This window comes from Jaculus jaculus, chromosome 11 (genome assembly GCF_020740685.1).
Source record: "Jaculus jaculus isolate mJacJac1 chromosome 11, mJacJac1.mat.Y.cur, whole genome shotgun sequence".
Classification (NCBI taxonomy): Eukaryota; Metazoa; Chordata; class Mammalia; order Rodentia; family Dipodidae; genus Jaculus; species Jaculus jaculus.
The window spans coordinates 2,289,842-2,361,930 of NC_059112.1; the positions used below are offsets into that span (position 1 = coordinate 2,289,842).

At 42.1% G+C, this 72,089-nt stretch overlaps 1 protein-coding gene across 1 annotated transcript; it reads right to left on the reverse strand.

Annotated features, from left to right (window-relative positions):
* Positions 1-4,005: 4,005 nt before the first annotated feature.
* Positions 4,006-58,981, reverse strand: Epgn (epithelial mitogen). Its single transcript, XM_004665345.2, has 8 exons — positions 58,884-58,981; positions 52,784-52,976; positions 37,116-37,256; positions 11,040-11,332; positions 10,480-10,572; positions 7,495-7,615; positions 6,233-6,385; positions 4,006-5,275 (listed from the first exon to the last, which is right to left on the reverse strand). The coding sequence occupies exons 4-8, from the start codon at positions 11,080-11,082 to the stop codon at positions 5,221-5,223; spliced, it is 465 nt and encodes a 154-aa protein (XP_004665402.1). The 5' UTR covers positions 11,083-11,332; positions 37,116-37,256; positions 52,784-52,976; positions 58,884-58,981; the 3' UTR covers positions 4,006-5,220.
* Positions 58,982-72,089: the final 13,108 nt, after the last annotated feature.

A 72,089-nucleotide genomic window follows, 5' to 3' on the forward strand; every position in this document is an offset into this window, starting at 1 on the left:
GAAATTGGAAAGATCCACTCCTAGATGTGCTACTGGACATAACCATGCCAAAGCCTTGGACAGAAATTTGGACTCACCCAGATTGGCCCTGCCAGACTCTGACAAATGAGATTTCAACACTTTCAGTTCATCTTGGCAGTTAATCCTATCTGATGTCATGCAGGCATGATGTAAGCCAGAAAGAGTGGTGTTTTGCAACAGAGTCTGGTAGCCCTTCCCATGAGTGTGGGTTGCAGAATATCAATATTTATATCATATACAGAAAGCATGCTGCATTTTGTAACATGAAGTTAGGCAGCTTACTCAGAGTCTTCTGCTACATGAACTGGCCTCATATCCAACATCAAAAGCCTAAACTGCTGATGTTCATCTTGTTATTTTCTTAAGATATTTTTTCAATTAAATATAATGAATGAAAATCTTTCTTGATGTCACCAACATGGATATGTCAAAAGTAAAGGATTACATCTGCATTGCAGCAGGAAACGCTAAAAGATGAGCTGTGCTATAATTTCATCATCTTCAAATGTTATGGAAATAATATTACATATAAATCTAATTTGGGGGAACCGAGCACAATGACAAGTCATTTTAACTCCTTTTTGCTTTTGGTAAATTTACTAGCTCAGGAATGGCTGATATTAAAGTGTTTGCCCCACCCCTATCATAGTCTGAAGTGCTAAATAATGATGCACTCATGAATATTGATGAACTCATGTGCTCTCAAAGAACAGAAGGTCAGTCATAGGGAGGGGGCAAAAGAGGGAACACGAGAGGCTGGCGAGCCTCTTGGCCAGTTCAGCTTTGTCAAAGATTCCAGGAACATCATTTCTTTCCTAGTTGATGCCCCAATTTAGAGAGCCATGATTGACAGTTGAAAGTGAAACTCTGATGAAGACATTACTCAGTGTGTCCTTTTCAGGGTCTTATGGCATAGAGGAATAAAAAACAGCAACTGAGACCATTCAAGTCATCTTCTAGCATTTTCCCATTTCAGTCTTGCTAGTGAACACAGATGTGGCCAGATGTGCTACAACCTTACTAATGAATACAGATGTGGTCTAATGTACCTCCAGACGTACCACTGCCTTGCTAGTGAATGCAGATGTGGTCAGATGTACCTCCAGATGTACCACTGCCTTGCTAGTGAATGCAGATGTGGCCAGATGTACCTCTAGATGTACCACTGCCTTGCTAGTGAATGCAGATGTGGCCAGATGTACCTCTAGATGTACCACTGCCTTGATAGTGAACGCAGATGTGGCCAGATGTACCTCTAGATGCACCACTGCCTTGCTAGTGAATGCAGATGTGGCCAGATGTACCTCTAGATGTACCACTGCCTTGCTAATGAACACAGATGTGGCCAGATGTACCTCCAGATGTACCACTGACTTGCTAGTGAATGCAGATGTGGTCAGATGTACCTCCAGATGTACCACTGCCTTGCTAGTGAATGCAGATGTGGTCAGATGTACCTCCAGATGTACCACTCCTTGCTAGTGAACGCAGATGTGGCCAGATGTACCTCTAGATGTACCACTGCCTTGCTAGGGAACGCAGATGTGGCCAGATGTACCTCAAGATGTACCACTGCCTTGCTAGTGAATGCAGATGTGGCCAGATGTACCTCCAGATGTACCACTGCCTTGCTAGTGAACGCAGATGTGGCCAGATGTACCTCCAGATGTACCACTGCCTTGCTAGTGAATGCAGATGTGGTCAGATGTACCTCTAGATGTACCACTGCCTTGCTAGTGAACGCAGATGTGGCCAGATGTACCTCTAGATGTACCACTGCCTTGCTAATGAACACAGATGTGGCCAGATGTACCTCCAGATGTACCACTGCCTTGCTAGTGAATGCAGATGTGGTCAGATGTACCTCCAGATGTACCACTGCCTTGCTAGTGAACATAGATGTGGTCAAATGTACCTCCAGATGTACCACTGCCTTGCTAGTGAACACAGATGTGGTCAGATGTACCTCCAGATGTACCACTGCCTTGCTAGTGAATGCAGATGTGGCCAGATGTACTTCTAGATGCACCACTGCCTTGCTAGTGAATGCAGATGTAGTCAGATGTACCTCCAGATGTACCACTGCCTTGCTAGTGAATGCAGATGTGGCCAGATGTACCTCTAGATGTACCACTGCCTTGCTAGTGAATGCAGATGTGGTCAGATGTACCTCTAGATGCACCACTGCCTTGCTAGTGAATGCAGATGTGGTCAGATGTACCTCCAGATGTACCACTGCCTTGCTAGTGAACACAGATGTGGCCAGATGTACCTCCAGATGTACCACTGACTTGCTAGTGAACGCAGATGTGGCCAGATGTACCTCCAGATGTACCACTCCTTGCTAGTGAATGCAGATGTGGTCAGATGTACCTCCAGATGTACCACTGCCTTGCTAGTGAATGCAGATGTGGTCAGATGTACCTGCAGATGTACCACTGCCTTGCTAGTGAACGCAGATGTGGCCAGATGTACCTCCAGATGTACCACTGCCTTGCTAGTGAACGCAGATGTGGCCAGATGTACCTCTAGATGTACCACTGCCTTGCTAATGAACACAGATGTGGCCAGATGTACCTCCAGATGTACCACTGCCTTGCTAGTGAACACAGATGTGGCCAGATGTACCTCTAGATGTACCACTCCTTGCTAGTGAACGCAGATGTGGCCAGATGTACCTCCAGATGTACCACTGCCTTGCTAGTGAACGCAGATGTGGCCAGATGTACCTCTAGATGTACCACTGCCTTGCTAGTGAACGCAGATGTGGCCAGATGTACCTCAAGATGTACCACTGCCTTGCTAGTGAATGCAGATGTGGCCAGATGTACCTCCAGATGTACCACTGCCTTGCTAGTGAACGCAGATGTGGCCAGATGTACCTCCAGATGTACCACTGCCTTGCTAGTGAATGCAGATGTGGTCAGATGTACCTCTAGATGTACCACTGCCTTGCTAGTGAACACAGATGTGGCCAGATGTACCTCCAGATGTACCACTGACTTGCTAGTGAACGCATATGTGGCCAGATGTACCTCTAGATGTACCACTGCCTTGCTAGTGAACACAGATGTGGCCAGATGTACCTCCAGATGTACCACTGACTTGCTAGTGAACACAGATGTGGCCAGATGTACCTCCAGATGCACCACTGCCTTGCTAGTGAACACAGATGTGGCCAGATGTACCTGTAGCACCACAGGAATGCCAGAGACTCCTTCCTGCAAATTCAGCCCAGGATTTTGTATGACACACCATATAAACATGTGACTTTCATAAGCCGTGATAAGTTTCCATGTAGTTTTACTGGTGGGTTTTATGTTATTAATAAATGCCACGCTAAGTGAAAAAAAAACTGCATGTGTGTTATATTTGTATTGGATAACATTTTGGTTTGGCAGTCTGGAAATCTTCATTCTTTTGGTGTTCTGATTTCAGTTCGTTGTGTTTGAAATTGGCAGGCATTTCCAGATCATGGATCTTGATGGATATTTATGGGAATCCTTCCTGGGAGTATATTACTTCCTTTCCTTCCACCAAGGAACAGACCTGTGCTGCTCTTCCTGGACTCTCCCCAGAAGCTTTCTGCCTCTCTTCAAGGTGCTCAGGAAGAGGGTGGCTTTCTAGGTGTGGGTGGACGGCTGGAGTCACAGGCGGGGCCGCCACTCCCACCCCAGTGTGATGTAACCATAAGGACATGCAGAAAGCTGACCAGGAAGGCAGCTGCATCACATTCCTTCTGAAGGAAATGCAGAGCCTGGGAAGCACCTTCTCCTCAAAGGAAAACATAATGTCAAGCTTTTCCCAGGAGTGAATGAAAAATTATGTTCATCTACGTGAAAGGCTTATGACTAGTCTGATAGCATATGAATACTCATGTATGACTCTTAATCAACATCATGGTTAAAACTATTTTGCTTATGAGCAGTAAAAATGAGTCTATAGTTTCATATTGAGTGTAAGAAGAAAAGCTGGTAACTGCTATTAGTTTTTACATTTCATTTATAGTTCTTTTAAAAATAAATTATTATTTTACAAACTGAACATTGAAATATACATAGAATTATAAGTGGTATGTTTGGAGGTTGGAGACAGGGTTGGTGATAGAAGAATTGAGGATAATCTCATTTTCAGTGCAGACATAGTTTTCTCTTCTTCTTCTTCTACCACTGCCTAATTTTAAAGCTAAAGGGGCCTTGTAGATAATGCAGCCAAAGCCCAAAGAAATTAAGAGATTGGTCCAAACAGTTTTAATTATGTGGCAGAAACATAATTGAACAGGAAAGCTCCTGATTCTCAGTAGCTATTCCTCCCATCACTCCACTTACTCCATGTGCAAATCTGTTAGCAAGTGTTCAGGAATGGAAGTTTCCGGGTGCTGTTGCTCCTATATCTAGTCTTCGGGTTCAATCTCAGGACCAACCGTAGACATTCAGTAGTCAAAAGAATCCTCAGATTTCAGTCCCACAAGGATGGACACCAGGTGCTCCTATGAATGATAGGACAAAGTGATGCACAAAAGCCTCAGGGGACAAAGGAAGCCAGCACACAGGCATAATCCGTCTGGAAGCAGAGAGGCTTTGCTTACTCTGCACTTGATGTCCCGAGGGCTTCCACGCTGCAGACACTCTAGGTGATTCTGCATGCCACTGACAAGGGTGGCGTCGTGTTGTCACAAGCTCAGATGACTTGTGCTTGCCTTGGACGTTCCATTGTCTTTCAGTGGCTTAGACTTCAGACAAGTTTGGCTCGCGACACCCAATTCTCTCAAACAGCATGAGGACAGAATGTTTGGAGCTGGGTGTGTGGTGTGGACCCGTAGACAAAGAGCCCAAGAAGAACTAAGCTCAGCATGGCTGGGGTTTGTTCCAAGGTCGAGAGCTGAGATGAAAATTCACGTCTGAGGTAGGCATAGGCATGAAACACTTCTGCAGCGATGACAATAACTACCCAGCCACAAACGCAGAGGAGGGCCACACACTGGGTTGCTGCCATTGCTCATCTGTTCATTCAGTGTCTGTGGTCTCCGAAGATGGACATGTCTAAAGACCAGCGTGGAGCTTTACCTTCTTATTTTATTGTGAATCCGACTGCAATTATTTTCAAGTGTCATAGCTTGGTACTTTTTGTTTCATCTAAAGATCTCAATTTGGGGTCCTGTTGGTTTGAACAGATGACGCACAAGTGCCTTAGAAGGCCTCACAGAGGTCTCCCTTGAGAATAGATGTTGTAAGGAGATTTCGGGTTCAGATACCTGAAACACAGTATGGATTTCCATATGACTGTCATGGTTGTTTATCACTGAGGGTTACACAAGAAAGCTGGGGTAGCAGTGCCCTACTGAGATGTCACCAACCTGCTGGAGGGGTCGTTCCTCAGTGGCAGTGAGTAGTGACCCATGCACAGGCACCAATTCTCTCCTAGGAAGTCACAAAATCCCGTTTCCTGTCCTATAAGCACCTTGTGACCCACAGTTGATTGATGTGTGTGCTAAAACTAAGAGCTGCTCCTCCTTGGGTCAAGTCTGTGGTGCCATTCACATTCTGGGTCTCCCTGGAGAGCCAGGCTAAGTGCACTCAGGCTGGTCATGCCTCAGCTCAGCAGCTTCTGCTGCGCCCCTGCTGGCTCACCTTGTGATGGGTCTCACTTCAGACGCCCCCCACCCCCACGAGCACCTGTACCACTGTGCCCTTCTCAGGCCCAGTTCTACAGAGCCTGACCTCCCATAGCCACTGCGAATGTCCACAGTCCTCTCCTGCTCTTCTCCTTCCTCCTTTTCCCCTGCTCTTCCCCCTCTTCCTCAGTCCTTCCCCTCCTTCTCTTCCTCCTCTTGTCCATCTTCCTCTTCTCCTTGCTCTTCTTTCTCCTCTTCTCCCTCTTCCCTTCCTCCTCCTTCTCTTCCCCTTCTAAAACTATAACTGTGAATAAGACATACTTGGTTCCCCTGCCTTGGGGCTGTTGGTCTTTATCATTTGACCTAGGCAGACACAGGTAGAAAAAAAACTAAACTTGAACTACACTATTGCAGTTGAAGGAAAAGTTTCACAATTCAGGAGGGTAGATGACAAAAGGCATTTGAAAATGTTATATAAGAACTTCTCCAATGTAAACTCCGTTTTTCACTTAAAAATATACACATTAATGCCTGGCACAGGAAATATTTTCTAAGTGAACACATTCAAAGTGACTTAGCATTTTGTCTTTTCCATACCTCTTTCTGACATAGCAGTAAAAGACAGCAAGAAAAGCACTTGTTAGCAATCCAACGCCAATGCCAATGGCAACATATTTTTCATAAGAGTCTGCAGCATATGAAGTTAAGGTCAAGTGCTCACACCTTTCTCCAGTGTAACCAGTAAAACATCTTTGAAGAGAGAAAGGAACATACAACTTTAAAACTTGTGATGCTAGCAGCACAGAAAAAAAAAAAGACACTGTTCAAAGAACTAAAGAAGAAAGGAAGTAACTTGGAGAGACAGTCTGTTAAAGTTAAGACGTAGCAATGCACTTTACAACAATCACTTCATTAAGGCTTCGTATTTCCCTCTCATTGGTAGATGGGAAGACTGTTTGCAAAAAAAAAAAAAAAAGAGCAAATAAATGATTATTAAAATAGTGTTAAAGCTTGAGAGATAGCTTAGCAGTTAAGGTGCGTGACTGTGAAGTCCAAGAACCCAAGTTCAATTCCCCAGTGCCCACGTAAGCCAAATGCACAAGGTGGCATATGCACCTGGAGTTTGTTTGCAGTGCCTAGAGGTCCTGGTGTGCCCATTCTCTCTCTGCCCCTTTCTAATAAATAAATATTTTTTTTCAAGTGTCTACTGCATAATAACAGGGTAAAAATGAAGACATCAAAATAGAAGAGAGACCAGTTGGAATGAAGAGATTCAGTAAAGAAGGATTAGGAAGGAAGAAAAGTAAGGGTGGTGGGAAAGGATGATGACCATGGCATATGGGTTATATAGTATGTAGGTTGTTGATAAGGTTAAAAAAAAATAGTGTCTAGGGCTAGAGAGATGGCATGGCAATTAAGGTACCTGCCTATGAAGCCTAAAGACCCAGGTTCTATTGCCCAGGACCCATGTAAGCCAGATGCACAAGGTGGCAGATGTATCAAGTTCATTTGCAGTGGCTCTGGTGTGCCCATTCTCTCTCTCTCCAGTAAATAAATAAAATGTTATTAAAAATAGTGTCTAAACTATTCCAGTACTAGAGATACCTTAATAGTTCTGGGTGGAACATAAAAAGCTACATTTCTAACAAGCTCTAGTTCCACACATGCTGCTGGTCTGCCTACCATATTCTTAAGAGATGTGGACTAGGAAGCTTGGAGAAAGTCTCTGTAGATGGTTGGGTACAAAGGAGACTGGCAAGTCACATTCTGACAGAGCACCACTCTTAGTGGCTAAGACAGGAATATGGAAATGTATGTCACCTTCTGTTTTTAGGACTTGGAGCCTTTTTTGCAATTACCTGCAGATGGCTTTCTCTAGCTCGTGGTGAAATGCACACACGCCATTAATGCAGTAACTATTATGGTCTTCCAGGCAAGGGTGGGAGAACCTCAGGGCCACGGGTCCTTCCATGTAGTCAGCTGGGAAAAGGAGAGGATGTTAACCACTGAACAGTGGCTTTTATGACACATGTTCAACATGTATCTAAAGAGAATTTTTCCCTCAAGAATATTTTAGGGGTGTTTTGGTCCTTCGAAATGTTGATCTCATGACATACTGATTATAATCACATGGGTCTGATCTGTGTCATCTTGACACACCATCAACTAATTACAGGGTGGAAGTTAGATGAAGACTGTCCCATTCTTTAGAAGCTGCATAGTAGGGTGTAGAGACAAGTTGGTCAAAAGATGGCAGCATTGGCTCTGGTCTTAGCAGGTTATTTTGAAGTGTGTTTCCCAGATGTGCACTTGACTGCTGAGGACCAGAGGACCCACATGCTCTTCGTGTTTCCTCTTTACCCAGAAAAGGCCTAGGAAGAGCTAGGTTTAATCTTGTGATAAAATAAGTAAGATTTTTATTGCCTTTCCAGAGGAAAGACTGCTATGACACCGCAGGAATCCAGAAATGACTTAGGGCTCAGGTGAATGGGATTATTGGCAAGACCTCCATGTGGTAATGGAAGGCTTTACTCAGCAATGAGGTTGTTCAAGTACTGGAAAAAGCCATGGGGGTGGGATTAAAAACACAAGTTTTTGTTTCTAGTTCCAACAGCATGAATGCTATGGGAGCTGGATACAATTTTCAGTCAAGTGAAATCTTCTTATGGAAATCCCTCCTTTGGATACACTTTAATTATTACTATTTAAAAATTTTTCCCAAGCAGAATTAGTGGTATCTCATTTTGTCATTGCCATAAATAAACTAACCTCCTCATTAGAATTTGTCTGTTATGCTACACCACAGCTGAATTTGCATCCCAAGGAAATTAAGACAATCCTATTTATGTGTTTTTAGGAAACCAAGTTTAAAAAGCCCTTTTTATGATGAGAATGTTAAATCTTTATGTATTAAGGTGTGCACGAGATATTATATATTGTCTCATACTTTGATTGAGAGCACATAGTATAACCTTATAAGTCATATTCATTTTGTTGAATGTGAGATCATCAGCACAGTTCATAACTTTAATAATAATTAATTCTGAGGCAGGAAGATTTTCCCATTGTAAGCTGCTCTGAGTTCTTCCTAACTCAAATCTAAAAAGTTTACTTAACCAAATCTGAACCAGAATTTTCTTGAAAATAGGAGAATTAAAAGAAGCCATTCTCAAAGAAAGGGCATACCAGATACACTTACCTTTCCCTTGAAGAGTATTAGTTACAATTTTATTTAAAATTTTCTGAAATACTTATATTTTCAAGTTAAGATAGAAAGGAAAAAAATATAGAGAGGTATGTAGCTCAGTAGTAGAGCATTTGCCCAGCATGCACAGAACCCAGGTTCCATTCCCAACACTGCAAAAAAAAAAAAAAAACAAGGGTTAAAAAAAGGGAAAAATTAAGCAGGGCATGGTGGCACATGCCTTTAATCCCAGAACTGAGAGACAGAGGTAGGAGGATTGCTGAGAGTTCAAGGCCACCCTGAGACTACATAGTGAATTCCAGGTCAGTCTGGGCTAATGGGAAACCCTACCTCGAAAAACAAACAAACAAACAAACAAACAAAGGAAAAATTCTATATGGTCAAAGCAAAGGAAAAATATAGACTTGGTATCCTCATTCCTTTTACCTAAAATTTGGAGAATTATATTTGCAGTTCATCAATACAGAGGGCAAAAAGTGATGCAGGAATTATGGTCACATCAGTAACTAGGAGAAAAAGTATGTTTTTAAAAATTTTCTTCGTATTTTATTTTACAGATTTATGTTAAAAGATCAAATGGATAAAATATGTTAACTTTAAAATTATTAGTGAAATGAAGTACACATAAATATTAATATCTTTCATATTTAGTAATGAAACATTTGCCTTGGCTGGACGCTGACAACAAGACATGGTTTCTCCTCTGTCCCGGATCACATTACTAGTCCATATCAGGGACATTGTGAAAGGGCACTATAAGATGAGATGGGTGTGAGATTCACAGCCAGCCTGCCACAGCCATTGACGGCAAACAGCTTTCCCAAGTTCACCTTTAGTTCAAATGTGTTTGAAAATGCTGATGCCTCAGAAGCCACTGAAACAGGAACAGGAAGAAGGAAGGAGACAGGCAGGTGCCATCCACGAGGAAAGAGAGCTGTAAGTGCTTGGGACACACAGCATCCACTAAGATGACAACAGACCCCCAGCAGCAGACACAAAACAGACCTTCCCACAGCTGAGAGCACATCCTCCTATAGCCAGAATTTCTACGGCTGCTGCGTGGACGGCCATGGGTCACAGTGTAATGTGTCTCATCGAGAAGATCAAAGTTGGGCTGGGGAAATGGCTTAGTGGTTAAGGTGTTTGCCTGTGAAGCCTAAGGACCATGGTTTGATTCCCCAGGACCCACATAAGCCAGATGCACAAGAGGGAACATGCATCTGGAGTCTGTCTGCCCCAATGGGCTCATTCTCTCTCTCTCTCTCTCTCTCTCTCTTAAATAAACAAATAAATACAATATTAAAAAAATCTCAAAGTTGCATGCAACCATACCAGACAGACATGCGCTGCTGGGAGCAAGCAGAGTTCAAGCAGAGAGCACGGCATGTTGGCATGTTGGCACTCAGGATGGTAGCTGGAGCAGGCACCTTTCTCTCTGCTGTCCCACCACTTCTTTAACCAACACAACTCTTGGCTGACACATTTATCTGTCACTGTGGCTCTACAGCATCTTGCTAAAGGAGCTGATGATCCAACAAAGCACAGAGTTAGAACTTTCCACTGTGGCTCCTAACATAGCACAATTTCCCCCCTTGGGTTTTCAGAAGGTCACTTGGAATACAAAAAGGAAAGCAAATACCTTCAGTTTTGTTAACTGTCCAATTACTTTGCTGGGCTCTGCGTGGAGGCATCGTAGTCCCCACAGCTTCAGTCAGTGTGGTCACTGTCACAGCTATATAGTGGCAGGAATGGGGGGAGCATATTTCACAGGTGAGCATCCTTCATGTACACATAACACATCCAAAGTCCTTCTATCTATTGCTGGTTTCTGTTCTGGTTTTAATTTGTCACATTTGAGGTTCCGAATCCATCTGGGACATTTCCCACATGGTTTCTTAGTCATTCGGTGGGCTACTGTATAATCACAGAAGGCAGAAACACTTTTTCCTTTAAAAAAGTTAGTACATTCAATCACAAAACTGTAGCATAGTAGTTGTAATCAACTACTCTTCAGTTGAAACAACAAAAAGCAACCATTTCAGGTTCAGACTATATGTCATAAACTAAATGAATCCACATGTTCCTTGATCAGATCTTTGTCACAGGCAAGTGTAAAACCAAGTTTTAATTCAGAGAATTAAGTCCTTTTTATACTTCACAGTGATACAAAGCTAACAAAAAACAAATCCAATTACCTACCTTTGAATAAAAGATAGACTGACACTGGAACTCTCCAAGCCATATCTTGTACTTGCTAAACTTCCTTCTCTGGTCTTCCTGGACTGACTGATGGGTGGAGGGTTTATTGCGCTCTCTGAGTCTTTCTTCCATTTATATTTCATGAAGCGTCACCTGGCAGTTCTTACCAATCAAAAAAATATGTACTTCTGGCAGCAGCCTGAAGCCTCCGGGCGCTCACGCACTGGTGTAGGATCCCTGTGATATCTACAGATGCGATCAAGTTTCCTTTTGAAATGCTGGTTTCCTGTTACCTGTGGGCATAATCATGTATGTAAAAGTATTAAAACAACCAAAAAGAAAGTGAACTTAGAAAAGGTATCACTGCTGTGAACCAGAAGTCCACAAAGGAATTATAACCAAGATATTTGCAAAGAGTAAGACATGTTAGCAGGCAAAAGTCCTTGGCATGAGACACTCTCAGCACTGTAGACACAGTGCCATTGCAGAGCAGAGTTTTGTTAATAGGGTTGAGTAGAACAGTTCAATCCATGTTAAAACATGTTAGCATTACATTGTAATCTTTATTACTTGGTTGTTCTTATGACAAATTTTGCAAGTCTAATTACTTTTAATCATATTATTTACCTGTATGTTGTTCAGACATTTATTCAGTGTTTGTCTGAGAAAATGGAATGAGCTACCAAGTTCTAGGAACAACAATGCTTAAATCTATGCCTTGATGATTAGGCATTGGAGAATCAATGAAGTATCAAAATAACAACAGTAGTAGTGATAGCAGTAAAGTATCAAAATAATAATAGTAGTAGCAGTAACAATAGCCCCCACTGAGACAGGTTAATGTGACATGTAGTTTGGGTATATACATCTCATGAACAGAAAGTCATGGATTTGATACAACTCTTTAAGTTTTTTCAATGCCAACCTAATTATGATTAAATACCACCAAAAAGGATCAAACATGTAATTATTGCTATTCTATATTTTGACTGCAGGGGCTTTCCATAACTTTTCACATGCTCTAAATTACTGTAAAATATTTACAAATGTTTTGCTGAAGTGTTGTACATGATAGCTCACATATTCTGAACTCTGAAAACTAGGAAAAGTGTGAGACAGATTATCAGATAAATCATGTCCATCTGGGAAGTTAGATTTATCAGAAAGAATCCCTTTCTATATTCAAATCTAAATTTGGTTTTAGAAATCCCACAAGTGTGGGCTTGCTGCACTCATTATAACTTGGGCAATCACTGACTACAAGTGTCATCATTTTAAAGTTCAAAGATTATGAACTACCTAGCTTATTTTAATTGTGTCTACATTTTGTGTCTAGTTTTACAGCTTGACAAAACCGTTCAATAAGTCAGATTCTAAGGAAATTTTTTCCCAAGCAAATAGTAGTCAAATTCTGAACCAAAGTATCCTCTTAACATCATTGTTGAAAATTTAAGGAGAAATCATTTACCAAGGATTAAATAAATCATTATAGCTCTATTTCTGGAGGGAAATATTAGGATTTACATTAACTATTTATTATTTATTTATTTATGCAGTGCTGGAGATGAGCAAGACCAGGCTTCATACATATTAGGCAAGAATTCTAATGCTGAGCTAGACCCCTGACTCAAATACCTTTATTTCTAAAACTGTGATATGGAAATGCCAGTGATCATTACTGTAATATCAATTAATTAGAACTAGCATGCCATTTCTCAGATACATGTTAATACTTCCTTTAATCCCAACAAATCCAGTGCCTGCCACATAATATTCAGTGAATGTATCTAGAGTAGCTTGAGGAATAACCTACCTTGTAAAATTTTATTTATTTATTTATTTGAGAGAGAGAGAGAGAGAGAGAGAGAGAGAGAGAGAGAGAGAGAGAGAGAGAATGGATATACCAAGGGCTCTAGCCACTGCAAATGAACATGTGCACCCTCATGTATATCTGGCTAACGTGGGTCCTGGGAATCAAACCTGGGTCCTTTGGCTTTGTAGGCAAATGCCTTAACCACTAAGCCATCCCTCCAGACCAACCTACTTGTTTTTATTCTCAGCTTCAGATGAGGAATGGGGGTTAAAAAGAATTGAGTAGGAGTAAGGATGTGGCTCAGTGGATTAAGGTTTGTTTAGCATGTATGAGGACTTGGGTTCAATACTTAGTACCACAAGAAAATAAATAGGGGAAGAAGAATAATACAGAAGAGACAAAGCAGGGAGCTAGATGTGGATGGAATAGGGAAGAAGAAAGGAATGGGGAAGTGAGAGGATGGAAAGGGAGGAAAGAAGTCATATGTCAAAAAAATAAATTAAAAAGTCAGGACTTTTTCAATGTCATTTTCAAGTGCCTCATCAGAAGACCTTTCCATTTCCCTAGCTATGTCCATTGATATAAGTTGGTGCACTGAACTCAGAGGAAGCCCATTAATTATTGCTAAATGTCAATCTTTAAATAGATTTTCTTTATTGTAAGAAACTAAGTATTAAATGAACTGTGGATTTCATCCACATCTGAGCTGAGATCTAGGTGGCTGTGTCTTTGGTTGTTTCCTATCCTGTAAGATAGGCCCCATCATGTAGAAACCCATCTACCAGCTTGGCTTCAGTTTATAGCAGTGAACAGCTATAAGTCATCCCATCTGCTGCTTTTTCTTCTTGGGTCTGTAGCAATGTTCTCCACTCCTACTTGTCCCAGGAAAGTCTACTCCCCTCAATTCTCTCCAAAACATCCTTCCTCCATTCTTAAAGAATGAGGAGATACATATTGTAAGATGTTCTCATTGACATCTTTATTCACTGCCAACACACAGTAATGCAAGTTAGTATGAGGAAAGAGGGGATGACTGGCTATGAGCTTTACTATCACTTTTTTATTCCTTTTCAATGTACTCAGCCCTTTTCTCTACACACAAGCATCTCCAGAAGTTATTTCCCCCTTTCTTTCTCTTGTAATTGTTTTTTTTTTTCTTTTATTGGCTCTTTCACTAACTTAATGAGAACTTGTGTCTAGTTATTGGCAGGCAATATTAGTCTGTCATTTATCTTTCTCTAAACTTACTCTGTGATTCTTATGAATTTATTTGTCACCTATTGATTCAGAAACTATCAAATGCCTACTGCAACCACAACCCTAGGCTGGAAAGGATCATGTTTGTGCAACAAATGGATAGATGATGAGTGTGTTCTGGCATCACAAAGTGAAAGGGAGCTACAGCATATATGTGTGTGTGTGTGTGTGTATGTGTGTGTGTGTACAAACATACATACCTCCAGCACTGGGTGGGGAGTGATCATTGCCTTGAATATCAACACACTGGATGGTGATAGTTGGAGGTAAAGCTTAATAAAACTTTCATGGGAAAATTTCATTTGGAATGAGTCTTAAATAAGTAGGATTTCAATATGTGATAAAGGTTTCTAAGTGAAAGAGTGCATTCAAGAAGGCAGTGAAGTGTATGCTCTGGCCCACATTATCACAGATGACCTTACTTTAAATTCAAATTCTGACTGTATGATCCCTTTGTCCTTGGGCTCAGAATTTTTAATAAACAGCAGGCCATTTTCCTCCTTATTGAATAGAAATAGTTAATAAAGAGAAATGACAAAAATAGCACATGATAGGTGCTCAATTAAAGAAAGCTGTTACTACTGAGCAGATGTAAAAAGACACACATATAGGGATCTCCAGAAATTCCCAAACTTAATTGCTAATATATGCTGATGAATCCTAAAATTTCACCCTAACCATAAATGCCCATCCTCTTCCCATACAGATATCACCTCGGGAATATTACTAATGTGTTATGCCATTGCTTCATACTCAACATGTCTTATATTGACATATTATCTCTTCTCCAAAATCCACTCCCCTTTCCAACTTCCTGGTGCTAACTGGTGATAACATCTTCTGGCCTCTGAGTACAATTCACATCATGCTAAGTTATGATTTACCATGGTTTCTTCTGATCTGTTAACACATTACTCTAGCTCCATTTCCACCACTCTCTTAACTCTTGCTTTTCCTTTTCGGCTGACTGCAAACCTTGTTTCTGTTTATATATATGCTTAGCTCATTATTACCTCTATATTGTATTATTTTTCTATTTGCATGAGTGTTTCAGGGTCCTCTTTGCAGATGGTGTAGGAGAAAAGCAATGTCTTCAAACTCCAAACTTCACAAAGCTGTCACATTTGTATGATACAGACTCCAAATACCCACAAATAAAGTCATGATACCAGTGAGTTCACTTTACCTCTTATGTATTAAAAGTATCCTTTCCTTTACTAAATGTGATTCAGGCTCGTCTGAGTCCCATCATTAACAAAACCTTTGCCCTTTGTTTTGAACTCTGAACTCTTTTTTTTTTTTTTTTAGTGCTCAATTAGCTTGTGGGTACTCCATTCCCCAATTTGAGTCTCTGGGTTCAATTCCACATCCTTTGCCTTGACTTCCAAGTCCTGCTTTCAAGAATGCTAGTAGGTCAGTTCAACAAGAAGTTCTCTCTCCTTGACATCTAGTCAGGTTCCTCTTGGTAATTTCTCAATCACTGACTGCCCACCATCTCTGACTCTTGGCTATAAATCTTCATGTGTCTTTGCTTTGTCTGGGGCTTTCTCACTTCAAGCTCTCTGATCATGTTGACTCTACAGCAGGAGTGTTGAAAAGTTTTCTGATCACTTAAAAAAAAAAACTTCTTATGTGTGTCAGTCAGTCTCTATAAAGGCTGACCCTTGAATAGCATTTCAATGTAATCTTTCTGCACGATGAACAAGTTCCTCATACATATTTTTAGCATACATTTTTTTCTTGTCATTTTATTTATTTAGGATTTGGGCTCCATTAAAACTTAAAACTGGTTCTTTCTAAAATTACTTGCAAGCTTTTGAACATAGTCGTGCTAGGATTACTAGAGAAAGACAAGACTGGATTGTTGGTGTCATAGGGTCTTTTCTGTTTGAGAAACACACTACTTTTTCCCAGAAATGGGTCACAATTGTAGGAACAATACAATTTAAAGCTATTATTCACAAAAAGAATAAAGCTATTATCTTTCTTCTTAAAATTAATTTTATGATATAGTTGAAATATTCTAAGTTATAAACAGTATATTTTCACACAAATGATCACAAATAGACATGGATAAAGACATGCATTGAATAAGGGTTATTATTAGTACATAAACATGAAAACACAGTACCATATATATGGTTCCAATGATCTTAAAACAGCCTTCAATTAGCACTCACATGTACTTCCTAATTTGAAATTTCTTAGAAACATTGCATCTATGTCTAGAACCAATCACTGTCATAGAAAAGAGAAGAATTGTGGACACAGAGTAGGTTTTAGTTTTCTCCTGAGGTTCCCTTTTAAAACACTGAATGGATGATCCCTACCAGACTTTTGGGTTTGTGAATAAACTTATCGGTTTCTGTTCTTAATGTTAGTTTCATTCATATAATGTCAGATTTGGCTGGTATTTGTGCAAAGCCACAAATTTTTATTTTGTATATCTACTGATTTTTGGACTTTTCAATTATCAATTATGACACAGTCAAAATAATTTTTAAAATAAGAAATAAATGGCATGTAAACATAACATTCACAATTTTTACTATGTCAAGTAACCATTCATGTTGTATTACCACTATTACGTTTCCAAGCAGCATTTCATTTTTTGCCTTGCTTGAGTATTTTCCTTTTCTTAAATAAAACACTTTTCATATGGATGGCCTTGTAGGCTGACTTTGGGAAATATCTGCTATTAAGACTTCATTTTCAATAATCTTTCCTTTAACAAATAAAATCTTTCTCAGAAGATGTCTCAGAACATGAAATATATTTTTTTAAAATGAGCACAGTTATAGCAAAATATAAATTACATTTTATATAGGTATTCATGTGGCTGACAAAACAGTTGTTGAAGACAGAGTGAATTTCAAATTGTGTCAAAAATATATTTATTTATTATGAAAAACTTTTGCTTTTAACATCATGAACAAATAGCCATAAAATAAACAATTGCTACTTGAATTTTAAAAGTTTTTTTAAATTTTTAAATTTTTTTCTATTATTTATTTATTTGAGAGTTACAGACAGAGAAAGAGGGAGAGAGAGAGAGAATGGGTGTGCCAGGGCTTCCAGCCACTGCAAACGAACTCCAGATGCATGCGCCCCCTTGTGCATCTGGCTAACATGGGTCCTGGGGAATCGAGCCTCGAACCGGGGTCCTTAGGCTTCACAGGCAAGCGCTTAACCGCTAAGCCATCTCTCCAGCCCGCTACTTGAATTTTAATTGGAATTGTTTAGGTTATTCCTAAAACTCAAAATCCATCAGCAGGAAATACATAAAGTTGCTGCAATGATCCGTGCGATGATTCCATCCGTGAAAAAATAAATACAATGTAGAAATAAACAGTTTTATAGTGAAATATAAAGGCTGTCCCCTTGTCAAAGCAGCACTTGCTGGGTCTGCCTCATGCTCCCAGTGGTCTAGCAGATGATGTTTGTGGCTGCCAGAAATGTGTTGTTCAGGAGCATGGCCGCTGTCATGGGTCCCATGGCCCCTGGGACTGGAGTGATGAAGCTGGCTTTCTTCTTTACAGCTGACAGAGGAGACAGAAACAGTTTTTGTTTCCAAATGGAGCTGACAACTTCACCTGCTAAGCATGCCTTACATAGCGCCTTTCCCCACACCACATATATCTACCCACTTCATCTAGAGAATCTAGTCATCTAGAGAATGTAGAACAAGTGCCCACACAACATGGCGAGTGCGCACATGTGCGCGCGCGTGCGCGCACACACACACACACACACACGTCCACCTGCGTTATTTAAGGTGGACAGACGAGGACACACTAGAATCAAGACCACTGGTTCCATCTCCATGCTCCAAGTTCCAAGTGAGTTTTAGCTTTACATGAAGAACAAGAGTCCATGAGTGATCTAACAACTCCCTAAAACACGGCATTGCTCAGAAGGGAAGGAAGATACAAACAGTGGCTTGTCACTACCTTATATGATAAGGTATATTACTCACAGCCAAGTCCTATGAAAAGTTCTATGATGCCAGACTTTTGCCCCATCCAACACAACCACGTGTTTGTGATCAAGGGTGGCTCACGGGCCAGGAATTAACTCCATGTGCTCAAAAGCTCAGGAGGCACTTCTGTAGTAAGGAGACAAGTAGGAGGCTGTTCACACAGGTCAATCTTCCTGTGTTTTCATTCTGAGCACTCAGCTCACCCTCTCTGGACTGTATCTTAGACATCAAGTCACACAGCTGCTGAGCCATCTTAGTCACTTTATCCTGGTGTGATATAAGACATTGGTTTGCCTAGGTCCCATGACCTTCCTCTTACAAAGTCTGTTTAATAACATGCTTCCTATTGCATTCATGCTCAAAAAGTGAGGTTTGGGTGGAGGAAGAATGGGAATGAGGTGTGGAGTGGAGTAACCTTGCATGGAATGCGGAGCTCCACATTTGCATGTCTATACACTTTATGAGGGGAAAGCACACGCTTTCCTCTTTCTGCCTGCCACTCTCCATATAGGTCTTGTCCTACACTGGGCTGTGAGTCTTTGAATATTCATAAACCCTGAGCAACATCAAGGGAACTCTGTAAATACTCAGTAGGCAGAAGATGAAATATTGCTGTGACCATACATGGCTATTTAAACTTTTTTCAAACTTTGTAATGTTTTAAATAAAGCAATAGATATGGAAATAAGGGTTGTACATGGTCATGAGAGATAGACAGTGGTGAATTTGATTTAAAAACATATTAAGTCTTTGTTTTAATTAGATTGTCTTAACTATAACTGTGAAAAATTCAGCCTTGCTATTGGATAGAGTTAACATATTCTTTAGCTTAGTTACATAAAGATCAAGAATTGGAAAGAAGTGATTTTTCAAGATGAGAAGTCATTAGCAAGTTCCGGTAGGTATACAGGCCAATTTATTCCTGCCTCTCTTAAGGTGCTGAGCTGAGCATTGTGGTGTGACAGCTGTAGTCTATGTATTCAAAAGGTTGACACAGGAGGATCATGTGAGCCCAGAAGTTCAAGACTAAAATGAGACTGTGTTTCTTTTGTGTGTGCATGTGTGTGCATACCCATAGGGGAGGGGGTGTGCACACACACATGTGTGTGCATGCTGAGGCTGGAGGTTGTGCCAAGTGTCTTCCTCTGTTGTATCCCTCCTTATTCACGGAGGCAGAGAATCTCTCTTGAACCCACAGCTGCAGCTGCAGCTGCAGCTCATCTAGTGAACCAACCTGTCTGTCTCCACTTCCCAAGTGCTGGGAGTACAGGCAGCCACCAAGGCCATGGGATACTTACGTGGCTGCTAGGGATCTGAACTCCAGTCCTTATGCTTGTACAGCAAGTGTTTTATCCACTGAGCCATCCCCCCAACCCTGAGACTGAGTCTTAAAAAAATTGTTCAAAAGAAAGTAAAAATTCTCTGGTATAATGATACTGTTTAACCATTTATTTCAAGGCTATCCTAAGCTATGTTTGTGAAGTACCATGGGTAGTTTTCAGCTAAAATTAGTCATGAAAGAAAGAAGTAAATTCAGCATATGCTTGATGTCCTGAAATATAGACCCTAATCATGACTGAAAGAGAGTAAGTTAATAAGCATTATATCACCAGAGCTTCCCATTGGCTGATGACTTCCTCTGGCAGACAGCATTTACACCTGCATGAAAGATGCTCTTAAAGACTAATCCTGCTATGTGGGCAGGGAGGTGCTGCCCTTGTTTAAATGCAGAGAGACACAGACATAGTACAGAGCAATCATTTCTACAGAGACATGTACTGAGAACAGAAGTCATGAACTATGTGTGCATGTTTCAGGGCAATGACAGAAGTCCTGGATGCACGACAATTAGGTATTCCATCTATCAGCACAGCAATGATTCACTAATGAACACATAGGAAAAAATCAGGTAGATTTCATTTCATACAGTCCCTATGATTTTAGAGTTACTGAAATTAGTAATTAGGCAAATAAAAAAACATCAAATTGTCTCTGTGGAATGTGCTTTGGAGATGAGACAGATAGAAATGGCTTAATAATGTTTAAAGCTAATTCTTGAAAATAAATAGTGAGGAAAGAGTCTGATTATAAAATCTGTTTATATGGCTTCTCTACACACTTTAGACTCTGCAAAGTAATTTCTACCAATTTCCTTGAAAATACTTTACTGTGTAGACTCTTAAGAGTCTGCCTTGTGCACACTGTCTTCTTTGCCTCACACACCCTGCTCTTATCTTCCCATGTATTGAATATTTATTCTTCCTCCACACCTAATATGAATGTCATTTCCTTTGTGGAGTTTCGTAACTCCCCAGGCTGAGTTAACTGTTTACACACTGATCCATGAATTGCTGTACACTATGATTTTTCATGTTGCGGTCTTGAGTTTGTTGGAATCTCCTGAAAAAGGCAGTCACATGACAAGCACTCCCAGATTCTAGGACTGACCACTGAGTGCCAATGTCTGAGGGGAGGTCACCTCTCATTGTGGAGGAGTGCTGTTCACATGAACAAGATGGCTGAGACCCACTGCCTTAGAAAGCTCTTCACATGGCGGCCTCCGGTTCCCAGGTAGGCATCCAAAGAATCTCCATGGGTAAACGCTTCCCAAGTTGTGCTAACACTCAGTTGCTAATGTGTGATTGGAGAGAAGTCTCACCATCATGTTCACAGTCACAAGTCAGGGTGAGAAGGGTAACAAAGTCACATCACTAACTGGACATGCATTCAGGAAACAGAAGATGTGTGGCCATTTTTGATAGGACTAGAGCATGCTCTGGACCCCAAACCACTATAACAGCCACGCTATCTGCTGTCAGACTTACTCTGTATCACAGATATGATCACTTCAGCCTATAAGCATTTGATGGACTGGGACTATCTATAGAATAAAATACAAATTATTTGTCATGGAGCAAAGATCTGGTCCAGCATTTTGATCTTGCATCATTTCCTGACCCCATACTTGATTGATTATCACTGTTTCTACACAGCTATGAACTGTCCCACACAGATTCACAATAAATGCTTCTTGTGCAAGACAGACATAGTTACTATCCCCTTGGAGCTTACAGTCTCATTGCAGAAATGCGCATTAAAAAGACAATCACCTAAGTAATCATGAGGCGTGGCTGTGGTACATGCCACAGTGAAACATTTGTAGCCTTGTGAACATGAAGGACTGGTGTGAGCCTCAGTACACGCATGTCTGTGGCACATCTGCACCACTCTGCCAAGAGGCACAAAGAAGAAAAGACAAGACAGAGTTCTTGCTAGCAAAACCCTGCCTGTGATAGGTGGGGAGCATGTCTCCTGGGAAGCAGCTCAAGCTCTGGGACTCAACACAAGAAGGCTGGCTGGGGAAGAGCAAAGGGAAGAATGGCAGAGGACAGTGTGCAAGAGGCAGGCAGCATTCAGGTATTGTAGAGCTTCTTGGATAACATCAAATTTTGTGTTAACTTAAAATCAAAGATAAAAATATCTCTAAAGAGAACAATGAAGACAAGTTTGGCTTGATATCATTTCATTGTTGTACTTGAAAACAACTTTTTAAAAGACTGTCAGAATATGAACAGTAGGAATGGAGCAAAGGTTATTCACATTTAAAGTGAGGTGCTGACAGAGATGATGAAAGATAGTAGGTGCTCATGTACCTCAGAACTCTTCAGGGTAACATGTGGTCACAGGGTGTGGAGAGATGACTCAAGGAGGACTAAGAGCGACATAAGGAATATTTAAATGCTCTTTAACAACTTAGGTAAGAACAAAAGAAAAGTATGTGATCATTAACCTTTTGGCAGCAACAACTGTGCTTCATGAGAGGGTGGCTCCAGCTTGTGTTTTCTGTTATTATGCTCTCTGGAATCTTTATGCTCCCAAGTTCCCAGGCTTGGCATTAACAATCCAAGTCCACATTTAAACATGTCACCCAGAACACGTTCCAGTGCCTGAGCATACAGTGAACTTGAACTTGAATGTACTGTTATACTCTTCCACAGGCACCCAATTAACAGGACTCTCAAATGCACTTGAACAGAAGTAATTTCAGAAGTATGTCCTTGAAACTATATTCTGCCAAAATCAAATGATATAACTGTGCTTTCTGAATCTGTTTGGGTGGGGGAACAGAAAATAATGCCAAGTTTCTGTAGTGTTGCTTTATCTGAGACTGCCAGATTTAGAAGAGTGCTCTCATGCCCTCATTAGGCCCAGCAATGCTACAACTAACCTTCACAAACACCTTCTTGCCCAAGAACAGACCTTGTTCCTTCCCTGTGGAAGAACAAAAATTCCTTGCTTCTCTCAATAAAAATAAACCTCAAGTACACATATGTAATTGTCTAAATTAAATGCTTGGAGAATGTTCCCATGCTTCTAAATGACAGCCACTTAGGCATGGGCTCTCAAATACTTCCACTGTAATGAAGGAGAGATGGGCTTCAGGAGAATGAAGGACAGGGATAACAACCAGAAAAACCTGAACAATGAAAGCTGGAAGACGTCATGAGTCAGGAGGGAAGAAAGAAGTACTCCACTGTCTCATCAGTTGGTCTAGTGCATGATGGACTACAGAGTGAATGGCTCCTTGACAGGAAATAGCTCACCAACAAAATGTGCAAGGCAGCAACCACTGAGTCAGTGCACGAGGACAAACACACACCAGTGCACAAGGACAACCACCACCGGACCAGTACGCGAGGACAACCGCCGCCGGACCAGTGTACACGAGGACAACCGCCGCCGGACCGGTGTACACGAGGACAACCGCCGCCGGACCGGTGTACACGAGGACAACCGCCGCCGGACCGGTGTACACGAGGACAACCGCCGCCGGACCGGTGTACACGAGGACAACCGCCGCCGGACCGGTGTACAGGAGGACAACCGCCGCCGGACCGGTGTACAGGAGGACAACCGCCGCCGGACAGGTGTACATGAGGACAACCACCACCTGACAAGTGCACCGCAGGACAACCACCGCCAGACCAGTATACAGGAAGACAACCACCACCAGACCGGTGTACATGAGGACAACCACCACCAGACCAGTGTACATGAGGACAACCACCACCAGACCAGTATACAGGAAGACAACCACCACCTGACAAGTGTACCACAGGACAACCACCGCCGGACCAGTGTACATGAGGACAACCGCCGCCGGACCAGTGTACACGAGGACAACCGCCGCCGGACCAGTGTACACGAGGACAACCGCCGCCGGACCGGTGTACATGAGGACAACCACCGCCTGACCGGTGTACACGAGGACAACCACCGCCGGACCGGTGTACAGGAGGACAACCGCCACCTGACCGGTGTACACGAGGACAACCGCCGCCTGACCGGTGTACACGAGGACAACCGCCGCCGGACCGGTGTACACGAGGACAACCGCCGCCGGACCGGTGTACACGAGGACAACCGCCGCCGGACCGGTGTACACGAGGACAACCGCCGCCGGACCGGTGTACACGAGGACAACCGCCGCCTGACCGGTGTACACGAGGACAACCGCCGCCTGACCAGTGTACACGAGGACAACCGCCGCCTGACCGGTGTACACGAGGACAACCACCACTGGACAGGTGTACATGAGGACAACCACCACCAGACCAGTGTACAGGAGGACAACCACCACCTGACTGGTATACATGAGGACAACCACCACCTGACCGGTGTACACGAGGACAACCACCACTGGACAGGTGTACACGAGGACAACCACCACCAGACCAGTGTACACGAGGACAACCACCACTGGACAGGTGTACATGAGGACAACCACCACCAGACCGGTCTACACGAGGACAACCGCCGCCGGACCAGTGTGCAGGAGGACAACCACCACCAGACCGGTCTACACGAGGACAACCGCCGCCAGACCAGTGTGCAGGAGGACAACCACCACCAGACCGGTCTACACGAGGACAACCGCCGCCAGACCAGTGTACACGAGGACAACCACCACCTGACAAGTTCACCACAGGACAACCACCACCGGACCAGTGCCCATGAGGACCATCACCACCGGGCCATTGAACACAAGGGCAACCACCACCTGACCAGTGAATGAGGATAACCACCACCTGACCAGTGTGCATGAGCCACCCCCACACCAGTCCACGAGGACCACCACCACTGACCCTGTGCAGGGCAACAAGGATCAGGAAGCCTGTGCTAGTTTTCTAGGCTTGCTCTTCTGTTGTCTGTTTCCTGGGGTTCCATGGTTTCCTGCACACACTGTTTTAAGATGTTCACTGTCATGATGTCCCATAGGCAGTCACTGGACAGCAGGATTACTGACCTAATGGAGTAGGAGAGGCAAAGATTCTGATCTACATTTCTGTAAATTTGTCTGTTTTTCATTTTTTCCTTGGACTATGGTGATATTTTTATAGTTGTTTTTCAGCACCCTTTATTAAGATACAAATATCCAGCAAGAGGAAATATTATCTCTTTTGGCTTGAATGGATGAAAAGATAATGTGATTCCTTAAGACACTGTAAAAGGGAGAGATTTTTAGCAATTACCTAGGCTGTTGGTAGTCATAGCAGAAATGTAGAGCAATATCTGAACCCCTACCAACCAATGAAAATCTGTAATGGGACACTTACATATCCAGTGAAGGGTTCTCCTGGCTGAGAGGAGTTCACATAGACCAACTTTAAACTTGACCTGGGTCAATGGGTCACTGTTTAGCTCCACTGAATGTTTTCTAAGTGAGGTGAGTGTTGGTCTAACATAAAAGTAAAAGAAAGGAACCAATTAGGAGGAGGAAAAAGAGGAGAAGGGAAGGAAGGAAGATACATTAATCATCCTACAGGTCTAGAATGAAAAGTAAAGAGATGGAGCAAGTCTGTACGTCAGCTTCCTGATGCAGAGAAGAAAACACAAATTTTACAGAAATGTAGATTACGATCTTAGACTTTTCCTGGAGATTCATAACTTTTTGTGCTTCAAACTTAATTCTACTCTATAAAAGTAGATCATTCTATACCAAATACACTTTCCTAATGGGGATGTCTTCATGGATTGACTTGATTTCAGAGACCTAGACTTCATAATAACCATCTTGCCCAAGTGGTAGCATCAATGGAGGCACCTGGCCAGCTCTTTTTAGGCATCTCATAGCATTAGTGGTGCTCCCCAGTTCGTGTACTAGGATCAAAGACATAGTGACACTCTTTTGCAGAGATCTGCCTTTGAAGCCTCCATCAATACCTATGATGACTGGGACAGACTGCCTCTGGATCAAAGCAAAGGTCTTTACTCATAGTAAAACTGGACTTTAGACTATAACTATTGCACTTAAGAGATGGAATCTGAAATATGTGTGTGTGTGTGTGTGTGTGTGTGTGTGTGTGTGTGTGTGTATCATACCATATGCATATGTATATATGACACCAAATTTAGGGAATTACTCTATAATATTAGATGCTGTACAAGCAGCCAAGAGATGTGGAGGAAAGCTCAAACCTGGTATGGGATGAAAACAGTGATCAGTCCTACCATCAAGTTGCATGGGTAACATGGACAATGGTTGGTAGGGAGCCTATATAATTCATATTTTTATAATATAGTTCAGTACTTTTGGAGATGTAATATACCTCAAAAGCAGTCCTATATCCTTAGAAATTGGTAATATTATCTTACTTTCTTATATTGTAAAACACATCCTTGTAAGAAGGACTAAAAGCACTTTCTTATTTTTATTTTGATTTTTATTTATTTGAGAGTGACAGACAGAGAGAGAAAGAGACAGAGAGAGAGAGAGAGAGAGAGAGAGAGAGAGAGAGAGAGATAATGGGCACACCAGGGCCTCCAGACACTGCAAACGAACTCCAGACGCATGCGCCCCCTTGTGCATCTGGCTAACGTGGATTATGAGGAATCAAGCCTTGAACCATGGTCCTTAGGCTTCACAGGCAAGCGCTTAACCACTAAGCCATCTCTCCAACTCTCCAACACTTTCAAAGGAAGGAAACTTTGACATAATCTGAAAAACACAAATTGCAGGGAGTTCTCTATTGTCTGTGTGGATACGTATCCATTACTTGGTACATATATCATTAGTTGACAGGAGTTCTTATAGATAATTTAAATTTAGGGTGTGTGTGTGTGTGTGTGTGTGTGTGTGTGTGTATGCATGTGCAAGTGCACACACACATGCTGGAATTGAGTCCAGAACATTGCCCAGGTTGTCATACATTAATATTCTACTACTCTATTGAGTGGGATATTTTGTTCCTATTAAGACAAATTTAGGGAATTAAACTGTATAAAGTCAGATGTTCATACATCTGGTATGGGATAAAAATACCAAAGAAAGACAACAAGAAATTTATACTAGAGAGGAATACCATGTAGTTGAGAACAACCAAATGAAAATTACAAGGTGGTGTACAAGGATGATGACAAGGTATGTACAAGGATGAAAAATTTGTGTACAAGGAAAATGACAAGGTGATGTACAAGGATGATGACAAGGTGTGTACAAGGATGAAAAATTTGTGTACAAGGAAAATGACAAGGTGGTGTAAAGGAAGATGACAAGGTGTGTGCAAGGATGACAAAGTGGTGTACAAGGAAGATGACAAGGTGTGTACAAGGATGACAAATTGGTGGACAAGGAAGATGACAAGGTGGTGTACAAGGAGGACAAGGTGTGTACAAGGAAGATGACAAGGTGTGTACAAGGAAGATGACAAGGTGGACCAGGATGATGACAATGCAGAATACAAGGACAATGACAAGGTGGTGTACATGGATAACAAGAAGGTGGTGTATGACAATCACAAGGTGGTATATAAGGATTATGGAAAAGTTGCTACTGTAGTTTGAAAAAAACAAGAAAAGTGTGAATACTTTAAAGTTGGTTCCTAGAGAGTTGGGTGAAGAACAAAGTGAGCCGGAAGACACCTAAGTACAGAACACCACAGACTACATGGCATACAGACCTCTAGATCAATAGTGCACTGAGAATAATGTCAGCACACATGTTGCTTCTGCCAGCACCAGGCTCAGCAATTCACTTGCATTAATTAGCTCATGTACACAGATTACTTCACTTACTCCTCACAACAGCTTTCTAAGACAGGTATTATCACCTCAGTCTTTCGGATGATAAAATCGAGTCTCAGACAGGCAAAGTGATTCACCTCAGACCATTAATTGTTGTAAGAAACAGAGCTAGAGTTTCAACCCAAGGCAGTTTGACTGGAGCATGGTCTTTTACAAAAGAATAGACATGATATGAAACACGGAGTGAGCGAAAGGTAATTCTAAATTTGCACATGTCAATCTAAGAGAAATTAAATGAAAAGTTATGTCAAAGCACCTTAGGGGGTTTTGTTCCTGCTACTGTAGCTTTAAAAGAATGATCCTGGGTTTCCAGATAATCCCAGACTGTCTTCTATCTTATTGTTGACTACTGGGTTGTTATTTTGAGGAAGAATTTAAATCAGATGGAAACCCGGGGTTTACAGCTCCTTTGTGTGAGACATTTCCTGTCCAATGCAAATACTTTTGGGAAATGAAAAGTTAAGACTCCAGTCTTTGGGGCAAATTCACCACTTTTTACATCATACTTCCTTTCTTTGATAAACTATGTAGGGCTTACTGCTGAATATATAAAGTGTCTGATTTTCTCTTTGCCTTTTATTATTCCCTCTACTTGGAAAAAGCCTCTTCCTCCCTTGCCCCAACTAAACATCCTGACGAATTCTCTGTCCTGTAAGACTTGCCTTTAGAAGATTGTGGAGTTGGCACCTTCATGCCTGTGCATTCCAAGACCCTGATAAAAATCACACTTGATTCTTCCTTTTATTCACATTGAATAATTTAACTGATCATTCCAACTCTTCTTTTAATTATATCTACCATCTAACCACCTCTTATTACCTAAACACATTACTGCCCCTTCGCACACCCCATGATTTCTTATTTGGGTAATTGCACAGCCTCTTAACAGGTCCCCATATTTATGCCTTTACTTCCCATAGTCTAGGTACATCCAGCATCAGCAGAAATCCTCTAGACCCTAACTAGATGCTGGCTATTGGTCTCAAATCCTCTAGTGCCTAGCCATCACTGTTATGTGAAGACCCACCTCCCTTTGCCCATCTCTAAGACCCTGTGTGATGTGCCATCCCAGATGCTTCCTTTTTGAGTTCTTCCTACCTCCCCTCTTACTGACTGTGTCCAGTTACAATGTCTCCCACAGATCATCAAGATAACCACCAGTACTAGTGCAGCATGATGGAACCCACCTATAATCCCAGTAGCTGGGAGGCTGATGGAGGATCACAAGTTCAAGATGAGCCTCGACAACATAGGAAGTTCAAAGCCAGCCTGAGCAACAGGCTGTCTGACCCTGTGTGAAATAGCAAAACTCACCAAGCATGTTCCCCCAAGGCTTTTGCATTCCTCTCTGTATTTGCTCGGAATGCTCCTCCCTCAGATGTCCGCAAGGATCTCCTCCATTTTTTTCTGGTTGGTGGTAAGCTTTCCCTGACCAACCCACCGAAGCCTTCACTCTATCGTTCTCATGCTCCCTTTGAAACACTATCTTGGGCACAATGTAGAAACACTTGTTTGTTTACTATCTGCCTCTTTAATCAGAATGTAAACCACCTGTGGTGAGAACTTTTGTCTATTTAGGCCACAATTGTATCCACGGACTTATAATAATGCGGAAGACCACAGCAGGTCTTCCGTAAGTATTTGAAGATGGAATGGATATCAACTGTAGCCTGGGGAGGACAACACTAACTCATCAAGAGATCCAAAGAAAGTCCTCTGGAGATAGAGAGGAAAAATGTAAGCCACAAAGTATTTGGCATAACTTTCAAAATGGCATAAACCGGACAAAAGTATCTAAACTCTATCAATGATTTAAGAACACACTGAGTTTATTTGGAACTGAAGACATTTGAGCGATGCTATACTGTCTCAGTATACTGTAAGATGGGAGGCACCACTTCATGGAGACTAAGCCCTCTCCAGAAATGATGCTGAAGTATGGCATGGTTTGAATTCAATCAGAAAGCAGACACTGATGAGACTATCCATGGAGGTTTCCACAGCTAAATGAATTTAGGATAGACTAAGTCATGTGTAAGAAGTGGGGTGAAGTAAGTGGATTACAACTTTCCACGTACAAAGTGTGAGTTGTCTGCATTGCTTTCATGGCCACATGAAAAAAAAATCACCACATACTAGACGGTTGAAGTCAACACAAATACAATCTCTCAAGGCTCTGGGAGAAGGAGGGAGTGGGGAGGTAGCAGAAGGAGTAGGGGAACTTGCAGCAAAGGTGTCATAGGAAGACTACTCAAGAGGGTCTTTTCCTCCCTTTCCTGCCACAACCACAGGGGTGTCCACACACATGATGGTCCTGTGGGTTGCTGGGGCCTTAATGATCTTCACAGCCATCCACTGCTTGTACTGGAGACACAGGCTTCCTCAATAGGTGGAAGCTCTGGGGGGAAAGACCTGCGGTGAAACAGTCTCCTCAGGCAGCTTCGGATTCTCCCCCACGAGGTCTTCCAGCAGCTGTGCAGGCACTGGTTACAGGTGTCAGTGTCCACTTCAGAGATGCCCTCCGGGATGGCCATCCTCTCAGGGATCTCCATCCTGCACCCTTGGCCATGGGAATCCCCGGTAGATGCAGTTTGCTCTTCTTTCATTGGAGGACTTGCCTTCTCCAGAAGCTGTGGGCCAGGGCCAGGGCAGAGAGAGCCTAGAGCAGTAACAGGATGAAGACAGTTGGGACTTGGTGTGACAGGGGGCCTCTTCTTTGGGCAAGACAGCTGTATGTTAGGACAGCTGAGATGCCAGGAAGTCTCTTTCTCTGCCTGCTGGCCATCCTCAGGCTGTCCCTGCACTTCTAAGTGTGAAGACAAGGTCTGAAAGGCAGGTACATAGTGTTTCCTCTTCAGAGGCAAAGGGAAGGCAGTAGGATTCCTGGGGGTGGGGAAAGGTGTTGTCCCTGGACATACAGGCTTGTCTTCGGCCTTGTCCCCCATCCTACTCTGTGCCTGGTACTGCAGTAGGAGGTACGTAGCCATGAGTCTGTCAAACTTTCCTTGCTGGATGGACTCAACTGTGTTGCCTACGTCAAAGTGCATGAAGTCCATCACTGACAGGATGTCAGTGTCCAGCTGTCTGGGAAGCAGCTCATGATGATGTGAGCCCCCTTGGCCTTGCTGGAGCCAAGGGTGCTTCATAATGTCCTTTGCTGAGGGCCTCAATGTCGGGTCTACAGTTAGTAACTTTTTGATTAGTGCCCTTAAATCCTTAGATAGGTGTTTTGGTTCTTTGTAATTCCCGGTAATAACATTCTTTCTGAGGTCCTCAACTAAGTTAGATTCAAAAGGGTGGGTCCCGGTAACCATAAAGTAGAGAAGGACACCCAGAGACCACATATCATTTTGGGGGCCATCATATGATTGCCATCTCATAACTTGTGGAGACATATATATGTAAGTCCCACAGTATCTCCTCAACCGTTCTCCTGGCAAAACTCTGGCGGCTATGCCAAAGTCGATTATGGTGGCCTTGCCCCTGCCATCCAGCATGATGTTCTCCGGCTTGATGTCGAGGTGCGCTATCCCTTGGTCGTGGAGGTAGCACAGGGCATCCGAAACTTGCCTGAAAATTCTGCGGGCCTCGTCCTCCCGCAAGAAGCCTTTGCTGAGGACGTGCTGCAGCAGCTCTGTCTGGCACAACTCCAGAACCAAGTAGATATTCTGTTCCGTTTCAACTATCTGAAACAGTGATACAATGTTCGGGTGTGTGGTGACTGGCAAAATTTCCGCATCCCCTGCTATTCTGAGATTTCTTGCCTGTTGCTTCTGTAATACCTTGATGGCAACAGTGACACCTGTCAGACGGTGGCGAGCTCTTCGGACTTCTACATAGGAGTGCTGGCTAATGAGGCCAAGGTCCTCATACTGAGACCATAGGGTCTCATCAGTCCGAGACATCGTAACAAGGCTATGAATGCCAAATAAAATGTTAAAGTAAAATATAAATGAAATGTGTAACTAACAAAAAAAAGTAAAATAAAAAAATCAAAACTTATAAACCAATGTTGAAAAAAACAGAAATCCCTTACTGAAGACTACCCAAAGAAAACAAACCAGAAAGTAAACTCCAAAGAACCAAAAAAATAAAGTTCAAAGGCAAAAAGCCAAAAGCAAAAAACAAAAGTAAGAGAAGAAATGAAAGATGTAGCTAACTAGAGAAAATAAAATAATCAAAATCAAAACTAAAAACTAAACCAGAATAAAACAGAAATCCCTCTCCAAAGACTATCCAAAGGGTGGAGGGACATAAAGTAAATTCTAAAGAGCCAAAAAAATAAAGCTCAAAGGCAAAAACCCAAAAGAAAAAAAAAAAAAAAAAAAACCTCTCTCCTCTCCTTTCTTTTCTCTTTTCCTCTGATTCTTCTCCTCTCTTTCCCTTCCTTCCCCTCCTCTCCTCTCAATAATGCGCAAAAATCTCCCCACCAACTCTCCCTCAGTCCAGGTCCTCTCTCTCTCCTCTCTACTGGCCTACACAAATTCAGGGCATCCAAGCCCCCTTATATCTGCTACGTGGGGGAAGGGCTTCCTCACAATGGCCCCACCCATCTGAGCTAGAGAACATGTACTGGACCAATCACAGCTGGCCATGACCAACAGTCAAAGGAGGAACCAACCGTGACAGTGTGTGGCTCAGGTGGGCCACAGAGATTCACACTGAGGCTTTTGGAAATCAAAGCCTGGAGGATGCTTCATGTCCTTTGGGTTCCTCGTTGACAGTCTAATTCCTTCTGTTTCACAGACCTCTTGGTTTCTCCACTCTTCATGTTACCTCCCTCTCACTCTCAGTAATGGTCTCAAGCATGTGCCATCCCTTCACTGATACCGTAAGGCTTGTTCTGCTCATAAAATCCAACCCAGTGTCTGTTAACATCTAAGAAGTTGATGTGAAGATCTCTTTCACAATTTTGATTTTCAGGAATTTTTTTTTTTTTTTTTTTGGTTTTTCATAGTAGGATTTCACTTTAGTCCAGGTCAGCCTGGAATTCAGTATGTAGTCTCAGGCCAGCCTTAAACTCATGGTGATCCTCTGCCTCCTGAGTGCTGGGATTAAAGGCTGTGCCACCACATTTGTGTTTTCTGTATCAGCCATTTTAATCACAGTGACAATATTACAGTAAGTGTGGAACACAGTTTACTCAGAAACAGAGACAAAAGCTTTTGAGAAGGTTTCTTTGGGTTGAGAAAGCACCAGGAAAGTGTCATAAACAGAAAGCATTGTGACTGGTCCTCACTGAGAGCAGGCAGGAACCATGAGGCAAATGGTGGAAGAAAGCTTTGATAATACTGTCAACCTTAACAACTCTTTATCTTGAGCTTCAGGCCTCCAAAACTACTAGGGATAAATTTCTGTTGGCTAAGCCACCTCATCGGATGAAGTTTTGCTCTTGTAGCTTTTGAAAACAATAAGCAGCATGAAGATGGATGAGCACTGAGTCTCGGGGTGAGGCAGAGCTCCCTGCCTCCTCGACCACCATCTTGGCACTAGACTTCTCGAGGGCTGTTGTGCTAAGTAAGTGTATCTCAGTGTCCTTTTGCTACCCCAATTTATGCTGTGCTGAAGCACAATCCTTAGATGGACAAATGGAAACCCAATTATCTAAGAAGGAAGAAAAGAATAAAAGTCATGGCACGTTCTTTACTGCAACTGTGATTGGAGCCTTCATGTGGACAAGTAGTGATAAAGTTCAAGTGCAAAAGTCAGTCCTCACACCAGGCAAAATATGCACACACAAAATACCGGCAACCCTAGTGAGGGGTACATTGTATCGGGTGTGCTTGAGGGGCAGGCATACTTTCTAATAAAAGGTGACATCTTTACTTTTGAGGTTAAATTGGTTTCACTGACAATATTATATACCTTTAAGCTTCTATCATTTCTACCCAGCATCCTGTTACCTTGAATGTTGCAGAAAGAAAATCCACTCAGACAGTAAGCCTGCTTATTGTTAGACTTCAAGAAAAGGGCCATTCTCCTCTCCTAGCATTTGCTTTCTCATCACCAGTTCTTCCAGCATTGTTTCTTTCTGGGTCTGGTGTGCTCTAGTAGAAAGGTGTGGTTGGGATTGGAAGAGGGAGGAGGGAAGGCAGGCAATGAGGAGCAGACATTCCAGTTCTTTCCAGTCTACCTAGATCCCCTGGGAATGCATCATAAAACTGAGGCAAAGCCATGAAAGCTTCAGAGATCATAAAAGCCTCTGTGTGTTGGGTCTGAGGTGTCGATTAGTCTGGGGAGCTCCACATGGGCAAGGTTAGATTCATTAGCAGCATGCGAGTCACACTTCAGACGCTGTCAGCTGACGAGATCCACTTGGTGACTTGCTAGAAAAGCATTGTAATTTTAAGTGTCTGAGTGGAGACCTGCAACTGTACCTAGTTCATAACTCAGAAGAAATATTTTGCCCTTCTTGTCTTGTAATCCTGTCATGTAATTTTCTGTGTGTGTCATCGGGATATGGCATTCTTTGTCATAAATATATGAGGTTGATTTGAAAGCTACAGTAGAAAATAGTTGAAAGAAACTGAAGGGGAAAGTGGGTATGACCACAGTGAAGTTAATCTCCACAATACATCAAGACACTTCTATTACATTGTTCATTACATGATTATTTGGGAAGGAAAAGCAGTTCTTAAACACACACACACACACACACACACACACACAAACCTTTGTCACAGATGTTTTAAAACACTGCCTTAGCTTGGAGAGGGTGGTGAGCTCAACAGCTGACAGGGGCTGGAAGGAGCCATAACGCTTCTCAAGTTCTACAATTCAGGATCAATACACGGGAAAACATCTCTGCAATGTGATGCCAATTGTAAGGCCCTGCTCACTCCTGAAAGTTCTTGGCATTGCAGGAATGGCATAACTTGAATCTGTGTGGAAGAAAAGGACAAGCATGGGGTCTCCAGACCATGTGGAGCAAGGAGTCCCCGGCACTGGCCCATCTGCACTGCTGTGAAAATAGTGGGAACCACAATCAAACAAATTAAGCCATGATGTTGTAGAGGGAAATGTACTGGAGTGGTATGGGAGGTGTGCTTGTAGTACATGACCACTAATTTCGCGACATGTATTAAGGACATAGATAAATATCGTGACACCTGGTCTTCACAGCACTTTATGTTCTAAATGTTGGCACGGCACAAAGGAATCTGAATAATTAATGGAGGAAGTTATATCTGTTCAGTGACCTTTAAAGTTCTTGTCAAAATATGAAAAACTCTTTCTATGGTTTGGAAGTATGTAGAAAATTAAAAAAAATAATAGTAAAACTAACATTTAATTACTACCCCAATTTAAAAATTGGAAATACTGAGAATTTAATTGTTTTACTACCTTGTATAATAACCATTATTGAAAACAGCCTGGTGTCTACATTCTCCTGCAGTGTCACTCGCTGCCTAGAGAAAGCACATTTCCATTTCCCACACCTTGACACAGTTTCTTTCTCTCCTCAGCTTGCATTGGCTTCCAGTCTTCTTCCCTTTTCCTTTCAATGCTATATCACTGAGTCCATTTGGTGTCAAGTTTTATTTACTGTTGTAAAGCACTGCTATTTACTCTGGGATGCTGTCATCTTGTTCTACTGTGTTCACTGCTGTTGAATGACTATCATGAATGAACATCATGTAATCGACTTTCAGCAGATGGCCCAGTTTCCTGTGTGAATGAGTCAGCTCCCCTATGCCGGGAAAATGTGCTTCCACATTGGATGCTGCCCGCATCTGCTCATCCTAGCAGAAGCAGCACTGACACTGTCATCAAGACTCTGCCAGCAGTCACACTTTCCCTGAGGCAATGTGCAGCCAAATGCTCTCAGTGAGCTTTGCAGCAGAGCCCAAGTTAAAGTCCCTCCCTTCGGTGGGGGGATCGTCCCTCACCTGGGGTTAAGTCCCCATGCACAACCGGAAGAGCAACATGTCAAAACCTGCCACGAGTTACATAAAGCTCTTCACCAAGACCAGCTCATCCCTGTGCTTGAGTTCTGAGAGCGGCAGGGTAGCGGGGAAAATCCTAACACTACATAGGCGTCTGTAATGAGAGGATCTGAAATCCCTGATCCTCAGAGGACTGTTCTAGTAGTTTCTACGCTTTATGGTACCATGTGGTATCACTTTGCTGAATGTCTAAGATATACTAACACTAAAACCTCACCATCTGTGACAGCCACATCCTGAGACCCTCCGAGACGACTGAAAATGCAGGCACTGCCCAATCGTGCATGTGCTGCTGCTTCCTTTACACGGCTGCTCGTGGTAGTTTCATGTAGAAAGTAGTCACAGGAAGTGGTTGATCGTTGCTGTCGTCTTGATTGGATCAAGTAAGGGACTTGCCTCCAGGGCACATCTGTGAGGGAGTTTCTAGGAGGATCACCTGAACAGGACCACCCTCCCCAGAGCGGGGTGCCCAGCTGACTGGCAGCCTGCATGCAAACAAGTCCCGGAACCAGTGGTCCTAGTTGTTGGGTGTCCTTGCTACTTGCTGGCAAATGTGCCTGTGCTCTTGCTGCCTCCCTGCTCTGCAAGTGCAACACAGAATCCTTCACAGTGGAACAAAGACCAGCGGCTCTCCAGGAACCCTCCAGGGCCCCAGCACTGACAGGAGCTGCCAAGGCACCCAGTCTCATGGACTGAGCATCTACAATATTTTCAGCCTCTTCAACAAACAAGACAGCCATCGTTGGACTGCCCAGCCTGTATTGTGAAAACTCATCTAATAAATTCCATTTGTAGCATGGATTCATTTGATTAGTTCTGTTCCCCTAGAGAAGCCTAACACAGGAAGGCATTAACAGTCATAACATAGAAAATATTATAATACTATGCTATAATCATAGTGATATGAATGTATATCCTCTCTCAAAATACCTTACTCATGGAATCCACACTTTTGCATAAAATGGAATGATTTTCTATTTCTTTTGCCAGCATTATGGATAGGAGAGATTCCAGTAATCCTTATCCTTCACTATAACATGGGTGGCGAGAGAGGTTGTAGTGTGTTCAGGCAACAGAACTGTGCCTAAAACAGCCTTTTCAGAGGCTGGAGGATGGCTTAGCAGTTAAGGTGCTTGCCTGCAAAACCTAATTTGACTCTCCATGTCCCATGCAAGCCAAACATACAGGGACACAAGTGCATGTGCAAGGTTGTACATGTGCACAAGGGGGCACACATGTCTGGAGTTTCCAGCAGTGGCTGGAAGCCCTGGTGCACCAATTCTATCTCACACTCTTTCTCCCTCACTCTCTCATTTAAAAAGGGGGGGGGGCAGTCTATTGAGCTTGCCTCAAAAAATATACATAATAAAATAGCCTCTTCAGTTCTACACAATGATACTCTTATCTGTTCATCTTGTAAATCTGTTTCTCTTTGGTATTTCCTTCCTTTATTTCATTACGTACCTAGCACATGTGTCTAGAGTTTATTTGTAGTGGCTGGAGCCCCTAGTGTGCCCATTCTCTCTTGCTTGCTCACTCAATCTCTTAAACAAATAACTAAAATATGTATTTTTTAAATGTTCAAAAGGCTAAAAGTATAGCTCAGTGATAAAGTGCTTGCCTAGCATGTGTGAGGTCCTGGGCCTAATCCTTAGCACAAGAAAGACAAAGAGAGGAAGGAAGAAAGTGAGGAAGGAAGAAGGGAAGGAAGAATGAAGGAAGGTGGGAAGGAAAAGGTGGAAAGGAGGAAGGAAGGAAAGGGGAATACAGAAAAAGAGAGAAGAAAAGGACTAGAGGAGGGAGGAAGGGCGAGAAGCTAATGTCAGTTAGAAAGGTGACATGCAGAGGGAGGACAAAGAGGAGGAGAGCAGAGGGAAGGCAATGTTTGGCTAAAATCTGAAGAAATCGTGGTCAATAATGACTTAATACCGCCTTAATCAAAAAGAAAATGTCTTTTTCTCAAAGCATATAAGGCAGGACATTTCACCCTCACTTACCAGGATATGTGGGTTCTTCTGTCAAAGTCCACATCTGCAACTGATTTTCTTTCCTGTCCTGGGGTCTTGGACATAGTGGACATCCCATCACTGACAGCAGTACCTTCTTTAACTGTGTCGATGTGATCAACTTGAGAAAGCCTGAAAAAAAGTTATAAAAACTGAAATATTTGAACTTTGTGCTACATTTAAAAAGTGTACAGACTGCCAGGCATGGTGGCACATACCTTTAATCCCAGCACTTGGGAGGCAGAGGTAGGAGGACTGCTGTGAGTTCGAGGCCATCCTGAGACTACATAGTGAATTCCAGGTCAGCCTGAGATAGAGACAGACCCTACCTCGAAACCCACCCCCCCACACACAAAAAAGTGTAGACTTTGTAACGAAGAGACTGATTCACTTAGATTGGTTCTCATCAGGCAGAATAAGGAAGAAGACAGTGTGTGAGACTGTCAACCCCACACTGCCTATAGCTGGCCCTCTCTTGCCTTAGAGATGTTGTGCTTGACTGTGTCATGTGGAGACCTGTGCACATCACTCTTCTGTAGTACTAAGCACATTATGAATATGAAATTGATGCCCACTGGTATGGAATATAGAGAAATCAGCATGTAAATTGGAGGCAGAGAGAAGAAAAAAGAAAAAAAGGAAGGAAGGAAGGAAGGAAGGAAGGAAGGAAGGAAGCTACCAGAGCAATTCATGTTAACGAGGGTTACAGCAAGCAGTGAAACCCACTCCAAACAGAAATAGTATCTTGTTTTCTTCAATTCCTTATGACTTTACATAACTCTGAGAGATGTACGTTATAGTAATCACTCCTCTTGCTTCATTCTGGTTGAAAGGTAGACATTAAGCTACCAACATTGGATCATAACAATTAATTATAATGTTTCATGTTATGTGTGCCCACTGAGCTCTGCTGCATTCATTTGGCTGGAATCTGTCACGACAAGGTCTGAGGCCCTGCTGAGATGACTCATGTGGTTCGAAAATGGCTCACTCACATGGCTGCAGCTGGTGCTTACGGTGGGCTAGGAGCTCAGTGCAGGCTTGGTTCCAGCCCATGTGCGTGAACTCTCCCTTAGCTTGGGATGTTCACAGCCTGACTTCCAAGAACAACTGTCCTAAGATAGAGGAAGATGAAATTGTCAGTCTCTTAGCAATGGAATCCAAGAATAAGCAAGTCACTACTGTTATATTCTGCCAAGAAGTGACAGAGCACACTCAGTTTCAAGACTTAACTTGACATGGAATAAAGCTTCTGAAAACAATATTAGAAAAAAAAAATCTTCCTTTAAGTTGATCACCTCAGAACACTTGTCACTGCTATGAAAAGTTGATGAAACAATCAGTACTTTTTAATGGCTTAAATAGTAAAAAATGGGCATACTAAACTAAACCAAAACTTCATATATGTTAAATATCTGAGCATACAAAACCATGCTGTCAGGTATGCTAAACACTATGCTTCTCTGCTGCCATATAGACACAAATAACTGAAAATACAATATTTGTCAACAACTGCACTTTAAAGAAACTGAAATTTCTTAGACATGATGTGATTATTGTACCAAGTACAAAGTGCAATTCAATTCTTATCTCTTGATGAAAGTGAAATGGCACCAAAAGTTATGTAAATACTTGGTAAAGAAAATACATATGCTATCATGATGTGAAGTGAGATTTTTCTTCTGGGTTTACAGAAAAGTCAAAAGTGTATGATTTCAAGTGAACAATTCCTACGATATCTGTTTCTTGTTGCTGTCAGAGTTCCACGTAAGCCTACCCTTAACTCTTACATGATGTGAAAGTATACGCATACACATGAAACTCCACACAGCTTAATGTATATACTAGCATAATTTGACTATTCCATTGTCATATAATGTGACTTAATCCTTACATGATGTGAAAGTATAAGCACTGCACATGAAACTCCACACGGCTTAATGTATATACTAGCATAATTTGACTATTCCATTGTCATATAATGTGACTTAATCCTTACATGATGTGAAAGTATAAGCACTGCACATGAAACTCCACACAGCTTAATGTATATACTAGCATAATTTGACTATTCCATTGTCATATAATGTGACTTAATCCTTACATGATGTGAAAGTATAAGCACTACATATGAAACTCCACATGGCTTAATGTATATACTAGCATAATTTGACTATTCCATTGTCATATAATGTGACTTAATCCTTACATGATGTGAAAGTATAAGCACTGCACATGAAACTCCACATGGCTTAATGTATATACTAGCATAATTTGGCTATTCCATTGTCATATAATGTGACTTTGGTGTTTCTCGGAAAATTAAAAGCTTTCAGCGACTTTGTCTCCTGACTGAGAAACTCATGAACGAGCCTGGATGCACATCTCAGTGAACAGTATCTGGTGCTGCTCCTTCTCCAGACTCCGAAACCCTTCGTGTTGTGTCCATTAATCCAAATGTTACATTACGACCCTTTGATTCTACCCACTCTGAATCCAGCCCTACTCTGAAAGACTATCTACAAAACAAGTCCCAACAGCTCATACGTACCCCACCACGGCCCTCACACTCCAAGATGGCATTTAGGCAAACTGGATGGGGGAGGTAAGATCCATAGACTCAGTGATATCTGCAGTGTAAATAGTCCCATCGTGCCTGTCTTCTAGCAGGTTGGCTGGTGCCAGCTCCAGCACACCCTCCACCGAGGTTATCACAGTCATTACCTACAGATGAGCAATCAGACATTCACAACCATCTCAGCAGCAAAGTCTTTAAGTCTCAAGAATACGCAAAGATCTAATCAAGAACTGCTCTCGGTCATGATCTGAGACCTCAGCCAAGAAGCAGCACTGCACCGCTGTGGTCCTCACGACACTCTGCTTGTGATGAGGCTTACACTGAGTTTGCATTCTTATTTAAGTGAAGCTTCCTATATCACAAGTTCATCTTCTTCTGCTTTCAGAATGTTATCACGTCTAATTATCCTGGCATCTGGACATGACAAGGTCACTGCACTCAAGAGCTCACAGCTGTTGTGGTCGCCTGCACAACCTGCACAAGAAGGGGTCAGTCCCTCTCTAATAGTTAGTGACTGCCAAAGATTCCTGGGGAAGGGGAGTCATGCGCTTCTGTGCCATAGACACGAGTAAGAGATAAGAAGGAGTGCAGTGAGACTGAAGGGGAGAAGAGAGGGCAATGTGGGGTATACATGTGATATACATGTATGAAGATATAAAAATTAAAATATCACTCAAATTCACACCATCAAAATTGTGTTATAATTTTAGGATCAAGAGCCAAGTAAATTTTAAGATGAATGTAGTCATTATAAACCATATCCATTAAAAAGATATTATGAAATATCTATGCATGAAATTGCATGATTCTTGATGTGCTAAACAAAACAAAGCCCACAGCATGGTTCAGAGGACACAAGAGAAGAAGGTGTTCCTCAGACAGTAAATGTGCTGACAACGGGGAGGTTTTAGGCTCATTCTAGTATATTCTTGTGCATGTTTGAAAGTTTCCACAATGATAAAGTTTAAAAATCAACAACAAAAGTATTCACTCAAAAACTGGGTGTGGTAGCACACACCTTTAATCCCAGCACTCAGGAGGCAGAGATAGAAGGATTGCCATAAATTTGAGGCCAGCCTGAGACTACATAGTGAGTTCCAGTTCAGCCTGGGCTAGAGCAAGACCCTCCTCAAAAAACAAAGTATTCACTTAAAAGGCACCTTAGAAAATAATGGAAAAAAATTTTCAAATATCTGAGAGTCCTAATTTTTGATGTTTTTTAAGTATACAAAGATGTTTGGATTCCCAAATTATTCTCTTAAAAGAGTCCCCAGCCAAGATGAAACAAAAATGAAAAATGCAGTCAAAACAAAGAAGTGGGGCTAGAAAGATGGTTTGGATGTTAAGGCACTTACCTGCCTGAAAAGCCAAAGGACCCAGGTTCAATTCCCCAGGACCCAAGTAATGCTGGATGCACAAGGTGGTAAATGTGTCTAGAGCTCATTTGCAGTGGCTGGAAGACCTGGCTTGCCCCCCACCCCCCACTCACTCACAAATAAATAAATAAAACATTGTGAAAATCACAATCTCTCTATTAGCTTCTCCTCAATCCCAGCGCAGACCTAGGGCCTTCATCCCATGCTGGGCCTTCTCCTACTCTAGGACTCTCCGTCCGTTCTTGGTCCTCTTCCCTCCCAGGCAGACAGAAGTCCCCAAGGGAAATAACCCCACACAGTTACAACTCTCTTAAAATGCACGGAGCTCCTTCCTGTTGATTTTAAGGCCTACTCTTAATTTTGAGCTAAAGTCGCCTTTTAAGATTCTCCTAAAACCCAGTCATGGTAGAACTACAGAAGACCCAGGAATAACTTTAGACACATAATTTACTGCTCCCATATTAATTAGAATTTCATTCTACAGTGAAATATCTGAGATGGCTTATTTATAAAGATGTTTATTTAACTCATAGTTAGGGGGTTCAAAGTCCAAGGTCAAGCAGGTCACAATGGCCTGGCCTTGTAGAGAAGACCTAACAGCACATGGGATTATGTCATAGCAGGTGTGTGGAGGACGGTGGGGGTGGATCAATTCTCAAAACGGAAGCCAGAGACAGGGAGGGAGGACAGGCTATAATGAGTCTTGCTTCTTACCTGCCTTTATATCATATTCTCAAATTCCTGATATTATAGTACTAGACCAGCGGGTCACATGACACATACTTTGAGAAGGACCTTTCACCTCCATCTCACTAGGCTCCCCCTCAGAAACTCCACCATTGCTCAGTGCTATTACCCTGGAGACCCAGCTCTCAGCACTTAGGCCATTTCAAGAAACTGAGCCAAGGCCCTCTGCAGGCCTGTCTTCACCAGCTCATGTTCAGATGCAAAGCAACTTGATCAAAAGGCAGAAAGACACTATTAAGTAAGGCCAGAAAACTGTGCAAAATCCAAAATCCCCCTGTCAATAGAGCTTCGACTGACTCTGTCCCGTGAGCAGAGGACAAATCCGACCACTGGGGAAGGTGAAGGCAGGGCTCGACAGCGCTCACCAAAAAGTCCCGATGCAGAAGCAGCCTCCGCTCTCTGCTCTCTGTGGTGAGTGACTGTTTTAAGGCAGAAAGTTAACACACAAGGAAATAAAACAAACTGGACTCTTGCCAGACCTCTGTTCCTCTACCTTGCACTGAAAAGGTCTTAGCACAAGAGCAGATTAGGGCTCAGAGTTAGACTTGGCCTTGCAGAGAACAACTGCGTGTTCTCCATCACTCAGCATGAACACACACAGAAAACACACTGGGACTAATACCTAAAGCTGAGGTGACAATGGAAACACGTACAGAAATCACATGTCACTCTTTCAATCTACTCTGAAGTTCACGAGGAGAGATTTATTACACTGTTCTAAGGCAACCTTTTGATTGATACAGACACTAGTTTAGTAGTATAAAAGTCTGCTACCCTTACTTGCAATGTCCCCTGGAGTCAACAAATATGCAGATAGTGGGTGTCCCTAGGCCCACAAATGTTTTTCACAGAAGTGTGTGTGTGTGTACACGTGTGTAGCAACACTGACAGAATTATTGGGGCTTGAACACAACCAGGTTCAAATTAACCTCTTTAACCTTCTGTCTAAATTTATATAGACTTAAGCTCACTTCAACCATGCACGTGAGCATAAAACTGATCAGGAATCAACAAGTTCCTAAAACATTCATCCTCCCAGTTATCAATTCCAAGTGGAGGGGCCATGAGCTCCCTCGGGATCTTAGCGCCGCAGCCAGGACGCCCACCCCACTCCCCGTACAAGCCCACTCACGTTCTACTTCCTCGCCTGCTGAAGCTCATTCTTTCAGTCTAAGATCTGTGTTTTATTTTCTTTAGGTTCTCTTTAGAGTAAAACAATCAATTCCTAACCATAATATAGATTCAGCTAGGATGCTTTAGAAATTTAATAAGGCACCCGAAACTTTCTACAAGTCCTCAATCAGGTCCTCACAACTCTGAAATTTACCTGTCATTCTATTCTTACTGTGCTGATCAGAATTGAGGAAGAACACAAATTTCAGAAGGTATGAATCAGGCTCTCTAAACTGAAGTTTCTAACAGTTCAAAATATTTTTCTGTTATACTGATCCATCAGAAGGTAAATTCTCAGATATGTAACAATAAGCATTGCAAGTGTAATAAACTCCCTATTAGATTTTATAGAAGCACTTGCTATTGTGAACACCACTTTGACAATGGAATTTTCAGAACCCTCTTACCAGCTGTCTAAGTTTCCAACCAAACACTTGTATGTTTCCAATCACATAAATTCCAGATCATTTAGTAAATTATGAAATAGAATTATTACATACTTATGATATGATCATTAAAAAAATCTACCTTTCAAATATATACAAAAGCTCATGGCAAATTTATCAGGATGAACATGATTTTCTACCAAGGTAATGAATTCATTTGTGAATTTAGTTCTAGCAGAAGAAATGGTCTATTATTAACACAGAATTTAAAAAATAATTTGGATAATTATATATGATAATGAAAGCTTCACAGGAAACACAATTTCTGATACATCTAAGATCTTTGGTACCTCTTTGATAAGCAGACTAATCAATGGGTGGTTAGAGAGAATTACAAATTCAAGAGTTATTTTTAATTAGGTGAAACAAATTTGCTGCTTTATGATTACTTACATGAAAAATATAAATAATTCAACACCACTGTTTTAGCAAAATGTACTGAACAAAGTAACGTTTAAAACTGATATTTAAAGCATGCAAAGAAGGCACCACCCTCCACTGAAGGAGCTAGGTGTTCCTTAATATAAAGGTCTAACCATTACCTGGACTGAGTGTGGGGCTATAGCCTTACTCTCACCAATTATAGCGCCAACTAGGTATTTTCATATGCCTATTTGACAATTTCAGAATTGAGTTTATGTGAATTAAAAAAAAATAGCCCTTCCTTATAGATTCTCCTATCACAGCATCTTGAAGTCTTTGTGGACCAGCTGGTTAAGGCATCGTGATAAAAGGAAACACTGTATTTACACATCACTTTAATTAGAGTTCAAAGAGCTGTGCAAACATTACCTAATTAAACTTCACAACAATCCAGTGAAGCAAGAGGTTTACCCATTATCCTCATTCACAGAAGAGAGATTTTGAGGTGCTGAGAAGCTAAATGATTTCTTAGTTTCACAATGATGAGTCAGAGGGGAGGCTGGGAACAAGACCACAGCTCTCATTCAGATGTAAAAGTAACACCAGGGAAAAGCTTAGTCAGGTGGATCACTCCTCAGTTGGAAGTTGTCCCACTACATAAATAATAAGAGTAATTGCAATGGAATTTATTTGAATGCCTATGTTTCCTTCTAGATCAGAACTTTCTTCAGCATTATTTACATGGAAGACAGTCATATGGATATATTACCTTATCTGTATTAGCTACTTTTGTGTAGCTGTGAACAAAATGCCTGAGAGAAATACCTATGGAGTTGTTTCCACTCACGGAAGTCCATCGCAATAAGGAAGACATGGGGGAACATCTTCCATCAGGGTGGGCAGAAAGCAGAAAGTCAGGGAGAAGACAGACAGGGAGGAAGGAGCTGGTGATACTCCCAAGTTCCCTCTAGCTACATGCCTCCTCCTAAAGCTTCCAGAACCTTCCAAGCCAGCACCACCATCTGGGAATGTAGTTTTTAATATATGAGCTTTGAGGAACACTTAACATTCCAACCATAGCATCAGCTAAATAGAACTGACATTAATAGTAATATTACCTTCTCACAAAGGCTCTTCCTACAATTTTTATGAAATCTCAAAAAGTGTTGCCTGAGTAACCATGCAGCACAAATTGTTCTATTTTCTTCCGACCAAGAGAGTAATGTCCATGGAAAGATAATATCTGCAAGCTTCCAAATATTCTACCCGTTGGGATATGAGCTGAGGGGCTGCCGGGTGCTGATGTGGTCTGTATGTGCTCAGCTGGGAATATGGACTCTCTGTATTTAGAAATGCACACGGTCGCTCCTGAGGGGTTCCTCAACAAGCATAGGCCTTGCACCGTGGTCTACAAGAGCAGCACCTATGGATTGAGCTACATGCTCCCTTTTCCTGCTGTCAACTAGATCTTACTCCCTAGGCAAAGACGTTGATGCTTTGGGGGTAAAAGTAGAGCTTTGAAGTCTGAGGTTTATCTCAAGGATCCATGTTATACACAGAACACTAAAGTCAAATGCAAAAGGTTTTAAGCTTTTCGAGCTCTTTATTTTAGAGAAAACTGTTTTGTCCAAGGTCCTGCAAGTGGATGTAATGAAGGAGAAAGATGTGCTGGGTGAAAGAAGCGGTGAGGTTCGGGTTTGCAACAGGCCCATAGCTTCCACAGGCTCATCAGTGCCCAAAGATGCAGTTCCTGCAGGGGATAATCCACACAACGCACACAAGTAAAGGTGGACGTTTCGGTTACTTTCTCCTGCGGTGCGACGTGGTTTTCTGAGAAAAACAACTATTGCCATCCATCAGAATCAGCTGCAACTGCAAATGAGACCTTTGGGATGGGGCCTGTTGAGTCCCTCTTAGAAGGGGTGCTGGCATGTCATCAGCCCATCACGTGAGAGCTCAGGCACCCCGTGCCAGCTGTATGCAATGGTGTACAGGGTCTTGTGCCCTCAGGGGGACATATGCGTATGTAGAGGGTGGAAGCTCAAGGGACAGGAAGTTGCATCTCTAAGCCTCAAGACTTTCCCTCAACACATCAAGGTTCTTGATGGTGGCTTCAAAGCCTACAACAGTCTGTCCCCACATACCGAGCAGTGGAAGAAGGCACTTTGCTCACGTGGGAGGTCAGATGTAAGTAGCTCCTTTCCTCAGGGAACCGGGAGCAATGACCAAAGCAAAGAAAAGGTTCCTCACAAAAAAGTCTTCACGTGCAGATGTCCATGCAGGTAGTCCTGACGTTTATCATAAAATAAGGGAGGTGAGATGAAACTCTTTCAGATCAGTTTTCGGTTAAAGAAGTAAATTTAATAGTTTTATATCTTAGTGACCTAAAAAATTGAATGTTACTGTTGGTATGCATGGAGGAACTCCTACTCATTTTTATATAGCAAGCCAGTGATGTGTAGGATTTTCCTGAACCAGGACACGTGTCCTTGTGTTTATGTGTTTATGTGTCTGTGCGTCACACAGATGGGAGTCTTTCCGATTATCTTTAAAATAAGTACAATGTGAAGTAAGAGATGACAGAAACTTGACAGACATACGCAATGCCCCTGTGTTTATAACAGTATTGTACCCAACCCACTGTGTGGACCATCTTGATTCACAAGAAACATGATTTTCAACCATCAACAGTCAATCCCTCACATTCTGCACGCTCATCAGAGAAATGTGACATATCTGACTCTTCTCCAAGTGCAGTTGCAAAGTCCACACATGTGGAAGGTTCTCTTGAACTTCCAGATGTTGTAGCAGAGAAAGTTATTTTAAAATAAACAATTGTAGAATTATCAAGGCAGAAATGAATTATGAGCAAATGCATATATGTGAAAGATGAATGGGCAGAGCCACGACCTTTTCTTGGCTGTGCAGATGTATGTAAAAAAAGGACTTCGAGGGCTGGAGAGATGGGTTAACAGTTAAGTGCTTGCCTGTGAAGCCTAAGGGTGTTGGTTCGAAGCTCCATTCCCCAGAACACACGTTAGCCAGATGCATAACGGGGCACATGCGTCTAGAGTTCATTTGCAGTGGCTGGGAGCCCTAGCATGTCCATTCTCTCTCACTCACTTTCTCTCTCTGTCACTCTCAAATAAATAAATAAAAATAAACATTTTTTTAAATTTAGAAAAAAAGAAAAGACTTTGAGAAAGCTACCTGAAAAGGATGATAGATGCCCATGCGGTGGCTCCTTCCTGCTAGTGACTCCCTCTGAACCACTGAAGCCTCACCTAGCAGGAGGCCAGGGGCGCCTCACACTCCTCACAGCTACTGCGAACGTGGCCTCTGTACAGACTGTTAAGCAAGTGTTGGTGTGTGATGTGTCGATCCTTAAGATTTTGTTCTGTTTTTCTTGTTTTGTTTGTTTGTTTGTTTTACGAGGTAGGGTCTCACTCTGGCTCAGGCTGACCTGGAATTCACTATGTAGTCTCAGGTGGCCTCGAACTCACGGGGATCCTCTTACCTCTGCCTCTCGAGTGCTGGGATTAAAGGCGTGCGCCACCACACCCAGCAATCCTTAATTTTTTTTCTGTTTTTCTGGACTTCACTTAGGTGCATGAGTTCTCATGCAGAGCCTCAACTAAGGACGACTGACTAGAGGCTTCTGGAAGCCACTTGACCTTGTGCCAGTCGACACCTGTCGGAGAAGCATTCAGACATACCACACGCTGACAGACCACAGGAATGCTGACTTCACTCAAAAGGGCTTGTATTCCTACCCACACCAGAAAGCAAAGCCCTGGTTTTCCCTCTTTCAGTGAAGAGTCATCGTTTCTCAGTCGTTTCTGTCTCTCCCTACCTTCCCTGCTCCTGCAGGTGCAAGCTGAATCAGTGGTTGCTGACGCAATGCCACAGTCAGCCTTCACAAAGTGCGGCATCCCCAAACAAGGTACCCAGGAGAATCCAAGGCCTAGTGACTTCTGAAGAAATGCCTTCCCCCTAAGGAGACCATGCTCAGCTTCTAGGAAAACAGCTTAGAGCAAGAGTGCAGATGAGCTCCACAGAAAGGGGTTTGTACATTTAACAGTGAGTTGTCTGACTCTGGAGTAAGAAATGCCATGACAAGTGACGCACACTCCCAGCTGTAATCACAACCTGGTGGAAGTGGTTAATGGCTAGAATAACCAATTCAGATTCTCCCAGGAGTAAATGACCCCAGTCTGCAAATGGTAGCCTAACTGAACAAATGCTTTTCAAATGAGGAAATACAAATGGCAAATAAATACGCAACAATGTCCATTGATCCTCAGTGACCAGGGAAATGCATATCAAAACTGCACAGACAGTCCACCTTACTCCAATGAGAATGACTGGTAAGAAAACAACCAACAAATATAGAAATTTTTAAGAAGGAATACACTCAAGATAGGAATGTATATCAGTCCAGCCACTGTGGAAATCAGTATTGAGGATCATCAAAACCTGAAAACTAGGATTTCCATATGACCTAGTTGTACTATTTTGCATGTATGCCAAAAGAATACAAGTCAAGACTATTATACACACATTGACCATAGTCACGATATGGAGTCAGCTGAGCCATCAAGTGTCCATCAGTGGATAAGTGTGTCTTTTCCCATATATGTAGAATCTAGGAGAAAAGTTTTTATAAAGAAAATAAAAGCAAAAGGGAGATGGCTACCAGGGATAAGGAAGGGAAAGTGGGGGGAGGAGGAAGAAAGGGTAGTAGAGGGAATGAATACAACCAGTGTACATTAAATACATGTATGACAATGTCCTAATGAAGTTCTTTGTACAATTAATATGTGCTAATAAAGATCACAATATAATCTCCATACAAGGGTTTTTCTACTTTAAGCAGAGGGACTCATGTTATGCTATGTTAGCATAATATTAAGATTATTTATGCCATATGTAAGTATCACCAACATTCTTTAAACTATAAACTACAACTTGATACAGAATAGCACATACATAGCAATGTCTATTAAAAACTAATTAACTTAGGGCTGGAGAGATGGCTCAGCAGTTAAAGGCACTTGCTTGCAAAGCCTGATGTCCCAGGTTCAATTCCCCAATACCTATGTAAAGCCAGATACACAAAGTGGCACATGTGTCTGGAGTTCATTTACAATGGGTGGAGGCCCCGGTGTGTCCATATTTTCTCTTTCTCTCTCTCTCCCAGTTTCTCTTTGTCTCTCAGATAAACAAAATATTTCAAAACAATTAATCAATTTAGAAATAGGTAAGCCATTAAAAGTATGGTAGGGCTGGAGAGATGGCTTAGCGGTTAAGTGCTTGCCTGTGAAGCCTAAGGACCCCGGTTCAAGGCTCGGTTCCCCAGGTCCCACGTTAGCCAGATGCACAAGGGGGTGCACGCGTCTGGAGTTCGTTTGCAGAGGCTGGAAGCCCTGGTGTGACCATTCTCTCTCTCTCCCTCTATCTGTCTTTCTCTGTGTGTCTGTCGCTCTCAAATAAATAAATAAATAAATTTTTAAAAAAGTTTAAAAAAAAGTATGGTAGAAAAATGTCTTAAAATCTCCCTTCAGGGTAGCATTTACTATGAAATGAGTGACAGTATTCAGGGGTTATGTACAACAAGGGTGTGGGGGCCTCAAAGCAGATTTTTAATCATTTGGTACTCCAGAAAGCCTAAAATGGGTTAGGTATCACTATAGTAACTATGTTAGACACTCCAGAGCCTATCTTGTTTAAAACATAGTGAGAATCACTTACTACCAAAGGGAGAGTTTTCCATCCATACCAGTGTGTAGACCCTGTATGTTGTGAGCTGCTTGCAGAGTGCTGGACGGACACACAGGAGTGCTCACATGGTGAGAGCGCTCAGAATGGACAGGTGCAAAAGCTGAAAAGCCCATTCATACTGTGTTGAGTTTCCATTTTCAGATTCTAGTTTTAAAGAAATGAAAGTAAGGCAATATATGTTCTATACAAAATGAAGCAATTTGGGGTCAAAAAGAAGATAGCCAAGGGCTGTAGAGATGACTTAGTGGTTAAGGCACTTGCCCATGAAGCCTAAAGACACAGGTTTAATTCCCCAGTACCCATGTACGCCAGATGCACAAGGTAGTGCTTGTGTGTGAGTTCGCTTGCAGTAGCTGGAGGCCCTGGCTCCGTATACATACTTCGGAAACGCATACTGCAATATTCAGATCTGACCATCCTGAGTGAAGAGCATATGGGTGACAATATAGATTTGTACTTTTATGTATATTTTAAGTACTTCATAAGATAATTCTTCTAAAGATAAAGCAATAATACCAAGGATTAGTGATAATTATAAAAGGTCTTCCCCATTATCCCATGACATGCACATGTGAAGCCAGTACTATCATGTTTAAACAGTACATCACCTGACCACTTAAAGTGCATTTCTAAGGAAATCTACATCTCTACATAATGAAGAAGGTCTGTTGGATTAACTGTTCTGTGCTGTGGGGGTTCCTCTGAATTTTGTTTCATGGAAAATCACAATTATGGGGCATGAGAAATGGCTTAGTGATTAAGGCTCTTGCCTGCAAAGCCTAAAGACACAGGTTTGATTCCCCAGTACCCACATAAGCCATATGCACAAGGCGGTATATGCATCTGGAGCTCATTTGCAGGTGCTGGAGGCCCTGGTGTGCCCATGCTCTCTCTCTCTGTCCCCTATCCTATCCCTCTTTCTATCCCTCATAAGTAAAAAAAGAAAATCACAAGTGCACATATTTGAAGAGAGAACCACCTCCAGAGAAAGTATCTCCCTCTGCTTGCCGTGCACCGACAAGACTAAGTGAGAGACGCTGGAAGAGTCCTGTGCACTCCTTTGAAGGACTGCTTTTGCTTACTGGAGGCTAGCAAAGGACTAGGGAAAGTGTAAATGTCTGTATGCATTTCTTAGAATCCAATTGCCAAAGTATTAGCTGCTTATTTAAGAAGTTCTTTGGTGCTATATGATGAATTTTCATTTAAACTTTCTGAATAGGACTCCAGCACCTCAGGAAATAAATAACAAACAGGACTGCATCACACTGAAAACCTTCTGAACAGAAGGGGGCAACAGAGTAGACATCCCACAGAATGGGAGAAAAAAAAAATTGGCCAGATAGTCATCTGATAGAGGATTGGCATCTAGAACATATGTTGAATTAAAAAATTAAATACAAAAGAGCCAATCATCCAGTTACTGCAGGGCAAATGAATGCAACAGTTTTCAGAAGGAGTATAAACCAATAAATACAGCTTTAAAAAAAGTATTAATGAAAAAAATTACAAATGATCAATAAATACCATTTTCAGGAGAAGCATAAATGACCAGTAAATGCATGAAATAAGGTTAACATCTTCAGTCACGAGTAAAAGGTAGACCAAAACTCACATTAAGAATCTGTCTTAGGGCTGGAGAGACGGCTTAGCGGTTAAGCACTTGCCTGTGAAGCCTAAGGACCCCGGTTCGAGGCTTGGTTCCCCAGGTCCCACATTAGCCAGATGCACAAGGTGGCGCACACGTCTGGAGTTCGCTTGCAGTGGCTGGAGGCACTGACGCGCCATTCTCTCTTTCTCTATGTGCCTCTTTCTCTCTTTCTCTGTCGCTCTCAAATAAATAAAAATTAAAATTAAAAAAAAAAGAATCTATCTTAGTCAAGTCAGAAAGGTCCTTGTTCAACAACAATGGCTGGTGAGGATAAAAGACAGAAGAAACCTTCTACATGGTGATGTGAGTGTAAATCGGTGAGACATTATGGAAACCAGTGTGGCAGGTCTGCAAACAGACTCAGAACTCAGTGTGATCTGGCTAAGAATGCAAGTCAGACAAGGAGCAAAGTGTACCTAGCTATATTTCCACTAGCTATACACCTAGATGACCCCAAGTCGGACAAGGGCAGACATCCAAATACCTAGCATTCATGTGGCACTAGTCACAAGAGTCAAGTTACAGACCGAGACTACGATGCCCACTCACAACTAGTGGATCAAGCAAATGTGGTCTGCTTTCATTGTGGAGTTTTATCCAGCTCACAAGAAGAATGGTCTCCTTCTTCCCAGGAAGTGGAAAGAAAAGATAATGAGTATTATCAAAGAACATAATGTATGAAAATATCATGATGAAACCCACTATTCTACATAATATATGCTTATAAGATGAGAGAGAGAGACTGGCAGAGTATATCAAAATCTGAAAGAATACTTCACTTAAGGGCCTCACCAGTGTCCGGCTATGCAGGATTTATCCAGAGAGGAACAGAATGCATGGCTTTGAACACAGACTGATATTATCCTGAGAAACCATGCCCAAGTAAGAGTCAAACTTTCTTAAAACTGGTCTCACATATAAGTCACTTCTTAGAGTATTTGTGTTTATGATGATCTGTCAGTTTCAATAGGGTTAATATAAAGAAAAACCAAGAAGTCTATTCCTTTATCTATGTCAAGTTATAGGTTAAGAATCAATTGAAGGGCTGAGAGATAGCTTAGTTAAGGCAGGTTAAATTCCCCAGCACCCATATAATCCAGATGCACAAGGTGGAATAGAAGTCTGGAGTTTGTTTGTAGTGGCTAGAGGCCCTGGTGTGCCCATTCTTTCTCTCTCTATTTGCCTCTTTCTCTGTCTCTCTCTCAAATAAGAAAATAATAATAAAAATTTAAAATAATAAATTGATTCATCATTTCTAAATTTCTGTTTATTGATTAAACATTATTTATTTACTTGCAAGGGGAAAGAGAGAATGAGAATGGATGCACCAGGGCCTCTAGCCACTGAAAATGAACTCCAGATGGGTGCGCCACTTTGTGCATCTGGCTTTACATCATTACTGAGAAATTGAACCCAGGCTGTCAGGCTTTGAAAGCAAGTGCCTTAACTGCTCAGCCATTTCTCCAGCCCCTTAAATTTCTGTTTAAGTAGTCAATAGTCACAAGCAGTAACAGGAAGGATTGGCGACGAGGCATTTTGATACTCACAGTATGTGAGGGACTGAGCTTGTTCCAGCACATGGTTTTGTGGACTGGCCCAGCATGCCTGTGTGAAAGGTTATCACAGTTCTTCCACCATGTCCGGGGGGAGACTGAGGTTCAGGGATGGGATGGCTGGACCAAGGTCACCCAGTAAGTATTGGTTTCAGTCCTTAGCACATCACATGGACACTACTCCAAACTGTTAAAAACAATGGACACAGGTGTGATAAGAAAGTAAAGCTGTCTTAGTGGAGAAGCAGAGTGGAGCTGAAGGGAGACTGGAGCATGAGAAACAGGACACAAGGAAAACAAGCCAAGTAAAGCTGTGAAATGTGCTGGCATCTGCTCAGACATCACTGGGGCTACCAGTGAACAAGGCCCACCTCAGTTGGATGGGATGCTGGTTCTGGAGTAGACAGTGTCCTGGGCCCACCCCTGGGATTTTGCTACGTCCTGGGTGTCTTGGTATTTTGAAGCTTATCCTGCTTCAAGGAGAGTAAACCCACTAGAGGGAAAATTCTTTGAGACCTAGGACGAGGTTCAGCGAGAGTATATCTGAGACCTGATGGGATGGGAGAGACTGGTCCCTTTGTATTCTATGACAAGTATATGAATATTTGAAATTATCTCCCAAACTTCCCAGTTATCCTATTTTTTATCACAGTGTCTGTCGTTGAAAGCGTTGCAGTAGAGATGCTCAACCACAGCCATGAAGGCTCATCATCATGCGGGAGCATAGGGCATAGTGGACAAGATGCCAGCTGTGCCTGCCTTGACACTAGATCCACAGGCTGCCTCCTGCGTGAGGCAGTTCAGAGGTTTCCTCAGCGGGGTGGAGGGGCCTTTGGGCACAACTGTTGGAAGATTTGCCTGTTGTACTTGAATAAAGGAGATTCTAAGGACTTTTACCAACATTTCATCTCCTGGTTTCCATAAGGGTCTTCTGATGCCATCTTCCATGAATGCCCTGTGCTGGGTCGCTGTCCCTTCCTTAATGTGAGCCTCATGAAAAACAGATTTTGCCGTTCCTTCTACTACTTTCATTCAATTGTATACTTTAGAAAGTCTATCATAGTCTCTTTACTCTCTCTTCAGCGTCATAGTTCTTAGTGTCTGTACTCAAATCAGTCCATTTAATATCCAGTTAACATTATACTCATACTTTATGCGTAAATATCTCACTATTATGGCTTGACTAACTGTAACACGTAGACAAAGGAGGAATATTAAGCAGTTCCCAAAATTCATGCTACGCCATTGAAATCAACCAGTACTAGACTACTGACTCCATATTTTAACAATTATAATCTTACAAAAGACATCCACTAGATTTTCACCAATTGGAAGATGTCCTTCTTCCAGTTCTAATTCCAAAATCAACACAGCCACAGCGATGTTAAATATTACTCTAAGCCCTCTCCTACCGAGCCAAATTCTGCCGCACTCTAGTGGGGATGGCTGACAACCAACTGCAGCAGGCACTAGGTTCTCTAACCTCGGTACATAGAGTTCCCTAGAAACCAACCAGCCATCTCTGTGAGCTCCGAAGAGTGGCTTCCAGTAGAATTGAGGCCCTTACTTCTAAACACACAGTTTAACAGGATCTCACTTCCAGATCTAAACTCCTAATTTAGTCTAAATCTCAATTCTGGTATGATTTTAAATGGTAAGTAGAACATAATTAGATCTTTAAGACACAGTGGGGTGAGGTTAATATTAACATAGGCAATCTTATCCATGCCTCAAGATCCTCACCCAGTGATCTCTTCTTCTCCTCTTGAATTCTGCAGCCTGTCTCTGGATTTCATCAGCACATTGTTCACTGGCATTGCTTGAAGATGATCAATCTTGCTGACCCATCATGATCTCCTCCTCCTCTTACTCTTCCTGTCTTCTAGACAGGATGGCTTCCATATATGCTAACACTCTAGTTGTGACATTGATCCAGCCCTCTCTGCTCCAGCTACCTCAGCCATTAGATCACCTCTATCTCTTAAACCCACTGCTAATTGTATTTGTTCACTTCCCACACAGAACGTGTGGTGTGGTGTCTTTGGTAATATTTATTCCTACTATCTATTGACATGGAGTCTCTTTTCACATTAACTCATATTTTCTCAGTTATGTCACTGTAATTTACCAACTTCTACATGCTTCAGCTTTAAGGACTGCAGTGAATACTATGAAAGGGGATGTAGTAATCTTTATTTATGATAGTCTCAAGGTTCCTTCCTGAAATTTTAGAGTAAGCAAGTATTTATTTCTTTAAGATGATAGCCCATGGTACCTTCACTAATGGGGTCTTACCATCCACCTCCGACAGGCAATCAAGAATCATGGCAATAGCCTGTCTTGTTTGGAGGCCTCAGTGACCTCCATGACCAACACTCATCTCTATCTGTTCATCTTGTGAAGGCATTACAGGTGGAATACAAAGCAAGTGGCAGGACTTGCTCCTATTGTCTTCTTGCCAACATGGCGTGTGGTCACCGTAGCCCTCTGGTGGTAAGAAGATACTCCAAGAGGGCTGAACGCAGTATAGACAATTCGTCAGCACCAGTTCCTTTACACCTCCTGGCTACTACCTCATCCATCTTGTATAAGCTCAATGTTTTCATTTTTCTTTCCTGTCTTTTTTGACACCTTAAATACAATGCCTATCTGGGCCTTTAAACAGGAGAAACTCAGTGATGATGACAGGGTTGGGCATCACACTTGTGGCATAAGTTTGATTCAGTCACAACTGTCTATTAGTGGATCTTGCAAGAGGACTGTGACTGCTCAAATGCCATGTGTTGTGAGCACACATTCATGCTGGAAGATCGGCTCCACCGGAAGAAAACGTCCACTCACTAATGTAACTGAACAATGGGAACTAAGACAGCTGGGTGTACCCTTTACAGTTTTAAACATGAACTTAGAAGTGGATAACGATGAACATTCAGATTCTCTACTGATCAAAAATTTTGAGTCTTGTATGCGAATACAAGTGTGTGTAAGAAATCAACTACTATTTGCCCCTGAGGTAACCATTGGTCATTGTGGCAATATTTCATTTAATGTTGGCCTGTGGACTGAAAAAGTTCATCACCTCTAAGTATGTTTTACTTCTGTCCATCCAATCCAAAAATGTGCATTTGGTATCACCTGAACAAAACTCCTCAGCTTCAATTAGATGCATAGGCTTACTAGTGACTTTTGGGAAAAACAGTATTCCTGATTTTACTCTAACAAACAAATTACAGCTCCTCATGAAACCAGTTTCAGAAAAAATGCCTACATTAGAATAAGAAAATGAATGAAATTCAGAGTCTATTACTCTCCTCAGCAAACTTAATTTCATCTGGAACTTTCACTCTCTGCATAGTACATAAACATTTGCCTACAGTCCAGAAATTACCAGTAGCATCTGAACGATTAGCAAAGTGATACAGACTCTCATTCAAGCTTAGGATGAAGCAAGGCATGCGTCGGTTGTCAGTAATGGAGAAATAAATACTACACCACAAAAGTAAAGACAAAAAGCATGGAATCTTTTGGCATATTTAAATTTATTAAAGAAGTTAGAAAAATAATTAGATCCATAAAATGAAACTGAGTAACTCTTCATTTCTACTCCTGTCTATTGAATCCATTATTCTTGGCACAGCCTGTGGCTTTAGAAATGAGTTACTAATCTGCTCTCAGCCACCCTTTGTTTAAAGCCAATTCCTCACCTTGGCTTTAAGGTTCTACATGAAGTGGCCAAGGCTACCTTCCCAAGGGCATTTCTCACAGGCTTTCTCCATGGTTTATTAGTGTGTCACAAAACCTTGAACGCTTCAATACAATTACCCACAAGCAACATCTGCATTCTGGAAGACACCACACATGCTCCTCTGCAAGGACTTCTGTATTTACTCCATCTCTGCTTGGAATATGCTTCTAGATGGCTCTTTGTCTCCTTCACTTTGCACAGACGTGCACCAGCCAGTGCTCCTGCAGGCCACAGGATCCACTGCAGACCCTCAGATGAAGAGAAATTACAAAGGAACTTTGACAGAGATGTGCTCAAGGTTAAGTGGAGAGAAAGGAACATTAAGGCCCTAGAAGAAGGCAGATAACAGGATGCTTGCATATCTCCAGGCCTGGAGGGGCAGGTGCAAGAGATGGAGTCACTGCCATCCAGAGCTACAGCACTGGGAAAAGACTCCGACCAAAAGCCGCACACATCGCAGGAAGGAGAAGGCACAGAGAATGAAGCCCTTGTCTGACCTTCTCCCATGAGTCCCTATGGGTAACAGGCTTTGACAGAAACCACTGGCAGAGGACACAGCTCAGACTGTCCACTTGACAATCTCCCTAGGCCAAAACAGGGAAGAGATTAGACCTGCTAGGCAAATGGAGATTGGACAACACAGACCTTACTCACAAGGTCACTAGCAGAGAAAGATCTTCACTGACCAGTAACAATACAGTACCTTGTGCACACTGTTCCTTACCAAACCTCATTACAATACTTATCTTTACCTTATGTAATATGATTACAGTACTCATTATACCATTACAGTATTGATCTCTACCCTGTGTTATATCTTCATAGTATTTATCACTACCTTATATTGTATTATACCATAACAAAACTCATCTCTTCCCTATATTACATCATCATAGTACTTATCTCTACCTTTATCATATTATTTCATGGGTTTATTTGACACAAAGATAAAAACTGTACAGAAGCTGGACTTTTGCTATTTTTATTCAAGTAGATACCTGTACATTTTCAAACAGCTCCTGCTGCACAGCTGGAGGTCAATGATTACTGAATGAGTGGGTTTCACACTCCCTTTGCAATTCAAAGGATTCATGGCTGGTAAAGTCAGAGAAATACAATAAACTTAATACTTCTAATTGTTGAATTACAACACACTCATGCATATGAACTCTGTCTTTACTGTAGACTTTTTCAGGTTCTAAAATATCTTTCTGTTTCATTTACCTTATAAAATACTTTAAAGAAATTTAAACATTTGTAATAAATATGCACATACATACACATACATGTTATATCACATAAATCATCCTTCCCTATATTAGCATATAGAATAACAAGATCTCAGAACTTGAAGAAAGTAAAAGTCAGTCCTCATTACTGTACTCAATGCACTTCTTTCTGATGGCCTTAAAGGTGTGGAGTAAAGGACAATAAAGTGAAGAAGGAATGTAACAAAGAAAGAGCAAAAAGAACCTACGTGTAAATTACAGCTGTTTACATGTGCCAAACCATGCTATTTGATCTATCAAAATAATTTAACAATGTTGACAAGAACATGAAATGCTCATAGTATTCAAATAAGACAAAAGTGAACTTTAAAACTTGGCAAAGAATGCTGTCGTATCACTCACACTATTCCGTCTCCCTAATCACTGGCGTGGCCTCTCGAGAACTGGTGACATGACAGCTCTTTCTACCGTAAAAGCTTCAGTTTGGCTACTCCTTTTTCTCATACCTGAAAATATAACTTTTATCTCTTTAATTTCCTTCCAATCATGCCCTCTCTTTTCCAGACCAGGGACCCAGTTCATCATGTCAAGCCTCACAAGCCATCTTTGGTGGAAGCCTTCTCAGCCTGTGAGTCACCTGTGGGCATGTTTAGAGCATCCCCTTCCCTCATGTCCAGACCCCAGGACAAAGTCAAGCCTGGCTGTGCTCAGTAGCATAACAGCCATCTCTTCTTCTCTCTGGGATATTTAATTTTATGAAGACAACTTGAAAATACAAGTTTTGTTTCTTTTTCCCCAGAGTCATAACATCTTATTGGTCTGCCTTGACCCTTCCTAGACATGCTGCTCAGTTGTATCTGTCAAGGCCCCCAGAAAAGTTCACATTCATTTGTGTCCTTCACCTGTCATTGCAGAGGCTGCTTCTGTCTCCCATGGAAGTGACAAGTCTAACACAAACACCCCAGACCACTAGGGTGATTGCAGAGACAGAGTCTAGTCATGCAAGTTAGTTGCATGTATCTAGGGGTACATGGTACAGTGTTTTACCCACTGTGTCAGCAGTTAGGGCAGGGATTACTCTGCATGTCATCCCACCAAGTAACAGTGACAAGGGACTTACCTGCAGCCACTATGATATGATGTCTGCTAGCCAAGCACGGAGCTTCAGTTGCTCTCTGGGGGTGTATCTGTGAGCTACCATCACCGTGGCATCACCTGCAGTGAAGAAAAGCTTCCATTAGTGACCCCTGTGCACTCCCGGATTTTACAAAAGCTCTAATCTATAGGAGCTCTGGCTGTTGGTAAGAACAGAAGGATCGCTGTGACAGAACTACTTCACTTTGAGAGCTAAAGCTCAACAAGGAAGTTCAGGAGACCCATGCTTTGACATTTGTATTGAATGGTTCCTACTTTAGTATTGGGGACACTCATTTGCTTGTTAATGACACGTAGACTAATCTGGAAAGTAGCAACATAAATGTTCCAAAAATGGGATAACATCATGTGGGAGCACACACAGGAGATCACCTCAGATGTGGCAAAGTGTCAGTGAGGGGTCTCGAAAGGAGGCAAAACATACTTTTAGGTCTTAAAGCCTGAGTGTGAATATAGCAATTAGGAAAGGAATAAAAGAGTGTTTAAAGAGGAAAGAACACTATAGGTAAAGCAAGTCAGCTTTGAAATCACGTGTTCAGGGAAAGTGAGAGGAGCAGAAGAGAAGTTTTTATAAGAAAGTAAGTGGAGTTAGAGATGAGTAAGAAAGGGTGGCAGGCAGCCTTTGTCACCCCAAGGCGTAAAGTCTGCACCCAGGAAGAGGAGTGAGGAAAGGCTGGGGATGGGAAGCTACCCAGAGGACTCCAGGAAGAGTGTGGCTGCAAGAGTGAACTTCTCTTTCCTCCTCCTAGAAGATAAACAAACACTGCCCAGTTAACTAACAAGCAGTGCACAACCTTGGCTTTGGATAACAAGCAATTTTCAAAACATGTAACAATTACAAAAAGCAGCAGGTAGCAAAGCAGCAGGTAGCAGATAACACGCAGAGATGAGGGTGTGGCAGATCTCTGAAAATGATGGTAAAAATCACTTTCTAAAGGTGAAAGGCTCACACCCAAAATCTCATATATCCTTCTTAATTATCTTAATTATAGCCATGGAAGAAAATGGAGGCATAGGAGCCCCATGTGACACATTAGCTCATATGTGGTGACAGCAGGTTGACAGAAAGGGGCGTCTCAACAGGAGCATTGAGAAAGGGGAACTTCTAGAGATAAACGTCACAAAATCTTCATGGATGTAGTCTAATTGTCAACCACACCGGCTTTAAGATTAAAAATAAACATAGTGTGGAAAAATAAAGTGTTTTCCTGGATAAGAATACTGGAAAGTAATTTCTGTTAAAGTTTCGTATCAACCAAAATGATATAGTGATTAGATAATACAGCGTACTCTTAAACAAAATCCCCATATTCTTTAGGGCCGCCTCTCATCATGGAAGTGCAGATTAACATTCCCATTGGCACACATGGATCTTATCTCGTCAGACATTTGTGTATGCTCTCTGTTTCTGGGTCCACCCCTCTTCCAGCCCCTAGACCACTGGCTGTTCATCCTAGCTGGCCTGCAGGGTGCAGAGGTACAGCTGCCCGAGCCCAACGCCAGCTAAGTTAAATACGCATCTTCAGGAGCTGCAGGAGCATAGGTACATTTCAGAAAACAGTAAAATCTGCTATGGTCAGAATTGAAAATAGTTGCTCAAAATGTTGTAATGAGTCTAGTGTTTATCTTCCTTGTCCAGACACATTCCCTGGGTCATGTGTGCAGATCCTTAATTCTAAATAGCATCTGTACTCTAGATTTACACAACCCCTGTCCACTCAGCAGCAAAATGTGAGTGGTCAGTAAGCCAAACTTAGCTTTTTCATCACTCTTACATTTAGCTTTGTTTTCATCTTAGGTCTTCCTTCCCCTCCCTTTTCATCATTTTTCATTTTTATTGTGTTTTTATACATGGTCATAGACAACGAGAGAAAGAAAGAGAGAATGGGAATGGAACGGTAAGAATTTTCCTTTGTTTTAAATATTTAGTGTTTTCAATAGTGCAGTCAACGGCTCCAGCTGTCTGGTAAGAATAGTCTTTCCAAGACACTCACAGGCTACTTCAGAAACGCTGAAAATAAAACACTGTTCCTACTAAATCTAGAAGATGACACTAGAACAAACACTGTTCTTTCTACCTGAACAACTATCCAAAGTCAGACCTGCAATTCCGTATGACTCTTTTGAGCCCCTGAATATTCTAGCTTAAATTCCCCTTACTTTCATCTCATGTTCTCTTTGCACCACATCGCTGCCCAAACTATAGCTTTCGGGAGAGACAAACTCTCACTACTATCCATGAGCTACGTATTAGCTAAATGTCAACTCCTCCATAAACCCCTGCCCGCATGCCCGTAGTTGGCAAACAAGTGTCCCAGCCTTGTTTCTATAGTAGCAAGCGGGACAGCAGCACTTCAGGACTCGAGCAGTTTTCGCTCTTAGTATGTTCAGCTTTGGAGGATTCAAAAGAAGATTCTTCTGCACAGAACATCTTAGCTCCATGTTCTTCAAATCAAAACTAGAAGCGAGTGAGGAGTAGACACATCAATCAAGCTAAATGACAGTGTGGCCATTTTTTTATTTGTTGTTTTATTGCAATTATCTTTGGCTTTAACACAAAAATGAATCATTAAGGTTTGGAATCTCTTCTGGCATAGAAGTACACAGTGTGCCCTGAAAGCTGAGCTCTACAGACGTGAACTTGCAGTTAATCCACCCTCATTAACTCCATTAGCTGACAATGCACACTGAGTAATCACTGCCCTGCCTGACACTGAGTCTGAAATACTAACTTTCCCACAGACTCTAAACTTTGGGAAGCAGCTCTCAACACTTCATTGTATGTCACCCCCTTCTGTTACATATGCATGAAATTAAACACCATGCATGTGGCAAGCCTTCCAATATCATTTTAGTATAATTCGTCACCTTTCAGATACTATAATTATAACAGCAGTTAGGTACCGCTGTGATATAGGTAAATTTAACTATCTATCCTATAACCAGCATTCTAACCCACTTCACATGTGTTCACCTGTGTGTGCATGCACGTGTGCGTGTGCACTTGTGCATGGAAGTTAGACGACAACCTCAGAAGCTGCTCCCTGCATTCTACCTTGTTTAAGGCACAGTCTCTCATTCACTGCTGGTACGCCAGGCTGGCTAACCCACAAGCTCCCGTAACGTTCTTTTGTCTCTGCCTTCCTCCTTGCAGTAGATGAGCTGTTACAGATGCCCCCACAGCAGACAGCCTTTATCATGGGGGTCAGGGGCAAGTGCTTCCACTACTGAGCTATCTCCCCCAGCCCTTTTGCAATTATTAATACTCTCTCAAGTGAGGATATTTTATTCTGAAAAGTATAAAACATTTTTAAAGTAACATGTTTGACCCTATAATACTCTCCTCAGAGATCACTGCTAATATCCATTTGTATTTATCTTCCCTGTGCTTGCTTTGGTAATATAAACACATGTATATATTTATGAATAACCATATATGATAAAATACATAAGGTAATCTTTGTAGCACAATTTTATACAATCTAAAATTTCATTTAGGCATAAATTAATTTTCCTATGCATTTTGCAAATCATTCAAAATTGAAATTTAACAAGATATTGGTATTTAGTATATTCACAACTATAAAAATTATGTTAAGCATTAATTGAGATAATATATCACATTTCTAGTGAAATACTTTGTAAGCCTCCAATAAATTCTGAGTTCATTAAAATTATTAAAAAAAATAAAATAGAATCGACAAAAAGAAAACATAAAACCCAGGAAAAAAATATTAAATTTAAGGTAAAAAGAAGTACATCATTTATGAGCACATGTGTGCACATGCATACACATGTATGTTAAAAACACACCATTGACCTCAGGTCATGTTCCTGCATATGTATGAGCAGCATTATTAAAGGTTATTATTAACTCATGCTTAATAATGAAACCAGCAGTAAAAGCCCCACAGCTACGTGTTGACTTACTTTACTGCTAAGTGCCAGCACTGTAGGACCTTAAACATATTGTAATTAGTGCTTTTCACTTATATTTCATGTCACTTTGATAATAACCCAGAAAAAGAGATTGTAATGCTAGTTACATTGTACAGAAGGACTGTAAAGGTTTGCATGGATGTAATGCTCGCCTAAAGTCACAGGCCCCCATGTCTGGAAACCACGTTTTCTCTTATGGCCCTTGGCAAATCTTCCAAGTTTTTAAAGCTCATTCATTCCCCTGAGCTGCACAATGGGAATAATATTAGTATGTTCCATTTTGTAGGCTACATCGTAAGACAACTTAGGAAGAACTGCTGAGCCAATTCCGGAGCTGTGCAGTGTCAGTGTGACATTACTGATGAGATAGGAAGTAAAATGTTGAAAATAAAGAAAAACATGCTTATTTGCTCTTGAGCAACATTTTACAAGAAAAATAGTATGCTCAGGTAAAATTCCGGCTTACTTTTACTTGGCTTAACATAAACACATAAAGGCAAGCATGAACCAGTCTCTTCCTGTTACATCCCAAGTGACAGACAGGCAGTAAGTAAGGCATGAAATGCTGGAAGATGGGTATCACAGAAACTGTCACATGGCCCTTTTGGAAAGTAGCCTTCGTAAGAGTTACCTAGATTCACTGCCAAGCCCTGGTTTTCTAGAATCACATACATCTGTTGGTTTCTGACAATACTGAAATTCTTATGCACAGAAAGGTAAAATAATATTCAGCCGGGTGTGGTGGCGCACACCTTTAATCCCAGCACTTGAGAGGCAGAGGTAGGAGGATCGCTGTGAGTTCAAGGCCACCCTGAGACTACAGAGTTAATTCCAGGTCAGCCAGGACCAGAGTGAGACCCTACCTCAAAAAACCAAAAAAAAAAAAAAAATAAATAAATAATAATATTCAAAAGTCTCATTATTCATCATTTCAGATAATTTAACATTGGGCTAATTTTCTTCCATAGGACTTTATGTTTTAAAAATTACTTCAGTGCAGGTAGTGTACACCTTCAATCCCAGCACTTGAGAGGCAAAGGTAGGAGAATCACTATGAGTTCAAGGCCAGCCTGGGACCACATAGTGAATTCCAGGTCAACCTGGGCTACATTGAGACCCTACCTCAAAAAAAAAATGGTGGGCTGGAGAAGTGGTTTAGTGGTTAAGCACTTGCCTGTGAAGCCTAAAGACCCCAGTTTGAGGCTCAATTCCCCAGGCCAGATGCACAAGGGTGAGCACGCATCTGGAGTTCGTTTGCAGTGGCTGAAAGCCCTGGCGCCCATCCTCCCTCCCTCCCTCCCTCCCTTCCTCCCTCCCTCCCTCCCTCTCCCTCTCCATCTCTCTCTCTCTCTATCGCACGCATGCTATCTGCCTCTTTCTCTGTTGCTCTCAAATAAATAAATAAAAATAAACAATTTTTTAAAAAAATTTATTGGTCAAGAGCCTAAAACAAAGCCTCCCAAAAGTTGATATCAGGAAACTGTAATTCAATAGCAAATGATATGAAGAAATCTATATAGATGTTATTGTGTGTGTGTGTGTGTTGTGCATGAGCACGTTGGCATCGATCACTCCAATTTAATACTATCATGCAGTATACTACCTCTCTCTTTTTTTAAAAAAAATTTTTTTTTTTATTTGAGAGTGACAGACACAGAGAGAAAGACAGATAGAGGGAGAGAGAGAGAAGGGGCGCACCAGGGCTTCCAGCCTCTGCAAACGAACTCCAGACGCGTGCGCCCCCTTGTGCATCTGGCTAACATGGGACCTGGGGAACCAAGCCTTGAACCGGAGTCCTTAGGCTTCACAGGCAAGCACTTAACCACTAAGCCATCTCTCCAGCCCCTACCTCTCTCTTTTTGAAGTGAAAGAAGTCAATGAAGGGCTTCCCATAATAGAGATCAGGCAAAAACAATAAACAGAATAGGAATCAGTAAAGACTTAGTAAAAATTATTCACACAGAGACCAATTCTTCTATTAAGAACATGCATTGTGGTCTTTTGTTCACACTAGAATAAGATACATGATGTAGCAGGCAGGGATGTGTTGAGAAACCTTCTGTCCTTGGTCCACAGCCCTGGCTCAGCCCCTCCAGGAGCAATATCTCACTGCCCCTTGTTGAAACTCCTCATCCTAGCATCATCCCCACCCTGGGGCGCTGCTCAGCACCCTACTATGAGGTTCCCGAAAACAAGGTCCTAGAAGGCAGTGAGACAGCAGGGGCCTGGAGAATGTCGCGTGCTCGCAAGCACGACCTCATTCTGCTGGGCTGTCTCGGTGAACTGGTGTCACTATTCTCGCACTGAGTGACTAGTCGTCCAACCGAGGTGACGGCTAAGGGTGGCTGCAGCTGTAAGGCTCAGCTTCCGTGTCTCCAAAGTGAGCCAAGCAAGAGGTTTGTCAAGTGTGGATGCCATGCTACCTAAGAAACTTGACATTGATCAAGTGAAGAGCTGAGAAGCAGTGATTTTTATGTAAGTAGCTGTGGCTGTCACCTTTCTTAATGTCTACAATATTAATGATTTAAAGAAAGAACTTAAAGCCAAAAGGAAAAAAAAAGTCTTCCCACCATGAGGAGAGGAATGACAGAAACTTCCATCACAGAAACCCACAAGTTGCAGTCACGTTATCAGCAGTTTTCATCTAAAGGAAAAACTCCCAAGACCTTGTACGTGCTTCTGGGTCCAGCCTACCTCCCAGTAGCTCATCCCTGTGCAAAAGCATGGTAACTGGCACGCCTACATTCTTGGATCTTTGGGCCACAACCACATTTTTCCCAATTGTTTCAATTCCTTCAAAATACAGAGTTTGATGGGCTGGAGGGATGGCTTAGTGGTTAAAGCATTTGCCTGCAAAGCCAAAGGACCCAGGTTCAATTCCCCAGGACCCGTGTAAGCCAGAGACATAAGGTGGCGCATGCATGTGTAGTTTGTTTGCAGTGGATGGAGGCCCTGGCACACCCGTTCTCTCTCTCTCTCAGTCAAATAAATAAGTAAAATATTTAAAAATACAGTTTGATTTAAATGCAGAACCAACAATAAGAAGCAAATTAAACATATGAACAGTCAACTGAAACAATCCTTTAAAAACATTCTAATTAAATTTGGATTATATGTCTTGCCTCTAACATGCCTGATTCGATTACTTATAAATATTTCACTTTATGCCTCTTGGATTTGTCACTCCCTGTCTGTGTCCTCATTTAAAAACCACAAACATTTTCAAGTTGCCATTAAATAGCTTTTAAGTACTGAGACTCACATGAAGAGGCAGAAGTACGGAGCCTTAAATATGTTAATGCTAATGATGAAAGAAGTAGGTACATTGATATTGGGTTTAAACAGCAATCAAAGTTTCAGCAAAGCTGGGATAAAATGAGGTAGGAAGGTATTTTTCACAAAGTTGTGACCTTTCCTTCCCAGTAACAAAGCAGTAAGCTTGCTGTTTACAAGTATGGAGAAAAAAAAAGGTTGCAGATCTAATCCCTTTGTCATATTTACCATATGGATAAAGTGAAGGAATCAGAACTGAGGTTTCTCCAGGTACCAGCACTTCAGGGATATGACCCACAGGATCAGCTTTCTCTTGGAGGCTTTTCTCTCTCTTAGAAGAGCTGCCAGCAGCAGAGCCGACAGTGGTGGGGCGGCAGGGAAACCATCGGTGTGCGAGGTGAGGTAATGGAGGGACAAATATCTCCACAGCCTGCGGGCCTGCCTGCGAGAGTGTGGCAGAACCTAGCACAGTTAAGAGCAAATGTTTTTGATGAAAACTTATGAGATAGTTCTAAATGATTGGCACATTATTTTAGTCAGGGAAATCTACTGAACCTTGAGAAGGCTTTGATCAAAATGTGTGACACTGTAGCCTACAATGAAGGAAGACAGCATGGTGCAGAAAATCCATCCACACCAACTGCAGTTGCTGCAGCCATGAGCCAGCACATGTGCTTTAGTCACTCTGGTTCTGGTTGTTCTTTGACGAGGTCTGACGGGTAATCGATTCTTGTCACTTATGGACCAAGGAGTTTCTACCAAAGCAACCCCGAGTGGTCAGCTCAGCCCTTCCCATCACTGCTGCAGAGCACACGTTACCAACATGTCCTTTACATATTTCCCAAGCACTGGCCATGGCAGGGATCAGAGACTGCTGGTCAAGGCACAATTTCCCAATATTGAGAATACAAAATCCATCCACATCTTTTTCTGGGGCAATTCCATTACATAGTGTTCGCTCACCCACATGGACTGAAAAGTAAATAACATCGGTCTCATTTTAAAACTGCAGTTTATGTGGCACACCCATTCTCTCTCTCTATCTGCCTCTCTCTCTCTGTCTGTTGCTCTCAAATAAATAAATAAAAATAAACAAAAAAAATGGTTGAGTCAAGACGCTCTCCACTGCTAGCTGTGCTTAACTGCATAGAACAAGGAAGTGTATCCAGCAGCAAGGTGTGGAGTCTTTCCTCCACAAGTTTGCATATTCAGAGGGTCTGAATTTATAGCTAGATTTTTTTCTTGAATATAACACATCTCTATTATTAGGCATCTACTAAAAACGTGAGCTCTGATTACATGGGGTTTATTACTATTAAAACAGTTATAACACCATTATTTTCTGGTTTTCTCTTAAATTACATGATAAAAATCAACACTCTCTCTCTCTCTCTCTCTCTCTCTCTCTCTCTCTCTCTCTCTCTCTCTCTCTCTCTCTCCTTTCTCTAAAGCTCTAGCTCTCTGAAATCCACAATGCTATTATGGTTTGCTATATAGAAGGTGTGGTAGTTTGAATGTAAAGTGTCCCTGGAGCTTCGTGTGTTTGTGGTTAAGGCTTCTACTTGCCCCCAGCTGGTGGAGCATCTGGGCAGTAGAGACTTGCTGGAGGAGGTGTTCATGTGTTACTGAGGGCAGACTTTGAGGTTCACCAGAGCAGCACCGTGAGCGTTCAGAGCTAACTCAGTATTACTTATCGCTATGACCAAATCTCTGATCAGAAGCAACTTAAGGAAGGGTTTGTTTTGGTTTATAGTTCAAGGTTGTAGTCTATCATGGCAGAAAAGGCATGGTGGTAGGAGCTTGGGTCAGATGGCCACATTCAGTCCACGGTCAGGAAGCAGAGAGTGCTGAGTGCAGCTAAGCAGCTCAACCTGCTTTCTCCTTTTCATTCACCTCAGGACCCCACCCCATGGAATGTGGCCATGCATAGCCAGGGTGTGTTCTCCCACCTCAATGAACCTAATCTAGAAAATCTCTCATGGACATTCCCAGAGAATTGTTTACATGGTGCTTCTAAATCCTATGAAGTTGACCACGAAAAACTAAGTATTACAATTATTATTATTATTATTATTATTGCTTAAAAAGAGTTTGAACCAGGCTGGGGAGATGGCTCAGTGGTTCACTGTCCCTGATTGCAAAGTCTGATGGCCCAGGTTCAATTACCTAGTACTTATGTAAAAGCCAGATGAATGAAGTGGCACCTGTATCTAGACTTCATGTGCAGTGGCAAGAGGCCATAGCACACCCATATTCTTTCTCTCTCTGCCCATGAAGAAATAAAAATAAATAAATAAAAGTAGAGTTTGAACATAGGTTCCCTACATAAGTAGATAATTCTGTGCCTAATAGCAACAGGTTATTCAAAGAAAATCCCAGTGCCAGAGGTGGGATACCTCCCTATGAGTTTTTGGCAAAAAGTCCCCAAAACAATGCAGGCTACTGCTACTGTTCCTGGCTGCCCACCAGCACTAGATGGTAAGACCCTCTTCTGAGGCCACTACACACCCTGGTCATGGAACATAAGAGAGATAAGCTGGGAACAGGGATGGATTCTTTCCTGCTAGCAGCCCTCATAGTACCGGAAGGTGCCATGCAGATTACTGGTGGAGAAATGGTGTCAGCAGTCTTACTCATCTGTGGACCCTGAATGCTATGCTACATACCTGTCAGGCAAGATGTGCCAATCGTGCAATAGTAGCAAGACTGTTGTGGGGTTAACCAACCACTTGTTGATTAGATTTGAGGCCCATTCTATAGGAAGGAATTCATGCCTGGTATTGTAAACCTAGTCAAAACACTGCGGCTGGGGAGACCATAGGCCTAGGGAGGAATCTACTATGGTTGTTTTGATTAATAGGCATGCTGTTCACATCTAACTGCCTTCTGAATATTTGTGTTCATGCCCATGGATTACTGATGCTCTCAGCTTTGGGTAGGGAAACTTGTCTTTGCATTGGGTGCCACACACTATACAGACTCCTAACTGTCAAAGTGCCGAGACGCTCAGCCCTGAGTGGGTAGTCTACATCAGCCTCTGCAAGGCTCAGGAAGCATAAGAGGACCAGGGCATGGAAGGAACGCACAAGCCAGGAACTGGAGGATGGTCCAGAGGGTCATGGAGTGCTATCTTTCAGACATGACATATGCACAGGATTTGTGAACTCACAGGGGCTGTGGTTATCTGCACAACAGTGGACCCACAGGCACCCAAGCGTGGTGGGTGGGGCGGGGCCCACGAGGCTCTAACCCTCCCTAAGAATTCACAGCCACTTTAATGGTTCCTGAGGAAGACGAGATATTTCCTTCAGTGGCTGCTCCAGCAAATAACACCTCAGCCATGTTCATGTAAGCAGCCCAAGCAGCAACAACAAAAGACATCCTTCTACCATAAATACACAGAAAAATCAAAAGTGGGTTTCATGGTAACCACAGTTTGTAGGTCTTGTTGCACCCACATGTTGATAACTGGCACTACTATTTTCTCCACTATAAATTTAAGATGAAATATGTCTTCCGCAAGCCTTGAAACATTGAAAATCCCAGGAAAAACCTTCTACAAATAGTAACAAATTGATTAAGTCTGCACCATTAGTATGTACAAAAGGTCTTTGAAAATTCACTTATTTGTCAACAAAATTCTTTTTAAATTTTTATTTATTTGCAAGTGAGTGCATGCATGCCCTCCTCCCTCTCTCTCTCTCTTTCCCCCCTGGTGTGTGTGTGTGTGTGTGGGTTGGGGGGAGGGACTTTCCAGGGTCACTGCAAATGGAACTCCAGATTTTCTTCACAGGTGGCTGGGGATTAAACCCCAGGACATCAGGCTTTGTAAGCACATGCCTTTAAGCACTGAGCCTTCTCCTAATCCCATCAAAACATTCTTAAAAGGTGTCTTCCATGAGCTCTGTGGTGACTCAAAGTATAGAAGTAAACCAACAGACAAAATACTTGTCCTCTAGAGCTTACATTCTAATGGCATAAAAGTTTGTCCAAATTATTTAGCTATTGCCTCTTAATGAGTTCATTATTTTCTAGGTGTAAACAAAAGATATATTCTCAAAAGTTATGATCACTATTCTCAAATCAATAAAATATTCTGTGGGTTCTACATCAAAAGTTCAAGACTGAAAAACCTCATTAGGTGCCTGCCGCTTCGCATCACTGAAGAGTTGTCTCCTCATTGAGGGGAGAGGACAGAAAATCCGTGCAGCTCACTGGCTGCTCCACCCTCAGGTGAGTCCATGGTGCAGGTTGAGGGAGGTGCTCTAGGCAGGGAGGGGCGGATCTGCTTCTCCACCCTGCCTCGGCCAAGCTGCCCAGGATGTCTGAGGACTTACTTCACAGGCCGGAACAGGGTTGGAACCTCCATATGCTGCCAAGGCCGTCCTGTGTGACGCCACGTGGTTCTCTTGAGAGAGCCAAAGAGGACACGCAGCTCCTGAATTTGCCTTGTTGCCCGGAAGCAGGGCTGATGTACTAAGCAAGCCCACCCTTGGTCTCAGCACCGGGCACCTTCTGTCAGACATGCACCTCAAAGCAGCCTACACTCCAGAAAGAAGACGACTCCATCAGTTAATATCCATCCTCCAATGAGCTTCCAAGCCCACAGGAGTCAGGAAGGCGTGTTGCATTTTGGGCCTTTCTTGTTGAAGTATCAGGAAGAGCAACTTCATCTCGGGAGGCTTCCCCATGACCCCTCCTGCTCAAGCACCTGGCAGTTATGAGCTCAAGGGAGACGCCTGCTGATCCAGTGAGTGAATGCCAGGCGTAAGGGCCGTCATATAGACAGACATGTGCAACACCGTCTACAAATGGCCCTATGATGTTGGCCAGCCTGTTGTTAGTACTTCAAGATGAATACACTCAAAAATGGATGAGAATATCAGGGTAACAAAAACCAAAGCACGGCAAAATGGCAGTAAACTACTACTGTTGAAGAAATTCCTGTACTTATTGATACTTTGAGAAATCATCTCAAATTAGGTGTAACGACATACGAAAGGATAGCGCTGTAGATTTCAGCAACAGAACTACCTCAGGATGATTTATACCTGGGTCAAGAGATATTAATGGCTACAGAGACAACAAATCACAGGAATATGAAAATCATGTCTGTGATTTATTCTGCTGTCAGGATAAAGCATTAACCTATCAAAAAAATTGTTTACTCAATGCTGCCATCTAGTGGCCCTAAAGTCCACATGCAGGCCAGCTGTCTTCCATTTCTCTTCCCCTTGCTCATACAAATATTCACCTACAAGCAATGTTTTAAAGGCGGATTTGGGGATAATGGTTTGCCCTGAAGCCTCAGTTCTCTAAGGAGTCAAAGAAAAGCTCTGGCTATTTAGTCTCTCCAGTTCTTTCCTCTGGCAAGAACAAGAGGGCTTACCTATGAACTGGGGTTCCCTGGAACACATTTTTCTTGTTACTAACATTTTAGAGCGTGCTCTCTCTTTCTCTCTCTCTCTCTCTCTATATATATATATGTATGTATGTATATGTGTATGTATGTATATATATATACGATCAGCTATATAATTTATGAATAGTTTCTACGCTTTTAGCTTTGCTGATGGACGTTTGGATTTAGGCTTGTAGTTTAATTCAACTCTATTTCAGAAGTAAATGATAAGTAAATTTCTCAGAAAGTAAGCAAGTGCACCAGGCGAGCAGGCATCTCTCTAGAAGCTTGCCCACAGGCCCTACTGTAGGACCCTGAGGATGGCTGGCAATGCTCTGCCCCTTGCCAGCTCTATGAACTAACAGAAGTGACTCTGCACACTGTTTCCCGAGCTATAAACCAACAATAAAAATAGGTCCTAGTTTTGAGGGTCATGAGTGGAAAATGAGCTACTAATATTTCTTCAGGCTTATATCTAAATACTTTCACTGTTCATATAATTTAAACTATCTTTTTTGTTTTTTAATTATTAAAAATGTTTGCACGAGTATGTATATG

What these genes read in the sequence shown, in the direction of transcription:
- Epgn (XM_004665345.2), bottom strand. Translation starts at nt 11,082, where the DNA reads ATGGCTTGGAGAGTTCCAGTGTCAGTCTATCTTTTATTCAAAG. An exon ending in AGTCTATCTTTTATTCAAAG is followed by an intron (nt 10,573 to 11,039) that starts GTAGGTAATTGG and finishes GCCACTATATAG; the next exon opens with CTGTGACAGTGACCACACTG. An exon ending in CTAGAGAAAGCCATCTGCAG is followed by an intron (nt 6,386 to 7,494) that starts GTAATTGCAAAA and finishes CTCTCTTCAAAG; the next exon opens with ATGTTTTACTGGTTACACTG.